This window comes from Lotus japonicus, chromosome 2, assembly GCF_012489685.1.
Source record: "Lotus japonicus ecotype B-129 chromosome 2, LjGifu_v1.2".
Classification (NCBI taxonomy): domain Eukaryota; kingdom Viridiplantae; phylum Streptophyta; class Magnoliopsida; order Fabales; family Fabaceae; genus Lotus; species Lotus japonicus.
The window spans coordinates 49,820,750-49,892,838 of NC_080042.1; the positions used below are offsets into that span (position 1 = coordinate 49,820,750).

The following is a 72,089-nucleotide window of genomic DNA, read 5'->3' on the forward strand; positions in this document are numbered from 1 at the left end:
ACGACCAGAGCCTCAGCAATAACCAATGGTTGAAGCCCTAGAAAAGGTTTTTCATTGAGACATTTTCGCAATACTACGCACACTAAACTCTTCATCAAAGCAATTAATCCATATATCATCTCAAAATAAAGGTTTTTCCTTCCTTTTCTACAATCACACACTCGTGTAAACCTTTACCACTAAAGCAGTTTGACCCATATAAGTTTCAAATGAAATTCCCCCTTTTCTCTTCCTTTTTAACTTGCGGCATAGTTTGCAATCAAATTTAATTCAAATAAGTAGAATATGGTCCATTAAACAACCAGTTATTGTAAGACCCACATTTTTAGAATTAGGATAATTAATTAATTTCCGACTCACGCCTAGGTTACAGTGTAAGCGTGAGAGGAAACCTAAACGAGTGTTCACTAATTTTAATGAATTAATGAAGAAGAAAGTTCAAGAATTGACTCGAGAAGTCATCAAGGGTGATTGCACTCTTTTTTATATTTAATTGTCTTTTGTCGCAGAATCGACATTTACCTTAGGGTATTCTTTTTAGAGACAATAAGTTAGCTAGAACACGTGACGACGTGACGAGTGAGGTCGGAGACGTTGTTTGGCTAATCACGTTGCATCATTCATACATTTTGAGGTTTATACACGGTGGGATGCTGGACCTCGGTGGATTCCAAAATGGTCATAAGACCCGGATTTCTAAAGTGACCCCGGAAATCGGGGTGTTACATTTATCTTCTCCCAACGAAACAGGGCATGGTCTACCCAAATTCATAAAATGTAAAAGCACTATCATCAAGAAGGTCTAGAAATTTTACTACTTTTAAATTTCTCAACAAGGTATGAATTCAATCAAATGTATTGGGCATCATAAAGATATTGAAACATTTTGGGCAATATTTTTTTAATATAAACAGTTACAGTATCTAGAAGAAAACTATTTTCCATTTTATCCTGAAGCCCCTATATAACCTTATTAACAACTTGAGATATATCTAATTTACTTCTTATTTTTATAACTAAATTTTTAATATAACCATAAAAATTTAAAAATCAAAACTGTTCCGATAAGGGATTCAAAGGGAATCAGAAGCATAAAAGACTAAGACTGTATAGAGTTTTATTTCAATGGATAGAAGATGAGATACATGGAAGGGCAGAAGTCTCCCTTTTATAGCAGGTCGACCTCCAAACCCTAGTTAACACATTAATTACATATTGGTTGACTAGTGTGCCAATCACGCCCGTCAATGGAGCGTTTTTATTACGCGGTCGACTAACTCCGTGACAGGTGGCGCTGGTCAAGGAAAGTCTCGACCCTTGACAAGGCACGCAATCAATAGTCATCTTGCTTCCTCGCTGACGATCGGGATGTCTTCGTAATGGAGTGAGCCTTTACTTTAGCCTTCTAGCGTGCATGCCCAGACTTCATCTGCTCAGCCTAATCCTAAGAGAGCAGTCTAGTCCTCCGTTAGGGACTTAACCATCCAGTCCAAATTCCATGACGGTCCACAGCCCCCAAGGCTTGCGGCTAAATGCTTTAGCCGCAGAGCCTTAAGAGATTTTTACGTGTATTTCTCATCCCTTCCATCCACTTGCTTCTTCAATTGGTGTATCGGGTGAGTGTTCATGTCATAGTTTTTAAATTCGCGTTGTCTCCTGCCTGAATGCACATTGTGGATTGAACTTTTCGTGGTCATATCCGCTTCGGCGGTAGCTACCTCCCTCCACGGTTAGTCTTCTCTCTCCTGGTGCATGCAAGGTAATGTTGGTCCTAGTTGGTCTTCTCTCTCGTGATTCACGTGCTTCAGCGATCGGCTGACTCCCCCTGCGGTCGACCTTCTCTCTCCTAATTCACGTGCTTTGTTGGTCGGCAACCTCCCCCACGGTAGGCCTTCTCTCTCTCTCTCTCTCTCTCTCTCCTAATTCATGTGATTCATCGGTCGGCTTCCTCACCCCTCGGCCGGCCTTCTCTCTCCTAGTGTGTGAAAGGTAATGTTGGTCATGGTTGGTCTCTTATCTCCTAATTTGTGTGCTTCATCGGTCAGCTTTCATGCTTATTGGTTGTCTTCATTTATTTAGTTGGAGCTTTTGATAAAGAAGTGTTAGAATCTCGGCTCGTGCCTTCGAGTCGATAATGGCGTGGTAGGCTTGGTTACTCGACCCAGTGTGCGCGACATATACTTCGTTGGAAACTAGGTGATGCGATCTCGACAAAGAAGCGACGCACTTGGTTGAGCAACTAAGTGATGTGATCTTAATGCCAAACATGTAGTTGGCGGAGAAGTGACGCACCTGGTTGAGCAACCAAGTGGTGTGATCAATTTAATTAAACATGGTCTTCATTTGGCTTGGGATTAGGGATATCGGTGAATCCTTTTGTGAAAGTGATTCTTTAGATGTTATTTGATTGTTGGAGTCCATTATTTTGTCCTCGCACCTAAAAACTGTGTTGGGAGACATCATTGATATTTCCACTTGTTTGTGGCGTGTCCCCTTCCACCATATTCGGAGAGAAGTTAACGCATGTGCTGACAAGCTAGCGTTGCTCGATGAGTGCTTCCAGATGGCTTTTGCAAAACTTGTTCTTACCTCTTGCAAAGTTAAAACTGTTTTTTTTTCTTTCCTAACTAGTGCTGGAATTGTGAAGTTTATGTGCTGGAATTGTGCTGAAATTGTGAAGTTTCTTTTTTGCTATTTGTTTTTTTTGATTCATTGATTCACTAAAAACCTAAATCTTTTGGGATTTATTTTAATATTTATTAGTTTCAATTTTTTTTTACAATTTATTAATTTGAATTGTGTAGTTTCTATAATTGTTTTTTTATTTTTTGAAATTCTAACCTATTTCAGGGCTGAAATTCAATATATTTAAAACTCACGTGACGTGCATACCCTATTCTCATTGCTTCCGTAGTCCATGTATGTACCTCCCTGTCTTCCCCAGAATCTCATTGACAATGACATGTTGACAACAACAGGAGATAAAGGAGGAGAGTTCACGTCACTTCTTAAAAGTTAAATCTCAACCGTTGATTAACTTAAAATTATAAAGGGACATGATTTAATATCAATATAATGTTTAACACCTCGTGTGTTATTTGATCCCATCCAATTATATTTTAGGAAGATTTTTTAAAAGCATATTTTAGGAATATTATTTTTAAGTGAATTGGAATGATATCGATTAGTATTTAATGTTTTACCGAAATAATCTAAATATCAAAATTAGAAACTAAGTTATAAGCTAAATTTCATTCCCATGTTACGAGAAAAGTAATGTCCATCCCTAATGTATTTTCAAAAAAAATGTCCATCCCTAATGGTGGAAACAAAATCAAGCGAAACATAAAAAATTAAAAATTCACTTCTTTGAAAATCAATAATAAACTTTCAAAACAAAATAAAATAATGACAATTAACTTTTTACACAAACTTATATTAAGCATTATAATATCATTTCTACGGCTTCAAATTTTTAAAAGATAACCTATCAATTTTTGGAATGGAGTATAAATGTAATACAAAATTATATATTTTTAAAATTTATTATATAATTTAAATAAACAATCAAATTACTTTCATATGTAACCAAAAAAATAATCAATCAAATGTTTTTCCCAAACACCAAAAAATCAATCAAATGTTTTTCCAAATTTAACGAAAAAAATTTATCAATCAAATATTTGATAATTTACCTTTAGATAAGGGGTAATAGGATTTTTTTTACAACCAATCATATTTAAAAGATTTGTCATATCAGTCAATTAAATAAAAAATAGTTCTTACACCTTTTTAAAATATGGTTGATTGACAATTAAGAAAAAAAGATTGACCGGCAATGTAATAAATATAGATAAAAAAATTATATTAATTAAAATATATTTTTCACTACTTAAAAATACGATTGATTGAAAATAAAAAAAAGAAAAGATTGATTGGCAATTAATGTAATAAATATAGTGCATGTAATTTATTTGCATTTATTTAATTCCTAAATGTACATTTTATTATTATTATTATTATTATTATTATTATTATTATTATTATTACGAATTAATGAATTAACTAATTATGCATATTTTGTTAATTAATTGAATATTAATTAATTAAATTAATGAATAAATTGTCAATTAAATTTAGACTAATTTAGTAAACAAATTATTACATTTAAAATTTATTTTAAAAATGAATATAACAAAAAAAAAACCTAAATCTGTTGAAGTAATTGGTTACGATATATCCATTCAAAAAAATCGGGTAAGATATGCTTCTATTCTTCTTTTTTTCTTTCTACAATCCTTAGCCTTTGTTCCTTATTTTACATAATTGTTTTATTTCTTTTCCCACCAATACCGTTTTTCCAATCATATGTGGCGGCGAGGCAAAGAAGAACGTGTTACCCTGTCAGAGAAACACTTTTTCTTTCTGGTTCTCACTCACTCGATCACTCACTCAATTTTTCACTTCTCACAGAAATTTCTTGTGCGTTTCAAACCCACTTTGCATTCTTCTTGCAATCCTCATTGCTGCAAATTGCATTGCCGCTGCTTCAAACGGACAACACTGTGGTTAGTTTCTTGTTCTTGTTCTTTTTTTTGAATTTTTCCCTCCAGAAAGTTGATCAGTCTTTTTTTTTTTACGGTGGGGATCATAATCTTTTGAATTTTTCAGTTTGTTGTTTGTAATCACCATGTTGTTGTACTTTGGTCTTTAGTTGATGGTTGTCCTGGAATCTTTATGAATCTTTATTCATGTTTTTGATGGAATTTTGCTTTTCTTTTGAAAAATTGGGTTGTTGGGTGCAGGTTGAATGTGAATTCTGAATTACCGTAAGTGGTGTATGAATGAATGATCAGAGGGTAAGAAAATTCTGTGTAAATGGTAGAACTGTAGAAGTTTGTTTTTCTGCTTGAGATGGTCTTCTTTTTCTTTTTCATTTGGTCATCATTTTGAATAATTGGATTTGTAATTTTTGTATAATTAATTACTGTCAATAGGTAATGAAAAAATTGTATTTTGTTGTATAAGCCTGATGTTGCGAATATGCGAGGTGGGTGGGAAGATTTGTCTAAGCCTGGCCTGAGTAGGCATAGCACTCTGTGTAATAGAGGTGATAGGTTTTGAAGGGGGAGGCTGTGAGAATGTAAGAGAGATTATGGTGTGAGAATGGTGTCTAGTCTGGGAAATTATAGCTGATATGCAGTGTTGTCAAATATACGCCGTGACCCTGCCATGGCAGAATCTCAAGGTGGAATTCGAAAAAGCCGCCATGGCCGATATCCCGCCATAATCGGTCTTTATCCCCCATCCACCATATGACCTGTTTTTTTGCTTTTCACAATAAGCTGCCATCCGCCATTAACAACACTGCTGATATGGCATATTGGAGTTTAGATTCAAAATGATGAATTCATAGAAGTAAAAGGTATTAGGTTTCGTTTAGGATGAGTAAACTTCCTAGATGGTTCTAATTATATGGGCTGTAGATCTGATTTTTAGAATAACATGTCACAGTCATTGATGTATCATGTATGTAAGAGAGGCTGAGAACATAGATAGTGTTGGATGATAAACACATATGTGCCCTAGCGAAGTTTTTTCTATCTAGATGGAAATAGTAAAGGGGACTGCTTGTAAAACTTCTATGAGAAGTTATTGTTTATGCACAGCATATTTCATTTAGGAAAATATATGAAGCACTAGATTTACTAAAATTAAGAGAAGCTAGGATATTATATGAAAAATGATATTGGAAATTACCATAACTATTACAATACATGAATGATACATGAATGAACTTTCTGATATACATGGAAAAGGCAGAGTTTGTGTTGAGATTATAATTATGTGATAATATAGTAGTCATTAGTGCGCTATAAGTTGCTATCCTGCTATGCGCTATACTGCTATAGCGTTTTCGGGGTCGGTCGCTACGCGCCACTATCCAGGTTTGACTACTATGATATTGATAATAATTCAACATTTCATATTGAAAATGAATGATTTCCAAAACTTGGACAAGGTTGGCAGTTACTATAATTATTGTGATATTGATAATATTTTAACATTTTATATTGATAATATGTCCACAACATACAAGTGGTTTAGATTGTTTTTGATTTGGGTTACTCAAATGGTTCAGTGGTAGAGCACTAGAGCCTTATTGCTAGCAAGCAATGGTGGCTGTTCAACTGGTTCAGTCTAGTTTTTAAAACAATGTAGGCCTGAGGGTGCCTTTCTAAGTTTCTATCTTTATTCTGTATCTCTTCCCACAATATTGTTTTTGAATGTTTTGCCATATCAACTTATGCATTGCTTCATTTTCAAATGTTTATTTGCAGATTGGGAATTTTCAAAATAATAATAGAAGTGGCTGGGAAGATATGGCATTCGGAGGTAGCAGGCAGGGCCAATTTAACCACTATGACCGACCTCCTTATGGCTGGGGTTTCCAGTATGGCGATAGTAGTCAGGGACAGTTTAACTACCTTGCCCGAATTCTGACACCATATGGGCCAACTATTCGTAGTCCTTCTGTAGCTCGATTTCAATATCCACAACTAAAGATACGCTGTGAAATTTGTGACATTGTGGCGTATAGTAAGAAATGTATGGAAGCGCATAAAAATGGAAAGAAACATCAATCGATGTTGAGAGAAAAAGCTTCAAAGGAACAGGAGAGTAGACGCAAAAGTACGTGCCATGTGGAACATTTGAGCTCTCAGTCTACTATTTCCAAGCACAAGAATTTCCAGCAGAATGATATAGGGGTTTCTTCTAAAATTCCAGCTGAAGGGTCTGAAGGGAAACCCAAAGATAATACTAAGGGAGATGGTCATGGTTTCAAGGGTAAGATTGGAGGAGACACAGCAGGTAAATGCAAGAAGATAAATAATGGGATAAAAAGGCCTATGGTGTCATCAAAACCTGAAGCCAGTGCTCTGTCAAATTCTGCAGAATCTCTAGTCCAAAAACCTGCATTAGCATCACCCCCAGGGCCGGCTTCGCCAGTAATGACACCAACACGTGTAGGGGGATCAAGTATGAAGCTGAAATTTCAACATGTCTCAGCCTCACAGACACAAGTATCAGAAGGCAAAGAACATCATGAGATTCAGAATCCTACTGCAGAAAAGAATGATCAGCCGCAATCAATATCAGAGGAGTTGCATGACCAAACAGCGTCTGATGTTAGCACCATGACTGGAGATTTGAAACGTGGTTTGAAGCGTAAGATTAGAGAAGACACAGCAGGTAAAGTCAAGAAGATGAATGATAGGATAAAAAAGCCCGTGAAGTCATCAAAACCTGATGTCGGTGCTCTGTCAAATTCTACTGAATCTCTTGTCCATAAACCTGCATTAACACCACCGTCGCGGCCGGCTGTGCCAATAATGACGTCAACACTTATAGGGGGATCAAGTTCGAAGCTGCCATTTCAACATGTCTCAGCCTCACAGACACAAGTATCGGAAGGCAAAGAACATCATGAGATTCAAAATCCTACTGCAGAAAAAAATGACCAGCGGCAATCAATATCAGAGGAGTTGCAGGACCAAACAGCGTCTGATGTTCGCACCATAACTGGAGATTTGAAACGTGGTTTGAATCGTAAGATTAGAGAAGACACAGTACGTAAAGTCAAGAAGATGAATAATGGGATAAAAAATCCCGTGAAGTCATCAAAACCTGATGTCGGTGCTCTGTCAAATTCTACTGAATCTCTAGTCCATAAACCTGCATTAACACCACCTTCACGGCCGGCTGCGCCAATAATGACGTCAACACTTATAGGGGGATCAAGTTCGAAGCTGCCATTTCAACATGTCTCAGCCTCACAGACGCAAGTATCAGAAGGCAAAGAACATCATGAGATTCAGAATCCTACTGCAGAAAAAAATGATCAGCCGCAATCAATATCGGAGGAGTTCCAGGACCAAACAGTGTCTGATGTTAGCACCATGACTGGAGGTCTGAGACGTGGTTTGAAGGGTAAGATTAGAGAAGACACAGTAGGTAAAGTCAAGAAAATGAATAATGGGATAAAAAAGCACATGAAGTCATCAAAACCTGATGATGGTGCTCTGTCAAATTCTACTGAATCTCTAGTCCATAAACCTGCATTAACACCACCGCTGGGGCCAGCTTCGCCAATATTGACGTCAACACACATAGGGGGATCAAGTTCGAAGCTGAAATTTCAACATGTCTCTGCCTCACAGACACAAGTATCAAAAGGCAAAGAACATCATGAGATTCAGAATCCTAGAGCAGAAAAAAATGATCAGCCGCAATCAATATCAGAGAAGTTCCATGACCAAAGAGTGTCTGATGTTAGCACCATGACTGGAGATTTGAAACGTGGTTTAAATCGTAAGATTAGAGAAAACACAGTAGGTAAAGTCAAGAAGAAGATTAATGGGATAAAAAAGCCCGTGAAGTCATCAAAACCTGATGTCGGTGCTCTGTCAAATTCTACTGAATCTCTTGTCCATAAACCTGCATTAACACCACCGTCGCGGCCGGCTGTGCCAATAATGACGTCAACACTTATAGGGGGATCAAGTTCGAAGCTGCCATTTCAACATGTCTCAGCCTCACAGACACAAGTATCGGAAGGCAAAGAACATCATGAGATTCAAAATCCTACTGCAGAAAAAAATGACCAGCGGCAATCAATATCAGAGGAGTTGCAGGACCAAACAGCCTCTGATGTTCGCACCATAACTGGAGATTTGAAAGGTGGTTTGAATCGTAAGATTAGAGATGACACAGTAGGTAAAGTCAAGAAGATGAATAATGGGATAAAAAAGCCCGTGAAGTCATCAAAACCTGATGTCGGTGCTCTGTCAAATTCTACTGAATCTCTAGTCCATAAACCTGCATTAACACCACCTTTACGGCCGGCTGCGCCAATAATGACGTCAACACTTATAGGGGGATCATGTTCGAAGCTGCCATTTCAACATGTCTCAGCCTCACAGACGCAAGAATCAGAAGGCAAAGGACATCATGAGATTCAGAATCCTACTGCAGAAAAAAATGATCAGCCGCAATCAATATCGGCGGAGTTCCAGGACCAAACAGCGTCTGATGTTAGCACTATGACTGGAGATCGGAGACGTGGTTTGAAGCGTATGATTAGAGAAGACACAGTAGGTAAAGTCAAGAAGATGAATAATGGGATAAAAAAGCCCATGAAGTCATTAAAACCTGATGTCGGTGCTCTGTCAAATTCTACCGAATCTCTAGTCCTTAAACCTGCATTAACACCACCGCCGGGGCTGTCTTCGCCAATAATGACGTCAACACATATAGGGGGATCCAGTTCGAAGCTTCCATTTCAACATGTCTCAGCCTCACAGACACAAGTTTCAGAAAGCAAAGAACATCATGAGATTCAAAATCCTACTGCAGAAACTTCAGAGGAGTTGCATCTCCAAACAACTACTGATGTTAACACCATGATTGAAGATATGAATTCTGAAACTGCAGCCTTAGCACTAGCAGCATCACCAAAAGGGCCTATGGCTTCTCAGCTTCATGCCCCACCACCAGCACCAGGATCAAGTTTTGAACCTGAAAAACAACTTGTTTTACAGACAGAAGTGTTAAAAGGCAAAGAACCGCATGAGATTCAGAATCATAATGTCGAAATAATTGATCTGCCAGAATCAATCTCAGAGGAGTTGCATGACCCTGCAGTTTCTAATATTAACACTCAAACTGAAAACATGAAGTCTGATTCTTCAGCTTCAGCAATAGCAGGTCCGATGGCATCTCAGGTATTCTACTGATTGTTCAGCTACAAATGGTCTCATTTTTTATTGAGTAACCATTTTGGAACTGTTTTACTTGTTTATTTATTTTTTATGGGCAAATTCTTGTCTTCCTTAAAAGTGAGAAACATGAAAAAAAATTGAAACGGTCAGAAGAAGGAATTGTTAGTGTTTTGCAGCAGCTAATATTGAAGCATTGGATGGAGCAAGTTTATAAAAACTTAGAAATTTTTCCTTCTGTCAACCATACATAACCCAAAATCATATCCATGATTTAGAGACTTTATTTGCATGCTTCTATTAAAGTGTTTGTTTGGAGTTCTGCCTTTGCTTTCATGAACCATTTCACAAACTCTGTACACTTGTTGCAGGTCATGGTTTGTCTTAAGTGTGGCGATGAAGGCTTTTCGAATACATTTGTATTTTGCAACAAGTGTCAGGTTTATGCATTGCATAGGTACTCGTTATTCACTTTCTGCCTACATATTTATATCATAAACACTTGGTTCCAGATTTTACCACTTCTAGTGTCAAGTGGACATTCTTTATTTCCATAGAAAGTACTTAAGGGGGTGAATCCAAGGAATATTGGCCTGATATTGCGTGGTTTATTATCCTGAACCTTTGTGTCTCATCTACATGGATTTTGTTATTTTCAAGATTTTTCCCTCCTAAAGCAGAAAATTGATTTTATATTTTACTAGAAGTTCTTGGGAAATGTAATGATTACACTTTTGTAAAAAATATAGAATAAAACCAGTTATGTGTGTCTTCAACCTCAACCAACATTATGTTTTTGGGATAGTGATTCATGACATGGTATCATAGCCTCTCTGACCAAGTGATCTAGATCCTTGTTGTCTCTCATTACTTTAATACATAGTTGAGTACAAGGTAGATATGCATATGTGCATTGTCCTCTCTCCAAGTTCAATTGGCTCTTGTGTGAGGGGGCATATTATAAGTATAATATAAAATCTTTCACGTGTGTTCACAAAACAATTTAAGCTTTTAGGATAGTTGGTTCATGACCGTTTTCATCATCACACTTAGATGCAGATGCGTCTCATTCTATTGCCATATGGACATTCATTTAAATCCCTATTAGTTGGTATTAAAGGTGGGAGCAGTAGTTGTAGTTGTTTATATTCTTAAGTAAGGTTGATGCTAAACAAAAACTTGATTTAGATACATATATGAAACAATAGTTTTATTAGAAAATTGTGAGATACATTTATTTCATAAGATATTGTGTCTTTTTACAGATAGTAGATGCATTTATGACATCATATAATTTGTATACCACCAATCTTTCTTCTAAGTTCAAACATCAGAAACAGTCATTTTATTAATACCATGGACTTCATTCCGGCATCAGATTCATAATCATTTTAGTATGGTATTGAATATTTCTCCCAGCATTTTCTAAACAAGAAGCTTTTGCATTTGGAAAGTTGCAGTTTCAAATTCTTAAATACATTTGCCTTATACTCCTCAACTTTCCCCTTTCAGGTATTGTTTAGATGGACCTGTGGTTTTTCATGATGACATTACATGGTTTTGTGAAGATTGTGAGCCACAATGTATTCTTCTCCCATCTAAAACAAGTGACTCTGCAAATTCTGCAAAAGATGCATCTCAAGGCAAAAGTGGTCTAACAAATTACGAAGACAGTGTAGAGGATAACAATGACCAGCAACAAAATAATACTGCTGAAAGAAAGGTGATGTTATCAGATTGTCACAGTGCGGCTAATCATGCTCAATCTCAAAGCACTAACAACAGTGAAGAAGAGAAGTTTATGGAAGATTGTCAGTCAGTTCCACCTGTTCATGATCTGTGCCCTATTATTGAACCAATATGGAGGTAAGAAATTTGTCTTTTGAATTTGGTTAATTCTTTGGCGAAGCAAATGTCTGAAGTTTAGTTCTCTTGCCAATAGGGGAAGTTGGTGCTTCAGCAACCAAAGTTCTGATACTATGACTGGACTTTTAGCTCATTTGTCCACTATAGCATGCCCTAATGTTCTGGAGGAGACAAAACTTTTCCCTGAGGTGCTTTCTGTTAACTTGCTTCCAAGATCTGCGGTGTGGCCGAAGTGTTTCTTGGAATCTGGGCCAAATGATGAGAGCCTTGCCCTTTACTTCTTTCCGAGAGAAAGGTAAATTTTACTCTTAGAAAAACCAAGCACCTGTTTGATTTCCAAAAATCATTTCTTCATTTAACTAATAATTATGAAAATGCTGCTTTGATTTTTATATTTTTTTCATGTAACAAATATTGAAACAACATTTTTATTGCTTTTATTTGTACAAATGCTTTAAATTGGAAGACAAAATGAAAATAGAGTGATAATTCTGTAATTATTGATATTTCTATGTTCATTATTGATCATTGTTTGTTCTCTTCTGCAGAACTGAGAGAGCCTATGACAATTTAGTTGAGGACATGATTTCCCATGACCTGGGCATAAAAGCTATGATAAAAAATGCAGAGCTTTTAGTTTTTCCTTCAACGGTTCTCCCGATCCAACACAGGAGTGAGTAAAATTGTTTGTTACTTTTTCAGTGCCACCTTTCAAATTTATTGTTAATTTGTTGAACAAAATTGTGTTAACTTATGAGTCACTCGTTTTGCAGGATTTCAAGCAAAGTATTATTTGTGGGGTATCTTCAGAGCAAAGCAACATGTGACGAGTTCTTAACATGTAGCTTTGGTTGCAATATTCTTGTAGTGATTTATTTATTTATAGAGGTTACTTGTTTTTTTTTTTTGTGCTATAGAGAATACTTCTCAATTTTGATTAAACTTTTACTTTCAGGAACTTAAGAAAGTACATGCTAGATTTTTCTTATCCAATTAATTTCGTATTCGAAAGAGTATGAAAAGTGATAGAATAATGATGACATTTAAATGATTTTATTTCATAGAATAATGATGACATTTAAATGATTTTATTTCATCCTAAATTTTTCTTCCCATCTATTAATGAGGTTAAATTTTCACTCACGGTTACGTTAGACTTTCGGCCTTGGGTGTGCAAATGGTTTTAAAACTCTTGTTGATCCTTCATTTCATGTAAAGCTATTGGAAGAAAATGAGCTGGAATGCTGGATGATTAGTATTTTATATGCGGCTGAAGGAAGAGGATTAGTGGAACACATAGAACTTATGAGGGTGAAGGATAGTTAGTCTCCCCTTATTTTTCTCAAAAATTTTAGGCTTAATTGCATTTTTGGTCCACCACGAATGATAAATGTGCATTTTTGTCCTAAACGTTTGAAAATAGCAGAATCAGTCTCATACGTTTGTCTCCGTTAGCGTTTTTGGTCCCCTCCGTTAAAATTCTAATAGAAGTTACTTATTGCACCCCATTTTACTATTCTCACCCCTCACTGGGACTATAAATGCACATTTATCCTTCGTGGGGGACCAAAAATGCAATTAAGCCTAAAAAATAAAAAAAACCAAGAAACCCACCAACCACTTCTTCTTCTCCATCAAGTTCTTAAATGATTAGAGAAATATTTTCTTTTAATGATCTACAATGGCTTCCACTTTTTGTTGGCATCACTGTATTAAATTAAAATTATTGTACATGTTTACAGTATTTGCATGGGAATCACCATGAAAAGGGGCTAGCTCCTAGCAAAAATATTTCATTTTCCACATCTTTTATCCATTCACACACATGGTTGCAAGTCTTTATTGCAGGGCCTGCAAGTACTCATCATGCACAAACATGTGAGATACGCAGTGTTAGTTTTCAAACTTATACTTATTTTTTCTTACAGGTTCTCATTGGAAGTTAATGATGAACCTACACCTGGGTATGGACAGATAACATAGCATAAGGAGAGATGGGAATTGGGAGAAGAAGAATAAGAAGAAGTGGTTGATGGGTTTCTTGGTTTTTTTATTTTTTAAACTTAATTGCACTTTTGGTCCCCACGAATGATAAATGTGCATTTCTGGTCCTAGTGAGGGGTGAGAATAGTAAAATGGGGGTGCAATAAGTAACTTCTGTTAGAATTTTAACGGTGGGACCAAAAACGCTAACGGAGACAAACGTGTGGGACTGATTCTGTTATTTTCAAACGTTTAGGACCAAAAATGCACATTTGTTATTCGTGGGGGACCAAAAGTGCAATTAAGCCAAAATTTTAAACATTGTTAGAGACTTCTGAACGTTTAGGTTTTAAATGCACAAAATTTTGTGTGTCGCTGTGTTAACCTTGAAAGCAAACCCAGCACAGGATTGCATCAGATTTTTGCTTTCAAGGTAGTGATTTTTCTTTTCCACAACGCAACCTTTTTCCTTAATTTTCTAACAATTTGAAAGCAAAATATTTACTTTTGTTTGTGTTAATGGTGCATGCTCAACAAGAATTAGGAAGGAGGAGCTGAATCACCGGAAAAATACGTATCACTTTGTCCCAAGAAATTGTGAAAGTGATAATCTTGTTAAATTCTCTTATTTTTATTCTCTACTACGAATTGGCATAGTTGGAAGGGAAAATAGAACTTGAAAAATGATTGATGTTATATTGCTCAATTCTGGTATTTATGATAGTATGTGTGTGAAAGTTATCTCGAATGTTTGTTATACTCCTAACATAATTTGTGAAAACTAAGGGTTGAAGGAATGTTTTAAAGTAGGAATACCATATGTTAAAAGGAAATTAGAATAGTGATGTTAAGGCATATTGCATTATTATTTATGTTTATTAACGCCCCAATTTCACAACCAGAGGTCATATTAGTAATTGTTCGAAAACAAGAGGCTAATTTGCAAAATCTTAAATTTTGAAAGCTACTCATTTTTTACAAGTGATAGAAAGAGAGGTGTTCTCCCGAAGGATGTGCTTCAATACCAACTAGTCAACTACCAAGTCTTTCCTAGCTAGAACAACTCGTGAATCCCTACCACAAAATCAACAAGAAAATCCGACACCTCACTTTCCAAACTCAATTTCAAAATTTTACTTTCAAAAACAATATCAATACCTAAATACACAATATATATAAATAATCGTAATTCAACAAAATAATTATCCTTGCATTGAAGGTGCTTCAACAAAACAAGGAAAACTATAATTTAAAGAGTACTTGAAAACAATATAGACACTAGGGTTGCCTCGTAGCCATCTTGTCGAGGAAGTCGTAAATCTCCACCCTCACAACCTCCAGCTTCTCGTCAGCCTTTCGATGTATCACCTTTGGCACCATCTCTATCTCTTTCGACACGTATTCTTCTGGATCTTCCTCCTTGGAGGAGTCCACCAACTGCACGACCATTCCTTCCTCTTGGAGTATTCCTAACAATGAAATATTTGAATGTCACGCCCTCGATGTGGTAATCGTGAAGTATACGTCTTTTGGTAGTCCTAATATCAATAGCATAAACAAACCACTATACATTGTTTTTCACGTGTCGTGGTTGAAAGACCACGCGGCAGGGGATCCTACATGAAATAAATCATAAATCACTTAGTGAGTCATCTTCACCCCTAATGGTTAACTCATACAAATCGAATAATAATTAAGTCATATCAAGATATCTAATTACCGCTTATCACAATTTCAAAACCGACATCAAACCAAGCAATTACAATTATGGTTAATTAGTATCTTAAGTGCAATCTATATGATTTTATCAACAACAACCGATTAATATCTCACCTCACAAGACGGGATAATAATATGAGACGACAACAAACCGTCCATCTCCACTTCATCACCCGTCAATACGGTTCTGGCATTAACTCCTAAAATGCTGAAATTCCATGCAAAACAAACCGTCTCACAACGTGTGGTAAGTTTGTCAAGAAAAAAAAAAGGCAAAACCGCTTGGGTTACCCATAGTGTTTGAGAAGGACTGAAGTGAGCTGGTAAATTAATAGCTAATATCAATTTTTAAAAAATGTGCGATTTCCTTTGTATCCTGCAAAATTGCAAAGTGTGCAACCAACAACCACAATGAGCTTAAATCTTCTCGTCTTCTTCATAAAACCTCCGTCAAAACTCAAGGTTTGTACCTTATTAGACACACATGTCTTATTTTCTCCTTTTTTTAAATAACATTTTGTTTTTTCGACTCAAAAGCAGAACGCAATATCGGAAAAGAAGCTCGTGCGGATCAAATCCAGAGAAATGAAATGGTAATTGGTCTCTGTTTTTAGGTCCCTTCTTCTGCATTGCATTTACTTTCAGTAAGTTAAACCCTGGCTTTTTTGGGCATTTGTTTTATGCATACTCATTTTGAACTCCTTTAATGTGTCATTCTATCCCAAATTATTATTAACGGTATTTTAGATTGCTGTCTTATTCTATGGAAATCAATAAATTTGTCTAAAAATGTACATGTACGCACTTGAACTAATCTAGATTGTGCTATCAAATTACTTAAATCTAATCCTGGTTTTTATGGTTAAGATTAACTTCTCTTATGACAAGATTCTCTCTCTCATGCTTGTTGCGTTGCTTTTGCATGCTAAGAATTGGTTGATTTCTGTCTGGGATATGATGAATTTAAATGAAAATTTATAGACAAACAACATGTTTAGTTAGTTAAAAAAGAACTTAATATTTAGTGATTTCTATGATGATGAATCAACCAACCCCTAATTCAATTTGAGTTCATTCTTATTGTATTTTCGTTTTTGTTCACTCTTGATTTGATTAATTAGTCATCAAGTTCGTGTGAGAACGATCTGGTGTTTCAATACCAACTTGTATTGCATTTAAATACAAACTTTTTAAATCTTTTAATTGATGAACCATGACAATTCCCTTGTCAAATTTGCTGCGGTGAACATGGACAGTGAGTCATGATAAGAGCAAAAATCAGACTTTTCTAATAATATCAGGAATCTCAACTGCAAGATCATGCTAGATTGTTTAAGTTCCTCAATTTTAAAAGAAAACATAAGCATGTTCTTGAGAATTTGAGCAAGAAAACAGGGAGGATTGCATTCCATATGGCTCTTATGCTAGGCTGTTTATCATGGAAGTGTTAGATTTATTTTTAATTAACTCTCTCTCTTTTGATATGTGGATTAACATTATCAATTAATTAAGATATATTTTGTTTGGTCATTAATATCAATTATGTGAATTATTAATTTAATTCAATTACATGTATTATGATGGATGATAGATTAGACTTTTGTTATTAACTGTTCTATGATGGGTTAGGTCAGTTAACTTTGCCTAATAAGGGGACCCTAGTCTCAACTGGTAATATATAAACTGCTGCCTCATTAGACAGTTTATCTAGAGAATGTATTACGAGGTGCAGAGAGCAGTTCCATCCTATGGTGTCTTTCCACTATCATTCTCTGGTCAAACAACAGACTCATGTATTCTTCAATCCTTTCAGGTGCACAATTATTTTCTCATTATTGAATCAGAACATGCTGTAATCTGTATCTATATGTTTATGATCTATTTGGTCAGTTAAATTCAGCAATTGGTATCAGAGCTTGATAGATATGGGTTATGGCTGCTTTATGGAATGATTTATTAATCAAGTAATTTCCGTATGTGTGCCTGTTAGCATCAAAACTCCAATGCGTTTCAGTTCGCGTATTTTGTCTGTAACGGCGTTACTGGCGTAATTATATTTCTTCATCCCAAATTTTGTGCATGATTCTAGAAATTGTTTGGGTGGTTTTGATCCTTGTTGTTATTCGACATACATACTAAAATTTGGGGTGACTTGGTTGAGTACTTTGTGAGAAATTGATGCTTTAGTATCTTGAACCCTTAAATTTTCGTTTCGCAATTTATCCCTTTGTGATGCATGTTTTCAAAATTTGTTTGAGGGCTATTAATCTGCTTAAAAATTTGATTAACATGCTCTAAATTATTTCATGAGACATTGAAATTGAATTGGCTGCCATGAATAGCTATATTTTGCAATACGGGTTCTGTTCTTCAAAAGAGAGTCAGAGAAGAAGCATTTCTTGTTATTTTGCTGTAGAAATTAAACAAAACAAAAAAAATGGTTATTTTCCTTTATTTTCTCTCTCCTGGACGTGGCACATATGTTGGTTACACATGATGCACTTCTTTACCGCACGTGCCTTGACTGATTCCTTGTGGTGGTGATGGTATATTAAATATCAAAACCAATCTGAATTGGCATTCCAAGCACGTTTTTTCTTTTCTTCTCTACCAGTGCAATTATGAAATCAAAATTATCACTAATATATATTTTATATTTGGAAAAGTATTTTATATTTTTATAGTTTAATGTATCACCCATTAGAGAGAAGAATATATTGAGTTTCATGAGCTTATTAAATTATGAATTTTATTGGCTCTACTCACAAAGATAAACGGAACACTCTCTAAATTTGATTATAAAATCTTTATACACTGATTGATTATATAATTTCATATTTGGAGAATTTCGTTAATAAAATTAGTTCTCCGATTGTTGTTTATGTTTCTTTTAGCTATGCAATTATATTAGTGCGGCAATTAAGACATGATGTCATATATATATTTTTTTTTGGAAGTCTATAATAAATTTATTATTTAACCATTGTAATACTTGGTTATTACTTAGTTTGTTAAAGTGGCAGTTAAATATAAATTGTGATCAGACTACCGTATTTTATGGCTAAATTTTGCTATATGAGTTTCATGTTGAAAATTTAAAATTCTTTTGTGCGCTCCTATTTATATAAACCAAATATTGAATAGTAATTTTTTATTACTATGCTATAGGCTCATGGACCTTAAAATTATGGAGACAGTTCTTTAGTTTGCTAGCAATATTTTTAGTATAATATGTTTGCTATTTTCTTTGTATATGGAACTAATATTTTAGGTCTTTATATAATTAAAGCCTATAATCTTTGTATATAAAATACATCTTATGGTTTATACAAACTTTGGTGTGATTACACACGTTTTATTATATCTTGTGTGGCTGTGATCTCACCTATCGTGAGCGCAGTTATTCAGAATACTTTGGTGTGATTACATGCGCTTTATTATATTTTGTGTAACTGCGATCTCACCTATCGTGGGCGTAGTTATTCAGAATTTGAACAAATTATATTACCTAAATTCTTTAAAGAATCTACTTGTAATTTGTGTATATTTACATTACTGATAATGTACCCTATCGGTATATTATTGTTAGTGTAATTTGTTGTTTTGTTTGTAATGTATTATGCGTTGTTAACTTATGTCAATTCATTCTACTATCCTATCGATATTAGAATTTTTATGGGACATATGATTAGATACATTATATTAATTGAGCAATTTGTTACAATACATTATCTTAAAGATTTGCATTTGCCTATCGCAAAGCAAATTTATATTGAATATAATATCTATTGATATAATTTTCCTTATTATTGCATTGTGTAAGGAATGGATATACCCTATCGGTATGACATTGCTTGACATGATCATTGTGTGATAGAGAAAATAGTTTTGGCTATTCTTTTAATTTAAAAATACTTAAAGTATCCTGTTGTTTTATTCTAGTATGATTAACTCAACTATTTTTCTCTATCAAGTGGGAGAGACTTATATTTATGAGTTGAAGTTATGCAATGTCTCTCACTCTACTAATTGCTCAATTAGTTGAATTTGAAAATGAATACACTTATGTGTGATATACTACTAGATATCACTTTATAATGGGACCTATATTGAGGATATTATTAAATCTCTTTTGAAAATATTGGAATACAATGAACTTCCTATGATTGTTAAGATAATTTGTCAAGCTATCAAATTAGCGTATTGACTTTGAGCTATTGTTTCTTATCCACAATATATAGTGAAAGTGGGAGTTAGAGACTACTTGTTACCATATCCTCTACAGTGATTAATCATATAGGTCATATATGCTTCCGCTGATATTATTGGTAAACCCAACTTTATATTTAAGTGTGTTTAGTTATTATCTTATATTTTAGCACTTGAACTTTGAGTGAGTTATTGAAAGTGATCCCAAATTTTATTAAAATACTAGAAATTTTAACTCACTCATTTTGTGATAAATTATGGGTTGCCTAAAGATTTTATGTATGTAACAATATAAGGAGATTTTATGTTGAGAAATGTCGAATGGACATTTATAATCTCCTTAATCTTATATGCTGAGTTTGTGGTTAGTTTCATCACAAATTTCATAAGAATTTGGGGTATATATATTAGGCTCCATTTTGTGATTCTTTAGTAACAACTTCTCATAATAACTCAACATTATTTTATTTCTCTCTAATTAATTATCCTTGGAGAGAGAAAGATTGTGAGATCCAGACTCACATTGACTTTACCGCAAAGTCATTATCCCACTATTAAAGGTTGTACCATTTAGAGTATTTTGGTTCTAGTTGGCTCCAATGGATTCCTAATGTTACCAACGGTATATTAGATTAGTGGGAGTGTACACACTCTTTTGGAGACTTTGGTACTTAGTCTCGTTCCAGTTACTGAGAGATATATATGTATATATATTTTCTTGAATCTCAGTAAGCACTTTTAATGAGTGCTTAGGGCTATTTTGTTGGTACAGCACATTTGACATGTAATTTTATGGTGCTTTTGTTTTGGCCAACATTATTCGGTTGGTACAGCACATTTGGCATGCAATTTTTGGTGCTTTTGTTTTGGCCAACATTATTCGGTTGATACAACACATTTGACATGCAATTTTTTTTGTGCTTTGTTTTGGCCAACATTATTCGGTTGGTACAGCACATTTGGCATGCAATTTTTGGTACTTTTGTTTTGGCCAACATTATTCAGTTGGTACAACACATTTGGCATGTAATTTTATGGTGCTTTTGTTTCGGCCAACATTATGTCTGGTACAGCACATTTGACATGTAATTTTGTGGTGCTTTCGATTAAGGCCAACATTATTTTGTTGGTACAGCACATTGGCATGTAATTTTACTGTGCTTGTGATCATAGCCAACATTCCACGTTATGTATGGTCATATGTATAAGTGACTTGGATGTATAGTATCACTACTCCTATCGAGTATGATTTCTTGCATTTTAAGGTATTTATACTCTTGTTTTAGACCAATGGTCATAAGTGCTTGCTCATTATTGACATTTTGTGTTTTATTAATTCAAGATAACCTTTTGCCAAAACAAGTATCGTCCATGCTATTATAATGCTCTAGCTTCACATGGATTTATAGTCACTTGTTTAGGAAATCTTGAATTGATTTTATGTCAACTTTTGCAGAGCATTTTGTTGTTTAGCCAACATGTAATTTTTACTTTTGTTGGGCTAAAATGCACTTAGACCTTTGTGGAATTTTGTTTGTGGCTTTGATGGTACCTAAAGAACTTCTATACCCCTTGTGATAAAATTTCAGACTCTAGTATTGGAGTACATTATTAATAATGGTATCTTCATTGATCTAAGACTTTATTGTTGGAATCACATAACTCATGTGGTTAAAGTCTTTTGATGTTCAGGATCAGTGGGAGTCTGAATTGTAATTTATGTGATATGTTGTTGGTTTGTTATCATATCTCTTATAGTATTTTAGATGCTTGGGTCATTTTATGGAATAGCACTTCTTGTTACTATTGTGCTTTCTATGTCCATCTTTGTTTTATATGAAATATAAGCCTTTGTTACATATGATTATTATCCCTATCGGATATGATCTTTTGTTTAGTAACTTTTGGTGCACAGCTTAAATTTCTTTGGCTTACATGTATTTTGTCATAATTGATGTTTCGTATAATGATACATATATTTTATATTAATTGACAAATGTTAATCCAAGTGGGAGAATGTTAGATTTATTTTTAATTAACTCTCTCTTTTGTTATGTGGATTAACATTATCAATTAATTAAGATATATTTTGTTTGGTCATTAATATCAATTATGTGAATTATTAATTTAATTCAATTACATGTATTATGATGGATGGTAGATTAGGCTTTTGTTATTAACTGTTCTATGATGGGTTAGGTCAGTTAACTTTGCCTAATGAGGGGACCCTGGTCTCAACTGGTAATATATAAACTGCTGCCCCATTAGACAGTTTATCTAGAGAATGTATTACCAGGTGCAGAGAGCAGTTCCATCCTCTGGTGTCTTTCCACTATCATTCTCTGGTCAAACAACAGACTCATGTATTCTTCAATCCTTTCAGGTGCCCAATTCTTTTCTCATTATTGAATCAGAACATGCTGTAATCTGTATCTATATGTATATGATCTATTTGGTCAGTTAAATTCAGTAGGAAGTTCCCTGTGATGTTGCGTCAAAGTTATACATGCTTGCAAAGATAATTCCAGTTCGCGTGTGGCCTGTTGAAGTGTTAGTCTAAAACATTTGTCCTCAATTTCAGGGGTGTTTATGATTTATGATTCTACTATTTACACTTTATGTGGTTTGTAGTATGCTACTTAATTTAAGTGATACTTCCTGAATATTCAAAAGATTTGTCATGAACTGAACCACTTGTGTTTTGCAGTTTGAAAAGGCATTTAACATATGATGTGCCCCCATCAAATCCAAGGAAGAGTTAATATTCCATGTTTCGACAAGTTGTTGGTAGGTATTGTATTTTATTTGAACAACCATGTCATGGAATAGATCTCTTCAGAAAAATAATATTTAGGTAATTGCAAATTTTTTGCAGGCCAATTTTCTCTAGTGAGTTCATAAATACAGACAAGAACAAGATGGAGAGGTTTCTCCATGCTGGGCGCTTTTCAATTACTTCAATTTATAGACCAATTTCATTTCCTCCTCTTTCTAAGATAATCCTAACGAGAGCTGAAGAGGATGCTGCACCTGCAGTGGCTGCTGATAGCTCACTGAAAACTGTTGAACTGACAGGGTATAGCCGTTGATATTTTTGAACACCCTCCAATTGAAAGCCTTTCGTATTTTTTTTTATTTATCTAGTTTTTTTTATTGACGTATTTTCCAATAATGATTCTGGGAAGACCTGCTAATTAATTATTGTCATTTTGAAGTTGTGAGATATATGTGACAATCGTAAGAGATAAATAGGCGTAATATCCTACGGGATATTCCTTTATTTTATTATTTATTTATTTGTAATATGCTCAGAATATTCCTAGCATATTCTGTCTCTTTATTATTATAAATAATATTGTGTACCTCACACACAATTTGTGGTGAGTGTATCCAATCTTACATGGTATCAGGTTTTAGGTTGAAATCCTAGCCTCCAAACCCTCTGTGTCGCCACCTCTCTCCTTACACAGTTGCTGCCGCCGCTTGCTTTCCGTGCAACCAGTTTTCTTTTCTTTTTTTACTGTTATGCCTCCACTTTCGTGCAACAGCCGTTTTCCGTGCGCTGACGTCACACTTCCTCGTGCTCCGTGCGCGGGTTCCTTGTCTCTGCGCCGCTGACGTCAGTTTTTTTTTTTTGGCATTTTGTGCAGCCTACTTCTGCACGTGCCAGGTCCCGCCGCCAGACCAGATTCCGTGCGCTGTTCTCCAGATTCCGTGCGCTGTCCCCTGCTGTAGCCGCCAGCATCTTCTGCCACATTCAGCAGCTTTTCCTCACCCCACGTGCGCTGCCAGCCAACAGATTTCGTGCGCTGTCCTCGCCCCACGTGCGCCGCCAACCACCGTTTCTGCCCTGCTTGTGAAACATCCTGTTAAAAAAAAACAGTACAGGAAATAGAAAAAAAAATATATATACATATATATTTAATAAAGCAAAAACTTATAATAATAATAGTTAAAAAAAAAACAATCTAACCTAACCCCATAACCCCCACACCCACAATTTCTGAAACGGTAAAAAAAAAGCAATTCTTTTCTCTCTGTGCTCGTTGCTTTCTTCCTTCTCCTATGCGCAGCTTTGGTTCTTTTCTCTTCTCTTCAATTTTTCTTTCTTCTTCAAAGGAAACAAAATACTACACAATACCCCCACCATCAAATAGACGTTGGTGAAGAGAAATTATCTTGCAAGTGGAAAAGATGTTGGGCATGGTTTTGGGAGATAGGGTTTGTGCTAAAGAATGAGAAGAGTACCCACCGCTTCACGATTACTCAGTCGGGTTATTGAGGTATATCTATCACTTATAGATTTAAAGAATGATATTATAGTATATGTTAGACTTGAGTAGGATTATTTTAGGGGTTTGGGTACATAATTGGGGATTTCATAGTTGCTCACGGGTAGTACGACATAAGATAATTGTTGCTGAAGGTTTGAAGTTGATTTTTGGTGTTCAGATCTGCCGGTTAGTGGTTCGTTTGGTTGTCGCGCAGTTGTGGAGAGCAATCGTGTTGGTTCTTCGTAACTGTGAGTGATTTTCACCTGCTATGATATATTTTTAACAGTCTTATAACTGATTTAATTACTTTATCATATTGCCTATTTATCTAAATTGGGGAAACATGTTTTTTTTTTTATATGTTTGACTATCATTCTTGAACTCTGAAAGCTGATTTTATGAAGCTGATTTTGAGTATGTTTTATGAATTGGTATGAGAAGAGAATGACATTGGGTTAATTTTGAAATTATGTGAAATTGAGATTGTGAACTTGAAAAGCTTTGATAAGCATTTGAAAGCTGATTTTGAGACTGTTGATAAGACTTGTATTGGTTTGAGAAAATGGTTTTGGGGATCCTTGATAGAACCCCGTAGCCGTTAGCGGAGGTAACGGCCTAGGTGCACCTAGCTAGTTTGATTCCGGGAGGAGAGGGCTATCCGTTAGATGAAGCCGCCAGTGCACGGAAAGGGCTATCAACGAGATGTAGCTTCCCCCGATGAGATTGATGAGATATTACATGATTTCGGGTGGAGAGGGCTATCCGTTAGATGGAGCCACCTCTTGGGTAACATAATCCTTAAGAGGAAAGGGCTATCAACGAGATGTAGCTTCCTCCGATGACACAATGTGACTTGAGAAAGGAAAGGGCTATCCGCTAGATGGAGCCGCCCCTATCGGAGAGGCTATTCCTTAGGAGGAGAGGGCTATCAGCGAGATGGAGCCGCCTCACAGTTCTACATGTGTGACCCTATTCCATTAAATTTCAGATTTTAAATGTCTTCACTTATTTACATGATTTTAACTTATCTATTTGGCATGATTATTTATGATCTTTATGAGTTTCAGTACTTTTAGCATTGAAATGGTTTGAACTAATATTGTTGGTGATAGTGATTATCTAAACTGAGTTGAGAGCGAAAAACTCGTGCCTCTAATGTTTCCCCTTCCTGTTCATGGTGGTTGTTGATTGCTCACTAAGTCTTTATGACTTACCCCATTCATTATTTTCCCTCCACAGATTTTCAGGCAACTAAGTAGCAGACTGTTGTCAAGTTCAGATCATTCGGCTCGTTTTGTTTATAGGCCTCATTTGGCAGGTGGTCATATTTGTGTCTTTGTTGCTCTTTGCTATTCTGCAGCTATAGGGGAGTCTTGGGGAATTCAGTTTGAGTTATTATGTATTGTTTTAATTTAAGAATTTGCACTTTAGTGCTGGATTTGGAATTCGTGTATTCTTGGAGTTCTAGACATGATAAACCTCAATTGATATATTTTATTATTTTGGAGATATTGATACTACAGGAAAGATTCTTTTTGTAAATTATAGTAAACATGTATAATTTTGGAAAATCATTTTGGGAAGAGGGTTTTGGTTAAATAGGCTTGCCAGGCTAAGATGATAGTCTGTGCGCCGGTCACGGCTTAGGATTTTGGGTCGTGACAAAGTTGGTATCAGAGCTTTGGTTGTAGGTCCTAATAGCTGTAGACATGAGGTAGTGATAGAATCTTTCTAGTAAATTGTGAACCGCGGCACAACTTACTTCAAAGATGCTATTAACGCCTCATGAGAGTCTTAACGTTGTTTCCAAGTGTGATTTGAGTTCGTTCCTCAATTCACCAAAAAATCTGAGTCATGTCTTATATTCGATGAATATTCTTTGTTCAGTGAGGATACCACCTAAATTCGATTTCTATTAGAGGATGTGTCAGCTTATGAAGATCCTCTTTGAGGAGATTGTGGTCGGTGTTGTAGTTTACGCCAAGGACCATCGCCGATACGAGCTTGTTGCTCCCTGTTGTAGCTAATGTTAACGTGCTTATATTGCGGTAATGACATTCAAGGATGGTAGAGCTTACAATTGGTATGAAATGAAAGAATCATAACATGACTTGCAATAACACGTTGGACTGGTTGTTGGGCAGCAACAACATAACCCACGTATGACAATTTATGAGTTTCAGCAAGATGCTAGGCATAAGAGAGCAACAAAATGTAGGTGTCACTAGAAAGATTCAGGTCACACTAAGTTGGTTGCATGAGGCTTAAATTCTCCTAATTTTCTAGTACTTATGCACATGGGGAGCAAGTGAGGATTAATGGTGCTTTATGGAAACTATAGAGAGCAATTTGGATGCACACACGTTAGAGAGGTGGAGTTAACATCATTCTAGTTAGATGGTGTAGTATATGATTGGTTTTGTGACTTTGTGCACACAATAACGACGAGATCACCTCTAATATCATAGGACAAATTTTGACATTTATAAATCGTTTGATACGAGAGTTAGAAATGGTTTGACTCATGTGTTTGAATTGCTGGAACAGGATAAAGTCAATGACACTAGGGAGTGGTTCTAGTGTCCAGGCTTCAAACTTTGTGCAAAGTCATATATTAAGTTATGAAGGGAATTCACGCACCATTACTTCCTCAAATGCATTTATGTGCGAGATTTATATCAGATTCTATTTCTCAAAAGCTTCATCTTGTAGCTTGCTTGTGATTTAGTAGGGTTTGATGTTAGTGACAAGTTACATACTAGGAGGAATTGACATATGGTTGTGGTGCAAGCTATGAGTTATTTTGGCCAAGATAAGTGAGTACCAGGATTTGGTGGTTGAGGTTAATGACTGGCAAGGGAGTCAAGCTTGAGTCTTTGCTTTGAATCGTCATGATTCTCAAGAATCCATTGTAGTGGTTACAAGTCCGCTTTCTATATGTTATTGAGATGTTCATGTTTTGTTTGATCCTAAAGCTGTATACTCCATTTTACCATTTTTAGTATGCTTCTGAAGTTGGAAAATTTTCTCTTTCCTTAAATAATATGTTGGTTATGGGCTCGTGGCTACACCTCTTAGAGAGTTTTCTATAGTAAAGTTGTGCACCATTATTTTTAAGATATCCATTGGAAATCGATTGAGAGTTGTTGTTAGTCGTTATAGCTTAAGACATAATTGATTTTAGTGTGATCTTTGGATATAGATTGGATAATCTTTTGTCAACGATACTTTGGATTGTCATAAATAAGGTAGTGAGATTTAAGGCACAAGGAGAGTCATTTTTCTCATTTTCGGGAGTGAAGTTGGACACCTCATAATCCAGTTTCAGTATTGAAAGTTAACAAGTTACTAAGGAAGAGTTGTAGGTAATAATTGCTCTAGGTAAAGATACTCAATTAGAAAAAATTGAAACTATAAGAGATTTTGTGGTGGGTGTTTTGCAGAATGTATTCCCAAGAAAATTTCTTGGTGTACCTTCCAATAAGGGGATAGAGTTTTCCATATACTTAGTTTCTGAACCAGATTTATTGTGAAGAATAGAGTCAAGACCATAGTTATGTGTTGACTACAGGCAGTTGGAGAATATGATGGTATTAAAAAAAAAAGGGAGACTTAGTGATCTAGGTACCATAAATGGAAAATTAAGAAAGAAAGAATTTTGAAGACCACTTACAGCACATGTTGTGACTGTAATGGGTTGTTGGTCATGCCTTTGGACTTAGTGACACCACTGCTGATTTAAGAATTCAGTGAACCATATCTTTGAATCCTTCTTTGAGCATTTTATGATTGTGTTTATTAATGATATTCTTAGTTATACTGAGGATAAAGAAGAGTTCTAGAAGCTTGTTGATAGTGGAGTTCCATTTGGGGCTTGCCCATTTCAACTTAATGTTGAGTGTTGACTTACATGCAAATTCTTTTTACTCTAGTAGATGTTGGAAAAACTCAAGGTTAAGAATTGAAGAGGATTTTGATGGAGATGATGTTAGTGGTCCACCCAGAAAACAATTTTAACACTTATAGTTTTGGTGGAAAGAAGAAGCTTTTGCTGTAAAAAAAAAAAAAGAAAAACACCCTGGTTGGAAAAAAAGAGAGAGAGATTTCTGAGTTTTCTAATTTACTGGTTAGAAGCTTTGGCAAATTGATCACAGTCATCTTCCTATTGCTTCATGTGATAATCCTAGGCAATCATGTAGTCCATAATTTCCTAATTATTGTATGGTTACTTGGTGCAACAGTGACCATTACATCAGGTAGTTGCCTGAAGGATTCTAAGCCCTTTTATTCATTAGTTCCAGTAACACTTAAATATACTGTATGATAGCCTTTCAGTTAAAAAAAAAAATTGCAAAGGGTGAAGATGGAAGAGGATGTTTAAAGTGATAAGATTTTATAGTTTTCATTAGACTTTGTTGACATTTAGTGATTTGAATGATAAATAGGTGTGCCTAATGTAGATAGTTTGAGGAAGAAATATTAGAGGAGACTCATCGTTCTTCATACACCATACACATGAATTCCATAAATGATTCAATACTTGAAAGCACATTTATTGGTGGGAAGGAATAAAATAAAATAAAAACGTAGTGGAATTTGTTTCTAAATGGTATGTCAAGGAGGTAAGGATAAGCACTAAAACCCAGTAGAGGTGCTTCAATCTATTGAGATGAGTGAAAGTGGATAGGTATTGCTATGAATTTCATGATAGATTTTCCTAGGACATCAAGGGGTTATGGTTCCTTAGGTGTGATTATAGATTGATTGTCAAAGTTGGCACACTTCTTGCCTGTGAGAGTACCTACACTGGAGCTGCGTATACTAAGCTATACTTGGATAAGTGTGATTATTTACTTGCTGTACATGTGTCTACAATTATTGGAAAGCTCAATTCATTTCACAATTTTGGAAGTCTTCCTTGAATTGCTTTGATGACTCGCTTGAATTTAAATATTGTTTATATCTTGAGCTAATGCTCATACAAGCATGAGAGAGACTATTAAGATCTTAGAGGATATGCTTTGGGTTTGTGTTCTACAACAAAGAGGGAGTTCAAAGCAGTAGTTGTCTTTGTTTGAATTTGCTTATAATAACAATTGTCAATCTAGCATTTGGATGACACTATTTGAGGTTTGGTATGGTAAGTGATGCAGGTTACCAAATAGGTTGGTTTGAAATTGAATAAGCTAAACTTTTAGGCACGAAATTTTCCATGATATATAATTAGATGAGCATTTACCTTATGGAACATCCAGTAGCCTTGGTTGATATGAGGGTGAAGTGTATGCATTCTAAGAGAATTGATTCAGTGAAAGTTCTTTGGTTAGAACCACCTGGTGAGGTGAAGAGAAATCTTGGGAACGTGGAGTAACCAGTATCTCTCGCTATTGGAAACTTAAAAGTTAGCTAAAACTATAAAATTCGAGGACGAATTTTTCTAAGGGGGGAAGATTGAAACATCCTGTTAAAAAAAAACGGTACAGGAAATAGAAAAAAAATATATATATACATATATATTTAATAAAGCAAAAACTTATAATAATAATAGTTAAAAAAAAAACAATCTAACCTAACCCCATAACCCACGCAGCCCCACACCCACAATTTCTGAAACGGTAAAAAAAAGCAATTCTTTTCTCTCTGTGCTCGTTGCTTTCTTCCTTCTCCTGTGCACAGCTTTGGTTCTTTTCTCTTCTCTTCAATTTTTCTTTCTTCTTCAAAGGAAACAAAATACTACACAATACCCCCACCATCAAATAGACGTTGGTGAAGAGAAATTATCTTGCAAGTGGAAAAGATGTTGGGCATGGTTTTGGGAGATAGGGTTTGTGCTAAAGAATGAGAAGAGTACCCACCGCTTCACGATTACTCATTCGGGTTATTGAGGTATATCTATCACTTATAGATTTAAAGAATGATATTATAGTATATGTTAGACTTGAGTAGGATTATTTTAGGGGTTTGGGTACATAATTGGGGATTTCATAGTTGCTCACGGGTAGTACGACATAAGATAATTGTTGCTGAAGGTTTGAAGTTGATTTTTGGTGTTCAGATCTGCCGGTTAGTGGTTCGTTTGGTTGTCGCGCAGTTGTGGAGAGCAATCGTGTTGGTTCTTCGTAACTGTGAGTGGTTTTCAACTGCTATGATATATTTTTAACAGTCTTATAACTGATTTAATTACTTTATCATATTGCCTATTTATCTAAATTGGGGAAACATGTTTTTTTTTTATATGTTTGACTATCATTCTTGAACTCTAAAAGCTGATTTTATGAAGCTGATTTTGAGTATGTTTTATTAATTGGTATGAGAAGAGAATGACATTGGGTTAATTTTGAAATTATGTGAAATTGAGATTGTGAACTTGAAAAGCTTTGATAAGCATTTGAAAGCTGATTTTGAGACTGTTGATGAGACTTGTATTGGTTTGAGAAAATGGTTTTGGGGATCCTTGATAGAACCCCGTAGCCGTTAGCGGAGGTAACGACCTAGGTGCACCTAGCTAGTTTGATTCCGGGAGGAGAGGGCTATCCGTTAGATGAAGCCGCCAGTGCACGGAAAGGGCTATCAACGAGATGTAGCTTCCCCCGATGAGATTGATGAGATATTACATGATTTCGGGTGGAGAGGACTATCCGTTAGATGGAGCCACCTCTTGGGTAACATAATCCTTAAGAGGAAAGAGCTATCAACGAGATGTAGCTTCCCCCGATGACACAATGTGACTTGAGAAAGGAAAGGTCTATCCGCTAGATGGAGCCGCCCCTATCGGAGAGGCCATCCCTTAGGAGGAGAGGGCTATCAGCGAGATGGAGCCGCCTCACGGTTCTACATGTGTGACCCTATTCCATTAAATTTCAGATTTTAAATGTCTTCACTTATTTACATGATTTTAACTTATCTATTTGACATGATTATTTATGATCTTTATGAGTTTCAGTACTTTTAGCATTGAAATGGTTTGAACTAATATTGTTGGTGATAGTGATTATCTAAACTGAGTTGAGAGCGAAAAACTCGTGCCTCTAATGTTTCCCCTTCCTGTTCATGGTGGTTGTTGATTGCTCACTAAGTCTTTGTGACTTACCCCATTCATTATTTTCCCTCCACAGATTTTCAGGCAACTAAGTAGCAGACTGTTGTCAATTTCAGATCATTCGGCTCGTTTTGTTTATAGGCCTCATTCGGCAGGTGGTCATATTTGTGTCTTTGTTGCTCTTTGCTATTCTGCAGCTGTAGGGGAGTCTTGGGGAATTCAGTTTGAGTTATTATGTATTGTTTTAATTTAAGAATTAGCACTTTAGTGCTGGATTTGGAATTCGTGTATTCTTGGAGTTCTAGATATGATAAACCTCAATTGATATATTTTATTATTTTGGAGATATTGATACTACAGGAAAGATTCTTTTTGTAAATTATAGTAAACATGTATAATTTTGGAAAATCATTTTGGGAAGAGGGTTTTGGTTAAATAGGCTTGCCAGGCTAAGATGATAGTCTGTGCGCCGGTCACGGCTTAGGATTTTCGGTCGTGACAGCTTGTCTCTTGAGTCAGCCGCCAGCCGTCTGATTTTTTTTTTTCTTTCTTGGGATCTTCACTGGTTTGCATTTAATTATTTCTCTCTTCAGCTTTTGGACGTTTTTGACCAGCTTGAGAAATTTTTGTTGACCAGGAGTTGAGCTTTTATTTGCTTGAAGCTTATTGCTATTTTTGCCACAGTTGTTCCCATTTTCCCATGGCTTCCGATGCTACTCCTCCGACTTTTTCCATGAACACCTTGGTGCATATGCTTACGGTGAAACTTAAACCAGAAAACTTTCTTCTCTGGCGTAAACAGGTTGCTGCTCTTCTTCAGAATCAGATCTTGTATGATATTGTTGACCCTATCGTCGATCTTCCGCCGGAATTTACTCAACAGACATTTGCATCAACTGTTGCTCAACCACAACGCAATGGTGCTCCTTCTCCAAATCCTCTTTATGCTGAGTGGCAGGCTCGAGATCGTAATGTCAACAGTCTGCTTCTTTCCTCCCTCACTGAGGAGGCCTTATCTGAGACTCTAAGTGCAACCACTGCTCGTGATGTTTGGGTTGCTTTACACTCTGCATATGCCTCCCGCAGCAAGGCACGTGAACTACGTCTCCGCGATGAACTTCAACTCATGCGTCGTGGTTCTCTATCAGTTTCTGAGTACGGGCGGAAATTTCGCACTATCTGTGATCAGCTGGCTGCTATTGGTGCACCTGTGCCTAATGATGATAAAGTTCACTGGTTCCTTCGTGGTCTTGGCCCCTCATATGCAAATTTTTCCACAGGTCAGCTTGATCAGGTACCCCTACCTTTCTTTACTGACATTCTTTGTAAGGTCGAGAGCCATGCTATTTTTTAGGCTTCTCTTGACGAATCAGTGACCCCTCCGCCTGCTGCCTTCCATGCGAGTAATCAGCCTCGCTCTTCTGGTACTCAGTCTTCCACTAGTGGCAACCGTGGTAATTCCAGTGGCGGTTCTCGTGGTGGAAATCGTGGAAACTCTAATGGTGGATCTCGCCAGCGTCGCAATAATGGTGGCTCTGGTCGTCATGGCTGTTGAAAGATTTTTTCACCACTCTACGTTTGAATCTCTCAAGACTCAATTGTAGTATAGTAAAGGGTTTTGTCGTATCCACAAGGAGGAGTAATACTTATGTCGTTCAATAGTTAACAACTTAAATGAGGGTTAACAGAGATATTAGGGGTTTGTTTAAGAACATGAAAATATAAAGAAAGCAGATAAAGTAGTTGGATTCACCAAGGTAGATAGTTTTGCTGGGATTAGAGTTTCGTTGTTTGACCTCTATGTATTCTATTGATTCACATACAAATATCGTTCTATGCAATTGATTCCTCCCACCATTTCTTATCTTACTACCCAGTCCCCCGGTGTAGAAGATTATCAACTCCCTATATTAACCTTCAATCCCTTGATCGATTAACAATAGTGAGTAGCATTAAGCATGGATGTTTGAATAGACTAATGATCTAACCCTATCCCTAGACCTTAGAATCATTAGATGATTTTACCTAATTCAGATTTAAATAGTTAGTTCCCACCATCCTATTAAATCTTAATTCATGTTCTAGGTGATCAATCCAAAACAAGCATGAAGCACAAGGTAAGAATCATTGAATCATGGAAAAGAAACATATGATTAACTCTAGTTCAGACTCAAGATCATGTGAGTTCCCTACACAAGTTTGATTCAATCAAAATACCCAAGGGGATCAACCTAAGATATAGCTTGAAGCATAAGAGAAAACCATTGATTCTTTAACATAGAAACATGAAATTTGCATGAAAAGAAATCAAATAGATTACATGAGCATCAAAACAACTAGTTCTAATCCCAACAAATGAGAAATTAGCTATCCACTTCCATGGATAGCTTTACAATGATAAAAGAGAAGAAGAGCGATGAAAAACCGACTCGTGACGGTTCCCCGACGATGAAATCAGCTCCAAAGCTTTCTCTCTAGTCTCCTAGGTCACCCTTGATGATCTCCTTTTAGTTCTCGCTTTCCCCAAGTGATGGGTTTGTGTATTTATCTCTGATTTTCGTGAACTCCCTGTTTTGTGTTGAACTTTGAGTTTTATAGCATTGCAGATCTGTTACAGGGTGCTTAGCACTCCACTTTAGGTGCTTAGCGCCCTGTTTCTTCATGCTGAAGGATTCCCCACCGCCAGATGATGCTTAGCATTCCATTTTAAACGCTTAGCACTCTGTTACTTCATGCTGAAGGAGTCTCCATTTCCAGATGATGCTTAGCACCCTTTGGCTGATGCTTAGCACCTTTGGACCAAAAAAACTTGAAAACCCTCATTACCTCACCAAATCTTGCATATTTCTTTGGATATTCATCCCTACAACAAAACCCAAAGATTCATCATGATTTAGACTATATTTAAAGCATAATACTAGTAAAATCTAAATATTTACAAAAATATGAAAATGAGGATATTTGAATGATAATTCACATGTTTAGAACAAATAAGTGTCAATTATAATATGATAATTTAAGTAAATTTGGCACTTATCAGTGGCTCTTACACTCCTCGTTGTCAAATTTGTCGTGAGCAGGGTCACTATGCTGATAAGTGTCCGGTTCGCTGGGATCGTTCTTCTGAGTCTGCCAATTTGGCACAATCCTTTGCTGCGGGTTGTTCCTTGGACAACTCAAACCGTTCCGATTGGTACATGGATACAGGTGCCACTTCTCATATGACTCCTTCTCTATCTCAACTGACGGACTCTCAGGACTACTCTGGTAATGATCGTGTTCTTGTTGGTAATGGGGCTGGTTTACATATTACTCATATTGGTTCTCGTTCTGTTTCACATTCTGTTCCTTTATCTAATGTTTTGGTTGTGCCTCAGTTAACTAAAAACCTTGTCTCTGTTAGCAAATTGACTCGTAACCATAATGCTAAAGCTATTTTTCTGGACGATTCTTTTGTTATTCAGAACCCACAGACAGGCGCCGTTCTGGGAAGGGGCCGATGTGATAAAGGACTTTATGTGCTTGACCAAGGATCGCAGGCGCTGCTTACTACCAGTTCTCTATTACCTCGTGCCTCCTTTGAATTGTGGCACTCACGATTAGGACATGTTAATTTTGACATTATTCAACAATTGCATAAACTTGGTTGTTTCAATGTTTCCTCTATTTTGCCTAAGCCTATCTGTTGTACTTCTTGTCAGATGGCTAAAAGTAAACGTCTAGTCTTTTATGATAATAATAAAAGAGCTTCTGCAGTTTTGGACCTTATCCATTGTGATTTGTGGGGACCATCTCATGTTGCTTCTGCTGATGATTTTTTGTACTTTGTTATTTTTGTGGATGATTTTTCCCGGTTTACTTGGTTTTATCCATTGAAGCGCAAGTCTGATTTTTATGACGTTCTTGTTCGCTTCAAAGCGTTTGTGGAAAATCAATTCTCCCGATCGATCAAAGTTTTTCAAAGTGATAATGGCACCGAGTTCACTAATAACAAAGTTCAGACTTTATTTACTTCCTCAGGTGTGCTTCATCGGTTTTCATGCCCTCATACTCAAGCACAGAATGGACGGGTTGAACGGAAACACAGACATGTTCTTGAGCTTGGTCTTGCTATGTTGTATCACTCACATGTCCCTACTAGCTATTGGGTTGATGCTTTCAGTACTGCGGTATATATTATTAACCGTGTCCCTTCTAAGGTGCTCTCTAATCAGATTCCATTTCAACTTCTGTTTCATGTTGCGCCTACGTATGCTAATTTTCATCCTTTTGGATGTCGGGTGTTCCCGTGCTTGCGTCCATACATGAAAAATAAATTTAGCCCTCGGAGTACTCCTTGCATATTTTTGGGATATAGCAGTCACCACAAGGGATTTAAATGCTTCGATCTGGCTATTTCTCGGACTTATGTGTCCCGTCATGCTCAATTTGATGAATTTTGCTTCCCTTTTACAGGTTCTCACTCTTCACCTAATGACTTGCTGGTCTCTACGTTTTATGAACCGGCTGCAGGTTCTCCTCCATCTCCACCACCTGTTCTTCCTGTCGTTCCGGAGAGTTCACCGCCTACTGGTTCTCTGTCTTGTCCATCCTGTGATGACTCAGATGCCCTACCTGCTCTGCCGGTTCCTCCTGACGATGCACCACCTTCGCCGGCTCCTGCTTCCCCCGCACAGCCGGCTACCCCTCCTGTTGGACCTCAGGCTCTGTCTCCTTTACCGCCGGTTACTTCCCCTGTTGTGGCTCAGGTTCCCCTTGCTCCTATTGATGCTCGTTCGCGGACTCGCTCTCAGAATGGTATTTTTAAGCCGAATCTGCGATATGCCTTGGTTAATGCTTAGCCTACTGGTCTTCTCACTGCTTTGCATGCTGTTACTGAGCCTAAGGGATTCAAATCTGCTATGAAGCATCCTCAGTGGTTGGCACCCATGGAGGACGAACTTTCTGCTCTTCATAAGAATTGTACTTGGACTTTGGTTCCTCGCCCTTCCACTACCAATGTTGTTGGAAGTAAATGGGTTTTTCGCACTAAGTTCCATAGTGACGGCACTGTTGAGCGCTTAAAAGCGCGTTTGGTGGCTCAGGGTTTCATGCAGATTCCGGGGTTCGATTACTCTCTTACTTTCAGTCCTGTTGTCAAAGCTACTACTGTACGCCTTATTTTATCTCTTGCCGTGCTTAATGATTGGCAGCTTCATCAGTTGGATGTAAAAAATGCCTTCCTTCATGGTCATCTCACTGAAACTGTCTATATGGAGCAGCCTCCTGGATTTGTTGATCCTCGTTTCCCGACTCATGTGTGTCGGTTGAACAAGGCCCTCTACGGCCTCAAACAAGCGCCTCGTGCTTGGTTTCCGCGCTTGAGCTCTTTTCTCCTGCGTTTTGGTTTGTCGTGTAGTTGGGCTGATCCATCCTTGCTCTTTTTCTACAAAGGCAATATTACTCTTTATCTGCTTGTGTATGTGGATGACATCATCCTTACTAGTAGTGATCCCTCCCTTCTGACTCAGTTTATTGCTCGCCTTAATGCTGAGTTCGCCATTAAATATCTGGGTAAGCTTGGCTACTTCCTTGGTCTTGAGATCACTTACACTGCTGATGGTTTGTTCTTGGGACAGGCCAAATATGCACATGATTTGCTTTCTCGTGCTATGATGCTTGAGGCTAGTCATGTTTCTACGCCCTTGACTGCTGGATCTCATCTTGTCAGTTCTGGTGAGGCTTACTCAGAACCTACGCATTATCGCTCTCTAGTTGGGGCCTTGCAGTACTTGACTATTACTCGCCCTGACTTGTCGTATGCTGTTAACACCGTGAGTCAGTTCCTTCAGGCTCCGACTGTGGATCATTTTCAGGCTGTCAAATGAATTCTTCGTTATGTATGTGGCACGCAACACTTCGGTCTTACGTTTCATCGTACCGCTTCCCCCGCTGTTCTTGGTTATAGTGATGCTGATTGGGCTCGTTGCACGGACACTCGTCGCTCTACTTATGGCGATGCCATTTTTCTTGGTGATAATCTCTTGTCTTGGAGTGCCAATAAACAACCTACTGTTGCTCGCTCCAGTTGTGAATCTGAGTACCGAGCTATGGCCAATACTGCTTCTGAGCTCGTTTGGTTGCTTAATCTTCTTCATGAGCTTCGTGTTCGGTTATCAGCGACTCCTCTTCTTCTTAGTGACAACCAGAGTGCTTTGTTTATGGCCCAAAATCTCGTTGCTCATAAGCATGCCAAACACATTGACTTGGATTGTCACTTCGTCCGTGAGTTGGTTTCCTCTGGTCGATTAGCTGTTCGTCATGTGCCCACTTCTCTCCAGCTTGCTGATATTTTCACTAAGGCGTTACCTCGTCCGTTGTTTGAACTTTTTAGATCCAAGCTTCGAGTTGGTCTTAATCCAACGCTAAGCTTGACGGGGGGTGTTAGAGATAAATAGGCGTAATATCCTACGAGATATTCCTTTATTTTATTATTTATTTATTTTGTAATATGCTCAGAATATTCCTAGCATATTTTGTCTCTTTATTATTTTAAATAATATTGTCTACCTCACACACAATTTGTGGTGAGTGTATCCAATCTTACACAATCAATAGTAGAATTCCTGTTTAGCTTATTTGAAGTTTTTATTCATTTTGTGGTGCAGTAAACCCCAAAGAGTATCAAAATGTAAAGCTTTTGTGAAACACACATTTTATAATCCAGAGGATGTAAGATGATTCAAGGTGAGAAAATTTCCAGTTTCTGGAATTATTAGATGTTACTTGGATGGTAGTGCAAAGTTATTCTTTGCAATTTTTCTCACCTATCATCTTAATTAGCTTTCTTGATATGGATGGTCATGGCAGCTTGTAGAGCTATATACCAAGCGAGGTCTTCGTGGACGAATTGAAGAAACTGTTGATACACATGGTATGTTAGTTATGTTAGAAACCTAATCTTACTATAAATATTCTGGGAGATATATGCATTTTAGGAATAAAACAGATTGTTTATTGCTTAGCTCATTCCGTGATTTCTCAGCATAACCAATTGTTTGATCTGTTTTCCGTTTGGGTAGCCATCAACTTGAATTGAGGTCCTACCTGATGATCTTCTTGTGTTTGGATTGTTAGAAGTCCCACATTGGCTAGAGATAGAGCATATATAGTCTTTATAAGGGTAGTGCAAACCATAACTCTTGAGCTAGCTTTTGGGTTGAGTATAGGCCTCCTAATTTCTAATATGATATTAGAGCCTATCCTAGATCCATTTGTTGTTTGTTGTGAAGACCTGTCATATTTGGGGTACCCGTTGTTGTTGATCCCACGTTCCAGGTTGCTCAGTCCTGGACGTGAGGGGGTGTGTTAGAAGTCCCACATTGGTTAGATTTATTAAGTTTTAGTTTTATCACTTTTAGTATTCATTCCCAGCTTATTATATTCTAGAGTATTCTTAGTGAGATGATTATGGTTATCATTAGCTTAAGGATTCTACCCTAACTATAAATTGTAACATTTTATCATTGATGAAGGATAATAAGGAAATTGGCAAAAACCTCATTTTTCTTTCTTCTCTTAATTTTCTCTTTTAGATTGTTTGGTAGATTTCTCTCTACCAAATTGCAATTATACATTGGGGAGTTGGAAGGACTTTCCGGAAAGACAGTTCTACTTGTGACTCATCAAGTTGACTTCCTTCCAGCATTTGATTCTGTTTTGGTAATTTCATTCATCTTCAGCCATAAGTTTATGTCATTGTCTTTTTTTTTTATTCTTAATAGTGTCTCTAACTATAAATTGTTAATGTATGACAAATTTGAAGTTATATATACTATAAATTGTTAATGAATGACAAATTTGAAGTTATATATATATATATATATATATATATATATATTTATATATAACTTGTAATGCTTGGTCTCCAAAAACATTCTGGAATGGAGGTAGTAACTTTTTTCTCTGCAGTTGATGTCAGGTGGAAAATCCCTACAAGCTGCTCCTTATCACCATCTATTGACCTCAAGCCAAGGATTTCAGGATCTAGTCAATGCTCACAAAGAAACTGCTGGTTCTGACCGGCTTGTAGATGTTACTTCTTCCCAGAGACCTTCAAATTCTGGTAGAGAGATTATAAAATCTTCCAAACAGAAGCAGTTTAAAGCATTAAATGGTGACCAACTAATCAAGCAAGAAGAGAGAGAAAGAGGAGACACAGGATTCAAGCCTTATTTACAGTATTTTAATCAGAGTAGAGGTTACATATACTTTTCTGGGAGTTGTCTTTCTTTCCTCATGTTTGTGATTTGCCAGATAATTCAAAACTCATGGATGGCTTCTAATGTTGACAATTCTCATGTCAGCACGTTGCAATTGATTCTAGTTTACTTGCTGATTGGAGTTGGCTCCACAATTTTCTTAATGACTAGAGTTTTTCTTTCTGTTGCTTTGGGTGTTCAATCATCAAAATCGCTATTTTCACAGTTAATGAACTCCCTTTTTCGTGCACCAATGTCTTTTTATGACTCTACACCATTGGGAAGGATACTTAGTCGGGTAAGCTTCCTAAATAGTTTTACCCTTCAATAAAATTTAATGAAACTATCACTGTATTATAACTTTGACTATTTGTTTCCGGGTTTAGGTCTCAGCAGATCTTAGCATTGTGGATCTTGATCTCCCACTTAACCTCTCTTATGCTGTGGGCGGTATTATAAGCTATTATGCTGATCTTATAGTTTTAACAGCAACCACTTGGCAACTCTTGTTTATCTCGATACCTATGGTTTATATTGTTATGCGCTTGCAGGTAATGGAACATATTCTACTTAGAATTATACCGCGAATTGCAGTAATTACCTTTTTCATGTTTTTATAACTTCCCAATGCTCATTGTTCTTTGAAAAATAGGGTTGGGCGTAATGCTTTAACTCATCAGTTTTTATTATCTTCGACACTTTATATTCTAGGTAACTTCTGGTAGGAAAATAATAAAAGTTACCATACGAAACACAAGTAGCGGTAGTTAGCCCTCACCACCCTCCATGGTTTCCAGCAACTAACTTAGTTACCTTTGCCATATTAATATTTTTTGCAATTTTTCTTCGTAACATGGCTTTGCTTCTTTTGGTAAGATGCTTAGAGTTAGACCCCAGAATTTACAATATTCTTGGTTGGTATCACGAAAAATATTGCAAAACACAAGCTATAATAACTCACTAGACCTACCTTAGAAATTAAATTTACTTAAAAACTTCACCACATGGTTAGAATCACTTATATGGTATCATGAAGAAACCATTCCAAAAGCTTAAGGTGTTGAGTAAAGACAATGAATGGTTTTTATATTTTCAATAGTTGGATAGTGAACATGTGAAGGATTTATCTACTTTTTTCAATAGAGATACTACTATCCATGTGCTAAAGAATTTATGCGGATGGAAGGCACAACAAAATCCTCTGTAGCTAATCATGTAGCCGAAACTGTTGCTGGATCTATGACAATAAGGGCATTTGAGGAAGAAGATCGTTTTTTCAGGAATAATCTTGATCTAATTGATGCCAATGCTAGTCCTTTCTTCCATATTTTTTCCTCCAATGAATGGTTGATACAACGGTCAGAAACAGTCTACGCAATTGTTCTCGCTGCCACGGCACTTTGCATGGTAATGCTTCCACATGGGACTTTAACTTCTGGTGAGACTTCAGTTATTGTTACCAATGAAAACAAATCATATTCTTTTATACTCTTAACAATAGCATTATCTCTCTTATGCAAGTCTTTTATATTCATTATCTTTTTGTATCAGGATTTATTGGTATGGCTCTATCTTATGGCCTTTCACTAAACTCTAACTTAGTATTTTCTATTCAAAGTCACTGCATTCTTGCAAATTACATAGTATCCGTAGAGAGGCTAAATCAATACATGCATATACCAAGTGAGGCCCAAGAAGTTATAAAAGAAAATCGTCCTCCAGTTAATTGGCCAGATGCTGGCAAAGTCGAAATACAGGATTTGCAGGTAGTTATTACTTAAAATTTGCAGAATAACATTTAAAAATATGGGAACTGAAAGAGCTACAAAATTTAACTTGCTCATTTATTCCACAATAGATACGATACAGGCCTGGGGGGCCACTTGTACTACATGGTATCACATGCACATTTGAAGGAGGGCACAAGATTGGTATTGTTGGTAGCACAGGTAGTGGAAAATCCACATTAATAGGTGCTTTATTTCGTCTTGTGGAGCCATCTGGAGGAAAAATTATAGTTGATGGCATAGACATTTGTTCTATTGGCCTTCATGATTTGAGATCAAGTATTGGAATTATACCTCAGGATCCCACCCTTTTCATTGGAACAGTTAGATATAATTTGGACCCCTTATCTCAACACTCAGATCAAGAAATATGGGAGGTAACACTAATACCTGTTACTGTTTTCTATTCCTTGCTATTCATAGAAATCGTGGACTAATTGTAACTTCCATGAAGGTTCTTGGAAAGTGTCAGTTGCAAGAACCTGTCCAGGAAAAAGGTGGCTTAGACTCTTCAGGTACACTTTCTACATTGAAATTTCATGAAAGGTGCCACTTCTTTCAGTTAGGGTAGCGGAAGTGTAGTAGTAGAAAATTAAGAAAGGAAACTGTTTTTTAATCTAAACTTGTTATTTTCTAACTTTTTGTCGAAGCAGAACTTACAAAGCTTCTCCTTTAATAGTTAATACTAGTATATAGAGAAGTGGAAAAGGTGCATCTACATTAAAAACATTAAACTCAAACTTTTATGCTTGAATCCACTAAAGCTGGACGTAAAATTGTAACTGAACCATGACTTCTTTATTAAATATTTTGATAGGAAAATATTAGTTGTTAGTGATGTTAGTAAATTAGTCTCTCCTCAGGGTTCGAACCTTGGACCCTTCACCCTTCATCACACCCAACCTCTATGTCCCCTAGCTCTTACCACTTGTGCTAATTCTCGGGGACATGACTTCTTTATTAATAGTTAACTAACATCCATCTGATTTTTCTGCACCACCATCCAGCTGAAATTTCTCATTCAAGGTTGTGGGAGTTGAAGCTGGTTTTCTTTTCTACATTCTGAATTTTTTAAGCATATCTAAAGCGTACTTCACTTGAGTGATTTAAATCTCTCATTTTTTATTATTTACATGGATTCCAAGGAAGTACTTAATTAATCCAAGATTTCTTATTTCCTATTCCTACATCATTGTCTCCTTAAATGAGTCAACCATATTAGCAATTGACCATCAAGAAATCTGCTCCATTTCTCTTCATATACAGAGATGGTTCAGATAGACTTCTCATGAATCCTCTTTGAAAGAAATAAGCATCAATTTTACTATTTGGTATTTGTTTGAGACCATAAAGTGCTTTTTTAGGCTTTCTAATTTTTTTCTTTCCTTCTTCTTTCAATACCTTGAGCTCATTGTCTCCTTAAATAAAGTTTCCACCTTTCTCTCTTCTGAGAGGGAATGAGAGAATTAGAAATAAATTAAAGCTGTTTGGCATTTTTGCCATGCCATGCTTCAAATGGTGTTTTATCCTGGAATGCCTTTGTAGAAAATCTATTTAGGATTTACGCAGAAATGTTAACAGCTTCAGCTCATAAGTTGTTTGGAAGCTCCTTTCCTTTTAACATGCTGCTTTCAATTTCTACAATTCTCTGATTTTTTCTTCATGCCACCTTGTTTTGTTTTGGTGTGTCTCTAATTTTAAGCTGCCTCCGAATGTCTTGTACCTTGAAATAGTTAAGATAAGACTTATGGAAATTCACCTTCTTGATCTGTTCTAACTTCTAAGATTCTTTCACGCAGCCACTTCGTTTCTCAGCTAAAGTTTGAAAGTGGAGGAACATAGTGACATCCTCAAACTTCTTCTTAAAAAATAAATCCAAATCATTTTGGTATAATCATCACCAAAGAGCATTAAACACCTATTGTTACCTAGAGAAGAAGTTCTAGCTGTACCATAAATATCTGCATGCACTAGCTCAAGAGGAGCTTATGCTCTCCAAGCCCTTTTTGGAAAAGGGAGGAAATGCATTTTTCCATTAACACAACCTTCCCAAACTTTATCACTCTTTTGTATATCTGAAAGACCAACAACCATATTCTTTTTTTTTCAATAATTGTATACTTTTGATATTCAACTGACCATATATCAAATGCCAAAGATAAGAATTATTTGAACTTTACTTTTGTAGGAAATATATTGGCAGAACTCCATGTTGATGGGAAAAAGACTATTAAGAGTCTGCATCACTACTGGAACTTGTACTCCAATTTTTTTTATCAAAAGTCTCATTTATCAGAAAAAAATCAGCTTATAACATTTCCTCGTGATCTGTCCAATATTTAAAAGATTTCGAGAAATATTCGGAGAATAATGAACATCATCAATGAATTTTTTCTTGTCTTCACTTGTGTAGATTGCTATGACATCTTTCCCTTCAATCTTCATTTGCTTCCCATCAATAAGTTCAACAAGAGATGATAAATTTTCGTTCAAATCTTCAAATACATTCTAGTTTCTAGTTACATGATTGTTGCAACCACTATCTAATGCCATTTGTCACCAAATTTGACATCATTAGTTACCAATAAGAACAACTTATTTGCATCACCTTCTCCTGAATAATCAATAACCTTTTTCTTGTCTTCCTCTTCCCTATTTTCTTGTCTTCCTCTTCTCCATTACAATGGTTAGAAATCTTTAACCTAGTGCATCTACAACATCGGTCTTTAAATTCATGACTAATTTTCTTGCAAATAAAGCAGTAAGAATTAGAGTTACTAGAAGGTTTTTGCTGCCATGAAAAATCTCTTCTTCCTCTACCTTTGCCTTTGCTTTCCAATTGTCTGCCACCATGACCTCCACTGGAAGGATGTCCATGAAACAAACCCCATCTTCCTCCTTGATGTGGTTTGAAATTTTTGAAATTCCTCCTAGCTTGAAAAATCTTCTCCAAAGACTGGTTGTTGTATTTTTTCACTCTCTACTCACGAGCTTTTAAAGACCCCATGAATTCATATTGAGTGAACTTTGAAAGATATTTTGTTTATTATATAATAGCAACAATGTTTTCAGATATTTGAGGAAGGCTTCGTAAGATCTTGTCAACCACTTTCTCTTAAAATAAATCATCTCCAAAAAAATTAATTTGATTGATTTTTAAGCCACATTAGAGAAAGTTCTTTGACTTCCTCACCTTCTTTCATTCTTAGATTTTCAAATTCGCTTCCGCTTCACAAATACTACAACTTGATAACAATCACCTTTACTAAAACTTGAAATTCAGTATTTAGTCATCTTTGGCTTTTTTATGCCAAAGATTCTAGGATAAATGTCTTTGCTCTCTCCTTGTTGGATAATCCTCAACAGTGTAGCATTTTTCTTCACGTTCTCTTATATTCTTTCTCCTTGCCATTAGTCGAGTCCGCTATTTTCTGATGTGGGCTCTCTTCATACCCTTCTTCAACCCCGTCCCATAGATCTTTCAAAAGGAAGATGGTCTCCATATGTGAATTCCAGTATTCATAGTGTTCACCATGGAAAACTGGAATTTGGTTTGTTGTATAAAAGAAAACAGAGTTTGAATTTGATGCAACCATGTTATTGAATTGGAGCTTTGGTATCAATTTTATAGGGGCAGCAGAAGTGTAATAGTATAAAATTAAGAAATGAAACTGTTTTTTAATCTGAACTTTTGATTTTATGCCTTTTCATTGAAACAGAACTTGCAAACCTTATCTATTACTACTAGTACTAGTGTATAGAGAAGTGGAAATGATGAAAGACATTAAACGCTAAACGTGTTATGCATGAATCCACTAAAGCAATACATAAATAGATTTAAAAATTGTAACTAAACCATGACTTTTAATATCACAAATTAACTGATATTTAATACTTTCCTTGTTGCTCATAAAAAAAATGTTATGTAGTTGTTGAAGATGGATCAAATTGGAGCACTGGACAAAGGCAATTATTCTGTTTGGGGCGTGCTCTTTTGAGGAGAAGTAAAATTTTGGTGCTGGATGAAGCAACTGCATCAATTGATAATGCAACTGATTTGATTCTGCAGAAAACCATCAAGACTGAATTTGCTGATTGTACAGTAATCACTGTAGCCCACAGGATACCAACCGTGATGAATTGCACTATGGTTCTTGCCATCAATGAGGGTAAGTTGAATATTGAATGTCGCTAAAAGCAGTCAAGTTAATCTCTAATGATACCATATTTCCTTTTTAATTTCCTAAATGCTTAGCTTAAGGGCTACAAAATACAAATGTATTTATTAGAATTTGGGTTAGGCCTAACTCTACCCCCAAAAACTAGCTTAGAGGTGGGGTATCTCTACCCTTTATAAGGACTTATTTAGCATATCTCGAGTCAATGTGAGACATTAGCAGTATTAAGTGTCAAGTGTGTGAGTATGACGTCTCATATTGGATGAAAATGAATAGGCTAAGTAACATATAAGTAAAGGGACCTATATTTCACTTGTGATAGTAACAAAATGATAGTTTATATTTCACTTGTGTGTTACTTTTTTTTGGTACATACCATGTATGTAGTATTCTACCGGTAAAATTAGTTTTAAAAATCCATGACACAATAATTCATTTGGCTGATAACATTCAAATTTCAAAGACTTCAAATAATAGTTTCAAAAAGAAAGACGCTTAATCCTCATATTAGTCCCTGTCTTTATGTCGCCGTCTGAACTAAGTTCCTGACCGAAAAAATTTGTTGAAAACGTCCTCAGTTTTGCAAAGCGTGTGGAGCCGGTCCTCGCCGGAGTCCGAAGCTCCGGCGAGTGATGAAATGGCACGCTGACGAGGTTAAGTGTGCTGACATGGATTTAAAAAAAATAAAAAATTTACACAAAAATTTACACATCAGAAATTAAATCAAATTAAGAAAATTAAATTAAGCACTAAATTTAATTCTTTATTATCTTAATTTTTTTTTGAAATTTGTTATCTTATCTTAATCTTCCACATTTCATCATTATGGTGTGCCCACTAGGGTGGGGAAGTAAGAAAATGGTCCATCCATGGACCAGTCATCCCAACCGTTGATATATAATATTTTAAGATGATGGTCATGATTTTGCTGTGATTAACAACATTTTAAAATTTTGCTAAGGCATCCCTCTATGACCCCTCTCTCATGTGCCTCTTGTCCTGTTCTTGTCCTCATGATTTCAAATTCACTCTTTTAAAGCAGGGCTCTGAACGATGTGGGACTTTAGTTTATAGCATTTTTTTCCTTCTTCAATTTATTGAGAACACTCACATGGGTGGAAATCTCTTTAAATCATCTTTCACTTCTTCAACATTGTTTTCAATATCCTTGCCTCAGACATTAACAAAATGGCTAATGCATTACTATGTATCAAAAATTTGTTTCTTCAAGTAAGTATCTCCATAGACACAACAAGTACCAAACCTTGCATCATCGATCATCCTAATGGCGACACAACAAATACTTAGAGTCATATGGGAAAAGAACAAGTCATTTTTATTGATATAAGGTAGAATGTAAACAGAGGAAATGAGAAAACAACTTCAAATATGAGAACTAAGCACGAGAATCTCAAAAGGTTCTTAGAGTAGAGTTCTAGTTTCAATTGTAACATAATCAAAACTGAAAACCAGAGCAATGGTTTTACATCTTGAATTCCCCCAATTTCCTCCGTCTGGTGAAGGTTCGAGCAAAGGCGTTGGGGCTCCTCACCAATTGTAGATCTTGATGACTCCAATTCCAATCCTGATTTTGAATTATCATCTCAAAACCAGACAGCAACAGAAAAAATTGAAGCTTTGACAGAAATATGCGGATCCAACATTTTCTGTTGAGAATTGGAGCGAAAGGGGAACGACCCAGGTCAGGATTTGGAATGAAATTCTGAAGGTTGTGGAAAAGTTGGAGATTTGCTGAGGCGCATCCGGCGACGGGAGAGCGAAGAGCAACACAGTTCAAATCGGCGATGAAGAACCAACAGCAACTTAGTCTCGTCCTTTCCGTTGAGCCAACCTGAACTTGGCGCTCGGAAGGACGCGTTCAGCGCCAACAACACCGTCTTAGATCTGTTTCGTTCCTTCGGGATCTTTCCTCGACGCCACCGATTTGCCTTCCCAGCGCAACCACTACCTCTAAACCAAGGTCACTCGACCATGGAGTTCAATGTCTAAGAACAGATCAGAACGGATCCAGAAGCACCCAAACATATTCTCGATCCTTCCAATTGTTCTTCTAGATTCTGTTAGGATTTGGTTTTGCATTCGGGGGGCAATAATATTTTGGGAATTTATGAAGCCCTTATTTGCAAATTTAGCAAACAGTACACCTAAACCCACAAACCTGGAAGACCCGGTCAAAATGAGTGGTCCATGGATGGACCAATTCTAAACTTGCCCACCCTAGTGGGCACCCATCATTATTATCCTTCTTCACATTCTTCATGTTCTTCAACAAATAATTGAACCCAGAAACTTGAAAATCAAGATCAACCCTCCCCAAACCCATAAAGTTTACCCATAAATTAGCCTTTCCCATAACAACAGCAACCAACCCACAAGTTTTATTTTTTTTTTGAGAAATCACTACGTTATTATGAAACTTCAATTTCTCAGTCTTAGTTTCATTTGCAGACAATCTACAAAATATGAAAATTAACCAAAATCCAAACAATAGCAACAATGTCACAGACAAACTAGAAAACGCTTCCTTTGCAGCTCTACACATGCTTCCATAAGAGTTGTAAGAGCTTTTTCAAGCTCTGGTTTTCCACAAAATTAAACCCCCAAATCCAAAAAAGTCATAACAAGAACAAAGTTTATGAGAAGCTTATGGTCATCTTTGTTCCCTCCATCTTTACGAGAAGCTACTGGTTTCATTTTAGAGCTGATTTCAAGATCTGTTTTGAAAAGAATTCCATATCTGATCTGCAATTGGGTTGGAACAATAGAGGCGGTGACGCAAAAGATGGTGAGGATTGAAGAGGATGATAAATATGAAGATGTTGAAGGGTAAGAGAGGTTCAGGAACCGCCACAGAGGAGAAAAACGGGTTTCATCTCACCAGACCCACAAAAAACCCTAGCTCTCCCTTTCATGATGAAACCCAGCGCTGCCACTCCTCCTTCATCTTCCCCAACCCTAAATTTAGCCTCGCTGCAACTCTGATCTGGGAGCCGCCACAGAGGAGAAAAACAGGTTTCAATTCCGATCTGGGCACCTCCATTAATTCCTGTGGAGTACCTTGCAGATCTGGGTTTGTGGAGGTGCTGGGGAGTTGCGGTGGCGAGAAAGAGGAGGAGGAGAGGGATAAGGTTGGGAGATGGGGACTTGTGAAGGGAAGAGCAAGGTGAGGATGATTGGTGAAGAGAAAGGTTCTGGAGACTTCTCATGTTGATGAAGAAGATTTTTTTTCTCGTGAGATGAGAAGAAGATATGATGTGGAATAATTGAGTTTGGGATTTAGTGTTTTTGAATTAGGATTTAGAATTGGGTTTTTTTAATTTAATTTAATTTTCTTAATTGATTTAATTTCTGAAGTGTAAAATTTTTATTTTTTTTTAATCCATGTCAGCTCACTTAACCTCATCAGCGTGCCATTTCATCACTCGCCGGAGCTCCGGACTCCGGCGAGGACTGACTCCACACACTTTGCAAAACCGAGGATGTTTTCCACAAAGTTTTCCGGTCAGGGACCTGGTTCAAACGGCGACACAAAGACAGGGACTAATATGAGGATTAAGCCTCAAATAAAATTTGAATTATCGAGGAACTAATATATTCACCTTCTACCTTTTCCTGGACTAATTTGATTTTTTACATATAAATGTCCTTTGTTTAATATAATTGAACAGATAATTTTCAGACTACACCATTTACTCTATTTCCAATCTGTACTGTTGATGTCATATAATCATTTAATTCTAAGTAACTGGATAAGGTAAGAGCGCAAACAGTAGCCCATTAAATTGTTGTGCATTACAATTCGAGGATCTAGTTGGGTTCAACTAGTTAGTCAGGGTAATACAAATGAGGTAGTTGATCTAAATTTGTACATTTTGTGGCACAATATGTCTGTATGTAAAATATGTTGTCCATGCTTGAGTTCACTTATGAAGAAGTTCTATTACATATAAAAGGTTAGAAATAAAAGTTTGATTATGTGTGCTTAATGAAATGTGTGTTGTATTTGCAGGAAAGCTAGCAGAGTATGATGAGCCTATGGAGTTGATGAAGAGAGAAAAATCATTGTTTAGGCAACTTGTTAAGGAATACTGGTCTCATTTTCAGTCTGCAGAATCACATTGGAAGATGTGAATTTTTTTGTGCTAGCATTATTCTCTGCTTTTGTTATTAGCTAAGAGCAATGAAAGCCAATAAAATGAATGATTAAAAGTTGAATGTAACATATTGAGCCCATCTTAATGTTAAAAATAAGCTTTAGTTGCTTGTGCAATATAATCAACTTTGCTTTTTGAGTTCTTAAATTAAATAATTATTATATTTTATCTCATTCATCAAGTATTCATCAAGTGCTTCTATAAATGAGTTATTGTGGGATCAATAAAAATAAAATAAGAGCTCGTGGTTAGAGTGAAATCTGCATAATTGCTTATGAGTTTCTTATATCACATATGACATTTTTTCCACATGAATATTGCTAAGAACCTGGATATAGTGCGCAAAGAAGGCAATAAGGTAGGGAACGAAGACACTAGCAACAACGATCAACAAGGCAACGACGACAGCACCAGCAAGATGCCAATGACAGCAACAAGATGAACAAGATGACAACAAGACGGAGTACGAAGTAGCAACGATGATAGCAACAACCACAAACTTCACAGCAACCGTGGTGGCACAAGACACATAAGACAGCAATAAGAGACGGTGTAGAGGGTTAGGGCACGAGATGGCAAAACGATGCGTGCAAAATGGGATGCAATGACCGCACCAGCAAGGTGTGGAGTAGGGCGCGAAGAATCTATGGTAACTGGTGTGTAGCTAAGGCGCGCACGATCTATTAGTGGAGAAACCTTGCAGTTCTTTTTTTTGTTTCAAAACGCTAAAGTAGCAAACTCTAAGGTAGCAGGTTCTTTTTTACCCGGTGCCAAAGCCCACCTTCCGTGTTTTGTTACTTAACCCACTACCTATGCCTGCTTAACGGTTGCGATTGTTTTTTTAATCACTACCTTAGCCCCCTCCACACCAATTATTAAAAAAAAAAAACGTGATAAGGTAGTGGTTCTTTTAAAACTGCTACCTTTAGACAGCTACATAATTCTTTTTGTGGTGTAGTGTTTGGTCTTTTTGTTTTGTTTTATAAGTTTTTGGGTTTGTTTTTTTCGTGGTCTTCTTCTCTGTAGGTTTTTACCGGGTAAGCCTTGGTTTGGGTGTTGTTCCCCCACCTTTTATTCTAGGGATAGTCATCATAAGTATATCATTTCTGTTTAAAAAAAATTAAATAAGTACATTTGTTTTTAAAAAATAATATTTAAAATAGTGTGATTTAATAATTATTAGTTCATTTATGTATTTAAAAAGTTATTTTCCGATGTAAAAAAAACATTTTAAAAGTTGAAGATGTATTACTTTAATATTTATTTTAATAATTATGTTAGTTCATTTTATTTGACTTTGGAATTTTGGGACTTACCATTTCGCAGGCCCTTCTTTGTCTGAGAGATACCAATTTATGAATCATTTGTCAAGGTGACCAATGGTTGCTTCCCCTCAAGTTCCTCTACTGATAAATTGTACTGGTGCCTTGATAATTCTGGAACATTTTTTGTCAAGTCGTTATGCATATGGGTTGAAAAGAAAGTCTTTACAGTGGAAAAGTGGAACATTCCGAGTCAGCTGAGGAAGATGATTCCTCCTAAAGTGGGTCTCTTAGTGTGGCAAGCTAGCAACAATAAAATTTCCTCCAAACATAATCTGATTCGAAGGGGTTTTCAACTTGATGACAATGGATCATGTGTCATATGCTCACGTAGTGAATTGGAGACTTCGCCTCATCTGTTCATACATTGTCTCTCATCATGGGGCTTGTGGATGACTATCTTTGCTACTGGAATGGGACTACTTAGTAACTCAAATAGATGCCACTCTTTGGAAATTAATCCCATACTCCTTCATCTGGTCCGTTTGGCTGGCACGTAATAATGTTGTTTTCAGAGATAGCAGATTTGATACTCAAGAGGTCTGGGAGCTTCACATACTCAGAATTATTTGGTGGATTAAAGGAGTCTGGAAAGAATGCCCTTATAGCATGGAACAATTTTCCAGAAACTGTTGCAGCATCAAGGTCAGTAAAGACAAACACCGTACAAGGTTAGCTTCTTGGTCCCCTCTGTCTATTGGTGTCTTCAAATTCAATGTGGATGGAGCGTCTCAAGGAAATCCTGGGCCAAGTGGAATTGGAGGTATGCTCTGAGACTCTAGGAACCGTGTTCTGGGTTTCTTCTCAACAAACATCGGATTTGGATGAGCTTTTGAGGCTGAACTCAAAGCCATTCACAAAGCCTTGATATTCTGTCAAACTTTCCTGTTGAGAAATATAGTCCTGGAAAGCGATTCTGCTTTATCAGTGGGATGAATTAATTCAAAGAGGAATTGTCCATGGAAACTCCTCAATGAATTGAATCACATTGATCATTTAATTGAAGAAGTAAACTGCCTTAGTGAGTCTCATATTTTTAGGGAAGCTAACTCTACAGCTGATTCCCTAGCAAAATCGGGCTGTAACAGACTTAAACCCCTCTAGTGGTGCACAGGGAATCTCCCAAGTTGATGATCTTTTCTCGGCCGCTGGTTTCTGATGCTGAGCTATTTTTCTAGCTTATGCCTTGGCTCAAGGATTGGGACTTAGCGTAGTTTCGCTTTTATTTTCTGCTCTGTTAGCTTTCTGTTTTTATTCGCTTTCTTTTTCCTTGCTCTGGAACTGTTTCTTTATGTTGTAATCGTTTGGGCTTTGCCCCCTTCAATATATATTATCCTTCATTTTTCAAAAATATATATATATATATAAAAAATAAGGTTTTCTTCTTGAACACCTATGCCCTCCTAAGTAATTCATTTTCCCTCCAAAACAAAAAAACTTATTTCCACTATTTCTTTTTCTATCTCATTAATTGCGAAATTTAATAACAATTATGACCTAATCGGGGTTGTCTAAATGACCCATGATAAAGTTTGGGTTAAATAACCCACCATCCAATCACATTGGAGATAAGTGAGTTGAAATTTCTATATTTTATTTATTAATTTATTTCCAACTCATTTATCTCCAATGTGATTGGATGGTGGGTTATTTAACCCAAACTTTATCATGGGTCATTTAGACAACCCCGACCTAATCAATATCAATCAATATATAATAGAAAAGAAGAACATAGACTGATTTGGTGAGGTGGCAGTTCCTGGTTAAATCTCATAAGAAAAATTTCACATGTCAATTTGTCATATAGCAAATTCCACGTGTCAATTTGTTATAATTTTCGGATTTTTATTTAATTCAGGATTTTATGTGTTTCTATTGTGATTTGCTAGATTTTGGTAGTTTTTATCTATCTTTAAAGATAAAAATCTCATGTGTCATTACATTAGATAACTTCTCTTCCAATGTGTTATTTTATCTTAGAACCGAATTTTAAAACATTTACCCTAACTATCTAAGATTTACCAAGATCACTTCTTACTAAATTTATTTCCAAAACAAATCTTGAAACCGTTTTCATTATCTCTTTAAATTAGGAAAAGTCTCAAGCCTAATTTACTGCATATTTACAGACATCCTCAAATTCCTCCTTTTATTCTTTCTCATAATCTATAATATAAAAATAAAATATGTAGTATTGAGATTATAATCCATTAAAATTTTAAAAGATTTTATCTAATTATCTAAGATACTGCATATCTTCCCTAATTTGCGAATTGAGGGGGAGAGAGAGAAGGACAATTTTTTTTTCAAGAACAAGAATATTGCATGATATATAGAAGAGCCATGAGAACAATCCTCTCATGTAGATATTGCAAGGACAAAAGAAGAGGGATGCATTTTTTTTTTTTTTTTGGTTACAGTAGGAAAGAAAGAAGAGGGATGCATAATTAATCAATATAGCTCAATTCAAAACAGCTCAAAAACCAAATGAGCCCATGTGCTAAAATGGTGAAAAAGAGAGCTAATAAAGAAGCCTCATTAAAACCTGCTTAGGAAACCCATAGGAAAAAAATCTTAAGGAAGAAAAAGAGTGCTCAGACAACAGAAAGCACTCACAAAAGATGGGCAATAAAATTAACAAAAGCTACAAATGCAAACAGATAGCAGATATGCAGCAAATGAAAAACGGTATCAGAGGGAGAAAATCCAAATCACCAAAGCAAATTGGAAAATCATGACTAAGCCAATATAACATCTCCCTGATAGCACTTAAAACTCTGTCACATGATTGAAAGACTTGAAGCAATCATGACATCCAAGCTGATCCAGCAGCAATCAAAGACCACATTGCTATTGAAGTAGTATAAATCATTTGATTTAGTAGAACCTCCTATGGCAAGAGAATCTGCTGCACTATTTGCTTCTCTAGATGTGCCTTACTTCCAGACGGTTCACTAGGGGAATTAAACATGTCTATCCGATTTGAGGTGCTTCTCATTTCAGCACCTCTTCAACAAGAAAGTAGAAGGATCCCAACAAGAGATGAGCCCCCAGCACTGCCTACAGCGGGGACAAAATCACAAATCAAATTTAAAGAGTTCGCCAGATTTTCCCCAACTCTCAGCTACTTCTCATCCAATTTTGTCTCTGGAAGAAGACACAGGTCGAGCTTTGCTTTCTAAATTACCTCTCTTACTGATCTAGATTTTTTCAGAGCTCCCAAGTCCTCTAACTTTCCATGAGAGCCACTTCCTAGTTCTCGCTATCACTGGCCCGGAAGGACAATTAATGGGCAAAGAGGAAAAAGATATATGGAAACTGAAAATTTAAAATGTTAGATCAGATACAAGAGAGAGAAACGAAATTGGGGGAGAAAAAGTGACAATTAAGGGAGAATTAATGGGGAAAGAAGAGAGCACATATTGGGAACAACTTAAAAAAAAAAGATTAAAACATAAATAACTTAGAATTTAAAAGTAATAACTGAAAACGAACTCGCATAATCACGTTCATGATTAATTGATGTATCAAATACAATAGTTGAACGAGAAAAAAAACACTAGTACACAATAAATTAATAATTTCAGAAAAAAGTTTATAATAGTGTTATTTTCAAATATTTATCATCTAAGGAGTAATTCAATTTCACACTAACTAATTATCATGCAAATCAAATTAACCAATAAATGTGAATTATTAAATAAATTTTTTGAGACATGTTTCAAAAAAAAATATTAAAATTATAATTTAAAATTAATAGCCATTCTTCAAAAAATGTTATTACAAAAAAAAATTTGAAATTTTGTACTCAACCCAGAAAATCCTAAATTGAGTAATAATAAAAAAATCTAAATAAGTAATAGATATATATATGATTTTAAAATACAGTTAATTATTTTGATTAAGTAAAATTACTAACTATAAAATGGAATTTTTTTGTACATATGAAAGAATAAAACAGAATTTAATCCCTTTTAAATTTCAATTTTGAATTTTGAGTTAATTATTTGCAAAAATTAAGGTAAATAGAATTGATACAAGTTTTATTACAACTAAAATCAAGAAATTAATATTTTTCCAGCATAATTAAGTCGATTTCAATCATATTTGGAATGAAATTTAAAAAAAAAATTATATTTGGAATCTAAAAAATATTTCTCGAAAATATTAAAATTAAAAAAATATTGGTGCTTTAAATTAAATAAATCAAATAAATATTAATTTATAAAATAATAAATATTCTATTCGAAATTTTCATCTAATAACCATTTAATGATCCCATTAATGAAAAAAAAACCAGAACTTATACAATACGAGTTTTAAAAATAGTAAATTTAAACAAAATAGGAAATAATAATACATTTATTATTGATCTAGGCAATTAATGATCAATAACCGAAAATATGTCAATCTATAAAAGGGGAAGTCTGTATTAATATTACATTTTTTAAATTTGGATTTAGTTTAATATATAGATTTTTTTAATATTTTTAATATAAGAAGAATGGTTTTAAAAAGAGTATTTTGTTTTTACACCGGAAAGATATATTGCACCCTCTAGGAATTGATCTTTAGACCTCGCCCACCTAATTCATAAGTCACCTAGCTCTTACTCCTTGAGTTATATCAAATGAGTTCTCTGAGTTCTCAACAAGAGAATATGTGTTTTACCACCAACCACAAATTTTATGTTGAACGCAGTACACATACCTGCAATTAATCAAATCATTCATACAATTATTGGTATTTCAAAATTATTAACAAATTAATCATGACCAAATCAAATATTTAATACAACTTCTTCATTTTGTATCTTAGTATCCAATTAATTTTTTTTGAAAGAGTATCCAGTTAATATGATCGTGCACATAAGGGGATTCAAATCCATAAAGCATCACGTTGAACTTCAAAGTGGTGGTTTAGAATATCGAGAATTTGTTAAAAAAATCCAAAAATCTGAAGGTATGATTTTTCCCTCACCTATGATTTGAATTTTCTCTAATAAAATGTGGTGGTTTTTTTTTGGGTTGCAAAAATGTGGTGGTTTAAATTTTAAGATCAGGTTTTGATCATGTAGTACAACTCTATGTTTTGATGATTACATGTTAACGTTTTAGTATGAACAATTATGGTACTCTAACGTGTTATCTGAGTGTGTTCTTAACAGGCTCTGACCTTGACATAATCTCACACAAATCAGAAGCACTTTGATTAAAGAGTAACCCTAGCAACGCTTTCGCAATCTCTATGTTCAATCTGAACAGTAGAAAAGCTTCAGAAGATCTGAAGTTAATCAAGCTCTGATGTGGACTCAACTCACTTGAAGTTCTGAAGATCTAGGCGTTCTGATAACCCAGACACTCTGAAGGTTTAGAAGCTCTGATGGTTTAGAAGACTCTAAAGATCCAGAAGCTGAAAAGTGGAGACTCTGAAGTCCAGAAGCAAACTGGCTCTGAAGACCAAGTACTTCCCCTCTGAGTTCAGAATCAGAAGGTACAACGATCAGAGGATCCATGCTTCCCTCTGACTCTGATCAACAAGCTTCACAAGTTCCAACACGAAGCATTCCTCTGATCAGAAGTCAACAAGGTTAAAGGTCACGTCACTATCCAAAGTACAAAAGCAAGTGTACTATCCTGACGACCTAACCTAACATTCTCAGCCACAGCAGAAGTTGGAAATCCCAGATCTGCCCTCCAACGGTAGCATTCTCATGCAATGTTCAAACCCTAATCCTTGGAGTATATATAAAGGCTGAAGACTGAAAGATGCAGTTGGAAGAAACTTATACGCGAAAGCAATATTCAAATCTTCTAAGTAATCTTTCTTCATCGAAATCATTGTGTTTACTACAAGCTTTTCAGAAGCAATTTTTTTTGTAAACAAAATTGTTTAAACAGTTGTTTAGTTTACCTTTAGGAGATCAAGGTTGATCGGATCCTAGAGAAGACTAAGAGAGTGAATCTTAGTGTGAGCTAAGTCAGTGTATTGTTAGTCACTTGTAGGTTTCAAGTGCAGTTGTAACAAATCTCTGATTGGTGAATTGCCTTCATTCTAAGAAGGAAGAAATCACCTTCACGGGTGGACTGGACTAGCTTGAGTGATTCATCAAGTGAACCAGGATAAATCCCTTGTGTGCTTTTCTCATCTCTTATCTTAAGCACTTTACTTGTGTCTCGAAAGATTTGTTAAAATCTTAAGTGGGAAGTTTTATTCTGAAAACGCTATTCAATCCTCCCCCCCCCTTTCTATCGTTTTTCATACATTCAATTGGTATCAGAGCGCAAGTTCTGATTACCACACCTAACAATGTTCAGTTATCCGGGCCGGTGTGAAAAAAAAATGGCTACCACCAGTGAAATGCAAAAAGATGGTTACAATGCAAAGCCTCCCATGTTCGATGGTCAAATGTTCGAATATTGGAAAGACAAAATTGAAAGTTTCTTTCTGGGCTTCGACGCAGATCTCTGGGATATCATTGTGGATGGCTATGAGCGTCCAGTTGATGCTGATGGCAAGAAGATCTCCAGATCAGAGATGATTGCTGAGCAAAAGAAGCTTTACTCACAGCACCACAAAGCTAGAGCTATTCTTCTTAGTGCTATTTCCTATGAAGAGTACCAGAAGATTACAGATCGTGAGTTTTCCAAGGGTATCTTTGAATCCTTGAAAATGTCCCATGAAGGAAACAAGAAAGTGAAAGAATCAAAGGCGCTGTCCTTGATCCAGAAGTATGAATCCTTCATCATGGAACCTAACGAGTCCATTGAGGATATGTTTTCCAGATTTCAGTTGCTTGTAGCTGGAATAAGACCTCTCAACAAAAGCTACACTACAAAAGATCATGTCATAAGGGTTATCATAAGTCTTCCTGAAAGCTGGATGCCTTTAGTGACTTCAATAGAGCTTACAAGAGATGTTGAGCGTATGAGTTTAGAAGAACTCATCAGCATACTGAAATGTCATGAACTGAAGCGCTCAGAGATGCAGGATCTGAGGAAGAAGTCTATAGCTTTGAAATCCAAATATGAGAAGTCTAAATCTGATAAGTCAAAAGCTCTCCAAGCTGAAGTAGAAGAATCTGAAGAAGCATCAGAAGATTCTGATGAAGATGAGCTGACTCTGATCTCCAAAAGGCTCAACCGCATCTGGAAGCACAGGCTCTGGAAAGGCCAAAGGAAAGTTTGAATCCTCATCAGGCCAGAAGAAGTCCTCAGTCAAGGAAGTCACATGTTTCGAGTGCAAAGAATCAGGGCACTACAAGAGTGACTGTCCAAAGCTGAAAAAGGATAAGAAGTCAAAGAAGCACTTCAAAACAAAGAAAAGTCTGATGGTGACTTTTGATGAATCAGAGTCAGAGGATGTTGACTCTGATGGTGAAGTTCAAGAACTCATGGCTATTGTCAAAGACAAAGAAGCAGAGTCAAAAGATGCAACTAACTCTGACTCAGCATCAGAAGAAGATCCTAACTCAGACGATGAAAATAAGGTATTCAGTTACCAACAGGTGCACGTGTACGTGTACGCTTCTTCTCTTATATTACCAATAAGATAGTGTGTTATATCTTCTAAAGTTTAAATATTTATCTTCAGATCTTCTATTTCTCATGAGTGAAGTGATTTTGTAATATATAAATCTAAATATCATGCAAGTTTAGATCAATTAAACAAGATTTCATAAAAAACTTACTATACACTAATTTTATCCAATTAATATCTACATGTTTTTTTCCCTTGCTATATTAAATCATTTATTTTCAAATAATTTTTTGAAACATGTTTTGATAAAATTAATTATCAATAAATTTTTCATTCTACATAGATTTAAGAAATTAAGGTAAAATATTCCATACACGATTTTTTTCCAATTCTAATACCATTAAAGATTTGATGTATTTATTTAAACCCGGGCCTATAGCCCCCCTAATTATAACAAAAAGTTATTTAATTAAAAATTAAATATAAATTTTTTTAAAATATATTTTATAAATTAATTTAGTTTATAAATTTTGATAAATTAAATTTTTTTATGTAAAATTTTTTTAATCTAGAATTTTAAAAATTTCTTTATTCGATAAATTGATGCAATTAAACTATTATTTAAATATTCGATCAATTATTATTAATGTAATATATAAGAAATAAAAACTAAAAAACTAAATTTAAAAGCAATATAGATATAATTTAGAATTTAATTTATATATGTGATCCATGTCTCATACCAACATTTTAATCATTCCTTTTAAAAATTATATGTTTTTGAATTTTTTGTGTTTTTTAAATAATACTCCCTCCATTCCTGATCTTTTGTTGTTTAAGGTTATGCACATTGTTTAAGAGTGCAATCATTGATATATTTGTTGACGTAAACACCCCTATTTAATGTTGAGTTAAAGTGAAGAAAGAGAATGATAGTTATTGGTTAAGAAACTTTCTATGATTTTGATTGGTGAAAATAAGAGGCAGTAGTTGAGAGATATAATATTAAAAAAGGGTATACAAGAAATAAATTGAGAAAAAATGCATTGAGTTTGTAAAACAACAAAAGTTTTGGAATTTATACCAAAAGTTAAAACCACAAAAGATCAGAAACAGAGGGAGTACTTATATACTACATATCAATAAAAATTATATGAAAAATTTTAAATAGAAAATCAATAACTTTATAAATGATAAAAATTATGAGGTTACTTAATTCAATTCTACAACTAATATTACAATTTAGATCAAGTGTTAATATTGAAAAAATTCTATCATGAATTTTACCGGTATTGGCCTAATTGTAAGGGATAATTAAAGTCAGATATTTGCTTCGACGGGCTTCCCATATGGCCTTACGCTATATAATATGCTAGTTGAGAGCCTGTTCTTGAGATTTGTCATCCACTGGTGTTTACATCTCAAACTTCTGAAACCGATAGTCTTTCGTTGCTGGATAGGTGGAAATCACCAGGGGCCTCACGCTCCTACTTGCAACAATTATGGAGGATTTTCGGGACCTTAGTCAAGTTTTTGACTCCTACAGTTTAGTTCATGTGAAGTTGTTCGCTGGACTGGGCGAGACCCAGGAGCCCTCGCCTAGGGGCACTTGCCTCAGGGCGGTGAGTGAGCAAGAGAGTTTGGGCCTCCCCTGAGAGGCCCAACTGACCCACCACGGACGATTAGGGGCGCTAGGTCCAACCCCAAGCCTATAAATAGGGGGCGGCTACCAATTGTAAAGGACTCTCAGCTCATTTGAGAAATAACAAGCTTGAAATTCAGTTATATTCTCTCTCTAAGCGGTTACATTTTTCCTCTCTAAGATTCTCACATCACAATCCTCTCACATTAGGTACTATACCCTATCTCTATGTTCTTAGGATAGAACATTTGGCGCCGTCTGTGGGGATCGGTAGATTTCGATTCTCGGACTATGTGGATTGTGATTTCGTTGAGAAAAGTTTGATTTTTTGCAGAATTTCCTTTGATTTTCGTATTTCCGACCAAATTCCTAGTTTGTGATCGGTATTTGATGGAGACACGTCGTCGACGACGCGACGGAGAGTTGGAGCAGCGACGCGGTTCACCACCGCGCCGTGTAAGAGGAAGGTCGCACCGGGAAGAGGTCCATCGTGAGCAACCTGAGCAACTGACTCCTCATTCGCCTCCACCGCCGCCTCCTCCTCCTTCTCCGACGCCTCCGTTACCTTCTCCACCGTCCTCGCCTGAGCGACAGGGAACCCCGGCGCACTCACCTGAGGTCTCGAAAGATAGAACGCCGTTAGCTCAGGCTCCGATCACTGACCGTGATTGGAGACGCCTGATCCGCAATGTTGATGACATACGGCAACAGAACGATTACTTGCAGGAACAGTTAGAGTACTACCGTCACGATCAGCAAGATGAGGAGAGCAGGAAGCAGAGGCCGTCGCGGAGTTCGAGCCGTTCTCGGCGGCGGTGAGGGAAGTGGCCATCCCGGACAACATGAAAAACCTTGTTCTTGAGACATACAGTGGGAAGACCGATCCAAAGGATTATCTGCTTTATTTCAACACGAAGATGGTCATAAGCTTAGGTTCCGACGCGGTGAAGTGCAGGATGTTCCCGCCAACTTTTAAGGGTACATCGATGGCTTGGTTCACGACTCTACCTCGGGGATCTATCACAAATTTTCGCGACTTCTCGTCGAAGTTCCTTGTTCAATTCTCTGCGAGTAAGATCAAGCAGGAAACGATCGACGATCTGTATAACATCCGCCAGTCAGAGGGTGAAACTTTGAAACAATATGGAGGCGGTTCAGTGCAGCATCTGTTAAGATTGAGGATTCGGAACCGCATGCCAGTGCGCGAGCTTTTAAGAATGGACTGCAACCGGGGAAGCTGAACAGTAAGTTGAGTCGTAAGCCTGCTCGGTCAATGGAAGAAGTACGTGCTCGGGCGAACACCTACATCTTGGATGAGGAGGATGACGCTTTCAAAAGGAAGCGCGCAAAGATGGAGAAGGACTGCGACCAGAGGGATGTCTCGCCGACGGGTAAATAAAGGTGGGAAAAAGGAGAAAACAGTAAGCGGAAGGACAAGAGGGGCAAGTCAGTTGAAAAATTTGCAAAGGAGCAACTCTACCCAAAGAAGGAAAGTTTTGAGCGTCGACGCCCGTGGCGTCAAGCCGATTCTCGTCGGCGGGAGGAATCGGCCAAAAGTCTGAGCGCACATCTGACGAAATTGCTCCCAGAAGTCAAGGCGACACACTCAGTCGAAGAGGGCAAGAGGGAAGCTAACCCGCCTCGGGCGGCAGTGGATAAAACCAAGTGGTGCGAATACCATCGATCGGCGGGTCATGACACTGGAGATTGCTTCACGTTAAAGAACGAGATTGAGAGATTAATCAGGGCGGGACGCTCACAATTGAATGATCGAGGTGATCGCTGGCAAGGCGAACGACAACAGGGAAATCGCTATAGAGGGAGTCGTCAGCAGGATGATCGCAAACGAGACGATCATCGTCAAACGCAAACAACCGACAGGAAGGGGACATTGGCAGCAAGGAAGAAGGGAGCTGAAGAAACCTTTAATAAAGTTCTCGAACCGCCGGTGGGAACGATAAATACAATCGCCGAAGGTTTCGGTGGAGGCGGTGATACACCTTCGACAAGGTGCAGGCATGTCAGGGCGGTAACATCAGTACAAGAGAATGCAACTCCATTTGGTTTTCATCACCCAGACATAGAGATATCATCGACAGATTTTGAGGGAATCAAGACGCACAAGGATGATCCCGTGGTGGTAATGGTAAGGATCAATAACTTTAATGTGCGAAGAGTACTTTTGGACCAGGGAAGTTCTACGGACATTATTTACGGCGATGCGTTCGAGCAATTGGGACTAATAGATAAGGACCTGATGCCGTACACTGGGACTTTGGTAGGTTTCTCGGGAGAGCAGGTCTGGGTGCGTGGCTACCTGGATTTAGACACGATCTTTGGAATAGACGAGAACGCCAAGCTTTTGCGTGTAAGCTATTTGGTATTGCAGGTTGTGGCGTCATACAATGTCATCATCGGGCGGAACACTCTGGACCGCCTCTGCGCAGTAATTTTGACGGCTCACCTAGCGGTGATGTACCCACTAATCTGCGGTAAAGTGGGAAAGATCGTGGTAGATCAGCAGAGGGCGAGAGAATGCTATAATAATTGCCTTAGTGTGTATGGAAAGAAATGAGTTAGTGATGGACACATATATGCCACGAGATCGAGATCTTGAAAGGGGGTCAAGGCCAGCAGGGCTTTCAAGGCCAAGGGCGAAACAGTGTAGGGAGATTGGAGCAGATGGTTGCTCGATAGAGCGAGAGACTAAGGACGGGAAGAGATGGGTAGTTCACTGATGCCCATGCTGAGGAACGCAGGGAGAACATAATCGGGGACCTGGAAATGAACAAATTTAGCAGAGGAGTGTTGGCGATTGAGCCCAGGCTCACGGCTAGCCAAGAGAAGCGTTTAGAGAAACTGGTGGAGGACAATTTGACCTCTTTAATTGGAGTCAGAAAGATGCAACGCTCTGGGGTTTTCCTAGGTTTAGGAAGCCAGCTCTCTTAAGCACAGGCCAGGAGGATAGCAGAGAAAAGGGGGTGGTGACGCAAGATGTGGCTCGAGCAAATCTAAAACAGGGAGGCGTCGAGCAGAACAGATGGAGAGCATTTGAGCAACCCCAGGGCAAACTAGAGAAGGGGCGAAAGCGGAACCGAGCGCGCCGCCGCGAGAGCAAGAAAAAGGGAAAGGTGAGATACTGGAGGCCAGTGGGATAAGCGGTTTTTAAACCTTCAAGGCCAGCTAAGCGCGACAAGCAAAGAGGCCAGTTAGAAGAGGATCCTCTTTACCACGGGGCGGCCTGGCGAAGGGAATGGCCTCACAAGAGCCAAGAGGAGGAAGCAAGCACATCAGGTTTGAAGGATGGGGTGTTCGGCGTGGGGCTCTGATCGGGGTGGGCAGAAGATGGAGCAGGGGCACGGCGAGAAAAAGCAAGAATTAGGACAAAAATAAAGATGCACTCTTTTTCTCCACCACAGAAGATTTTAATGAGGCATCCCTCAAGTGTAAAATCTAGTTCTCAGTAATACTCCGAACTTTCAATTAAATTGAAACGGTCGCCCGGTGGGAAAAATTCCCTGAAGGTGGCGATCCCAACACGACCTTGATGTCTGGGGATCGCTCCGAAAAGTCCGGCGTGGACCGCTGCCACCCGTTGGCGATGTGTGAGGATAAACTTCTTATCCCAAGAACCTCCCCGAAATATAGGCGAGTACAAGCCTCCCCAAAACATGGGCGAGCATTTTTAACTAGGCTAAGCCTTGGGCAACCCACATGGCCATTGGGTCCCGAGCCACCGTAAGTGCCCGCCTAATAGGGCTGGTGGGGCCACACCTGATCTTACGGGAAAAGTGTGTGAACAAAGCCTCAGTCCAAGACTGAGCAAATGTCTTAGTTATCCACAGCACATTCTCATGATTGTTGAAAGAAGAAATTCAGGCATTTTTAACAAAAAATAAAAACGAACGAACAAGCAGCAAAACATGGCGAGGCGACGCGCAAAAGGGGAAAAAGGGCGGTCAAAACAACTGTTCTCGTTAAAAGAAGACTGAAGAATTGCAAGCGTTGTCCTTCAAAATAATAATAATAAATTGCTATTATATAACTAATCTAAGGGATATTAATGTTTTCTGTCCTGCTCCACATCTTCATCGCCTAGGAAATGCTCGGCTACAAAGCCCGGAGGATCCTCGGGACCAACCAATCCGGTAGAGGTGACCTTCTTGAACGCCCCCATGTGGCTAAGATCCAGCTGAGAGTGGAGGCACTGAATTTGGGATTTGGCATGAAAGAAGTCGCGACCATGTTCAAAGACAGCAGCTGCCGCCACATCTGATCTCAGTTTCTCTTCAAGGGCTGCTGCGTCAGATTGAGCTTGGTTTTTTGTAGCGACCAAAGCCTCATCTTTCTTAACCATTTCTGCATGGAGGGTCTCAAGTTCTGCACCCAGGGAAGAAATGGTGTGGTCTTTGGAGGCGAGTAAGTCTTCCTTTGTGTTGGACTCCAGTTGCGCTTCTTGTTTGCACTTCTCCAACATATTCTCCAGTTCCGAGATCTTCTTGTTTCGGAACTCCTGGCTAACCTCAGACCGCTTGATTTGCTCTACCAAGGCTGCCTCTTGGGAAGCTAGCTTGGCCAGGAGTACCTTACGCTCCTCAGCAGATTTAGAGTTGAGAGCGTGAAGGCGGGCCACCTCTTGCCGCAAAACTTTGGAATCTTTGATGGCCCACTTGTAGCGATGGAAGGCATGGAGCACTGTTGCCAAGGCGCACTCGGACACTCTGTCTAAGCCCTGCCTTTGAACCACATCATTCATCCTCGCAGCTTGCGCCGACGTGAAGGAGAGGGTAATTGGCATCCCCGGGTTACCAGGAACCAAGGGTTGGAGTGGCTTGTGACCTAGGGGTGGCGGCTGCGTTGAACCCGCAGATGGGTTTGAGCTTTGCCCGGCGTGCGGCAGGGCAACAATCCCGCCGGCGGAGGCCCTATTAACTGGCTCGCCCCGTACGTCAGACGAAGGAGCTGGAACTGTCTTGGAAAGTCCGCCGAGCTCGCTGGAGGCAGAAATCGGGACATTCTCCCCTCCAGTAGGAGAAACGGTGGTTGAGCTGTGTTGCCTCTTGGGAGACAGTTGAGAGGCCTCTTTGTCAGGACTCTGAGACGCCTGTTTCCTGACCTCGCCCCCTAACTGAGATGGGGAGGGTGACTTGTCGCCTTTCAGGTTGACACGAGGGGGAAATGGGCCGTCCTTCTTCTTCTTGAAAGCAGCCAAGAGGTCTGCACTGGTAAAATTCATTTTCCCTGAATCAAGTAGCAACAAAGAAAAGTCAGCAGGATTGAAGAGAGTATAAAATGGGTGAAGGGCAAAGAACGAATCGTGGGAAGGACGGAAAACCTAAATAGGCAGGAGTTGACGAAATCTTGGCTTTACCAATCACTCGGACGCGGTCTAGGACCGGAAGTCTGGCTAGGAAGCTGATAATAGTCTTGGCTTCGGGAGTTAGAGAACCCTCGGGCAGGTCGACTATCTGGGACGCCTCCTTGGTCCAGTACAAAGGGAAGCGGGCGGTGCCGTCCCTTAAAGTGAAGATTTCGGGATATTCGAGGGAGACCACGATTTTGAAATACCCGCGGGCGAGGTCGTCCGCAACGGTAACCCAAAGGGGGTTGAAGCGTTGGCGGTTGGGTCTGGCTACCAGGGAGACCTAGCTGCGAGGGGGCGATGGCTGGGTGGCCACACCATAGAAGTAAAAGAAATGAGAGGGTTCAGGCTCTTGCTGGATTGCGTCGCAGAGGATTTCGAAGCACCGTAGGAAGGCCTAGCTGTTAGGGTGAAGTTGGGACGGGGCGACGTTTACGCTGCGCAGCACGGAGCAAATAAAGGGGGAAAGGGGAAAGCGGATCCCCAAACTGGTAAACATGTACTCATGCACATAGAAAAAATGAGGGTCTTTCACGTCACAGTAAGGGCGGCGAAGCCAAGGACGCTCGGAAGCCGAGCAGCCGCCGTAGTGAAGGATGTTGTCAAGGGACTTCTCGTGGAAAAAACCACCGGACCTCAAACAGAGGTCACAAACTGATTTCCACTGCTCAAAGAAGGACGACTAGTTAGGAATTGTTCCGGCCGGAAGATCCCTAAGGGCTGAGGATGGTAAAGATTCCCAGGTCTTAAGTCGGAAAGTGGTAATGTCCTCCTTGTCAACGAACTGAGAAGGGGGAAGGTCGACCGGAGGAACGAACTGTAGAGGGGTGACGACGGTAGTGCCACGGGAGGAGCTCCTGGTTCGGCGTCTTGATGCCATTTGGGGAAAGTGCAAAGTTTGCGGTGAAAGGGAAGAAATGAAAGCAACTTTCGAGGTTCTAGAGACTCACCGGATTGGGGGGAGGCAAGAGAAGCGTCGTCGGTGCCGGAGTAGCAATTTGTCGAAGGGCCATTTTGAACAAAGAGGGTGGCTAGGAGTTGAGGTTGTAAAAGAAGCGAAGGGTGAGGTAATAACGTCCTTATAGGAAGGGGATGGCTGTTGAGGGGAGACGCGTGGAGGAATTTTGTGGATGGTTACTGATGGACGTGGGGAGATGGTGGAGAATCGTGCACCATGATGGCAGAGGAATGATTACAATTGAGGGATTTTGGGGAAGTGGGAGCGGCACATTAAATGGGAAGTTACAACGGCTGAAGCTGATTGGTTTAAAATTCAAATTAACAGGCTTTATCATGATTGGAGGGGACGTTTCGAGGGCAGCAGTTGGGATTATGTAGATTCACTGACCTTCGCACTTCTTCAGTACGATACAAGTGGCCTACACGCGTCAAGCCACGGTGACTTATAGCGATCGCAGCTGTAGTCGGGCGAGAGAACCAGGTGTTGTCGCCACAAGCCTACCTGTGGACTCGTGGACTCGGAGGGGCTCGTGAAGGGAACTAGAGATTGGCTTTAGCTTTACTTACTATGTCATGTTGGCAATCATTCTTAATCACTAGGTTTTGACATTTGTTAGTTTTGATTATTAAGGCACTCTTAGCTCTCATGCTTCGAGCTCGGTGTCTCGTGGACTTGTAGACTAGGCGAGACCCAGGAGCCCTCGCCCAGGGGGGCTTGCCTCAGGGCGGTGAGTGAGCCAGAGAGTTTGGGCCTCCTCTGAGAGGCCCAACTGACCCACCACGGACGATTAGGGGCGCTAGGTCCAACCCCAAGCCTATAAATAGGGGGCTGATGACCCTATTTTAGTAGTGCTTTTAGGGTCATTTCCTAGTTTGTTTTGAGTCTTTTTGTTGAGTCTCATGTAGTGTTTCATGCATTCTCATGCAAATTATCTTTATTTGTGTTTTTACTTTGCTTTGGTAATTTTGTAGTTTTATAGGGACTTTTCTTGCATTTTAAGTAAGTTTAGGACTTGCATGATTTTCTTATGTTATTTGAGGGTCCTCTTTGCTAATGAGCTCTTTGAGCTTCTGGATATTTTTCTTGGCTTGTTGGTTTTGTTTTCAGATCAGAAACTGAAGGAGAAGGAAGGCCAAGAACCATGGAATTGAAGGAGGGGTTAAAGAGGCTTGAAGAGGAGTTACAAAGAAGCTAAAAAGTCTTTCCAGCGAGCTTGGAGCGCCTAGGCACTGGGAATTGGCGCCTAGGCGCTAGTTATATTTTTTGAGCCTTATGGAATTGGCGCCTAGGCGCTGGGAACCTTCCAGAGAGCATGTTTTCAGCTGGAATTGGCGCTCAGGCGTTCTGAATTGGCTCCTGAGCGCCCAGACTCGCCTGTTTTGCCTATAAATTGGTTTTTAGACATTTCTCTTGGAACCTTTTGTCATTTTATCATATTTTCATAAGTTAGAAGAGAGGGTTTGAGTTCTGGAGCTTAAGGAGCTTTCTCTAAGCCCTATGTTTCAGGTTTCATCTTTATCTTCTTGTATGGATTTCATAGCCATGTTTGGCTAAAAACCCTTTTGCTTTGGGTTCTTTGTAAGACTTATGATGTTTTAATCTTAATTCCTATTTCTATTCATGAATCCCCTGAGTAAACCCTTGAATCCCATATCCATGCTTTATGTTTCAAGTTAGAACATGTGCTAGCTTTATACTTTTCTATAATAGAACGAAAGTTTGTTATAGATTAGGGACTTGTTGTGGGATTACCTCTTCTATACTTGCTACTAGGAATAGAGGAAGGGTTGAGGTTTGTTGGCCTGAATTGCATGCTTAATGCCTTTAGCAAATGTTTAGGTTATCAAGGAATTGTGCTTATCTTTTGGCTTGAGAGAATTGTCTATGCGAGGCATCGATAGATGATTGATTAGGCTAGAACATCAAGGAGAGACTCGAAGTTTTGTGGATAGAATAGGTTGATTAGAACTGAATTAGTCAAGCAAGAACCCAAGGCATTCTCACCATTGATTATCACACACTTATCTTTGTTAGTTTTCTAATTAAGTATCACAACAATCAATCAACCTTTAAATCTGAATTTTACTCGCTTTCCTACCGTGAACTCGAGGCTTAAACTGAATTGCCACACCAATTCCCTGTGGTTCGATAAATTAAAACCGGGTGAATTCCGTACACTTGCGGATTGACCAACAAGTTTTTGGCGCCGTTGCCGGGGAATTGTTTGTGGTTTTTGCTTTAAGTTTTTAGTTTGTGGTTTTATTTTTTGTTTTTTTTTCTTTGTCTAGAATTGGTGCTACTAATCTTTCTTTGTTTGAGTGTCACACTTTCAGGTTGCTCTCGAGAGAGACACCGTCATGGGTGGCCATATGACAGAGGAGGAGATGCAAGCCCATATCGAGGCAAGACTCCAAGAGGGGATCACCCTCCGATTATGTGAACAAGAAGTTGAGAATGCCAACCGGTCTCTTCGGGAACTCACTTCGGCGACCATGAGTTATGACTATCCCGGGAGCATTGTCTTTCCCGAGGGAGTGGGAAAATTTAAGTTGTGACCGGCATTCATCAACTTGGTGAGCCAAAACCAATACGGTGGAGGTACTTTGGAAGATCCACATGCTCACATGGAGAGGTTCATCCGGAATTGTAACACTTACCGGGTGAACAATGTTCCAACGGATGCAATTCGGTTGAGCTTGTTTCCATTTTCTTTGAAGGACACCGCTGAGGAATGGCTGAATTCTCAACCTCAAGGGATCTTCACTACTTGGGAAGACTTAGCGGAAAAGTTCACAACAAGGTTCTTCCCAAGAGCCCTTTTGAGGAAATTGAAAAAAGACATCATGAATTTTGTGCAACCCACTGAAGAAAATCTCTATGAAGCTTTGGAGCGCTTCAAGAAGCTCTTGAGGAAATGTCCTCAACACAATCTCACCCAAGCTGAATTGGTTGCAACATTTTATGATGGTCTACAATACTCTTGGAGGTTTGGCCTAGATGCGGCTTCAAATGGCGAGTTCGATGCTCTTCCCCCACGAGCGGGTTATGACTTAATAGAAAAGATGGCAGCGAGAGCCATGAACTCTGAAAATGATCGCCAAACCCGAAGGAGTAAGTTTGAAGTGGAAGCTTACGACAAGCTCTTGGCCTCCAATAAGCAAATCTCCGAACGAAGGAGTAAGTTTGAAGTGGAAGCTTACGACAAGCTCTTGGAGTACCATGAATAATCAAGGTTTCAGAGGTCAAAGCTTTGGACTATCTCAACAAGTCCAAGAGCAAGTTGGTGAAAATGATGGTGGCAAAAAGAGTTTAGAGGAGTTGGTTGAGACTTTCATCAACCGCATTAAGGACAACTACAAGAGCCAAGAGGTGGCTATAAAGAACTTGGAAAGTCAAATTGGCCAGCTGGTCAAGCAAATGGCCGAGATACCTCAAGGTAAGTTTTCTCCCGATTCGTTAATTTTTTCTAAACAAGAAAATTCTGCTGTTGTTACCACTAGGAGTGGGAGAGTGTTACATGAGTCAAAAAAACAAAGTAAGGAAATAGTTGAGGAGGAAAGGAGTGTTCCTATTAAAACTAGAGTGATGAATGATCCAATTCCTGAGCTTAGCAAAGTTCCATTTCCTAAAGCATTGGCTAAAAAGAATTTGGATAAAAAGTTTTCAAAATTTATGGATGTTTTTAAGAAACTCCATATTGATATCCCTTTTTCCGATGCTTTGGAACAAATGCCTATCTATGCTAAGTTCATGAAGGACATTTTAAATAAGAGAAGGAAGTTGAGTGAGGTTAATGAAACTATCATGATGACCGAGGAGTGTAGTGCTATTTTGCAAAGAAAAATGCCTCAGAAGAGAAGGGATCCCGAGAGTTTTACTATCCCAGTAGAGATTAAGGGGTTGACTGTTGTTGAAGCCTTGTGTGATTTGGGAGCGAGCATCAGCTTGATGCCGGTTAGCATGTTTAGAAGGCCGAACTTAGGTGAGGTCACCCCGACCATGCTCTCCTTACAAATGACAGACCGATCCCTAAAAACACCTTATGGGATCATTGAAGATGTGATGGTTAAGGTTGATAAGTACATGTTCCCAGTTGACTTTGTGGTGCTGGACATGGAGGAGGATGCAAAGATTCCTCTCACTCTAGGCCGACCCTTCTTCGCCACTGGTAGGGCTAAGATTGATGTTGATAAGGGTCAGCTCATTCTCAGAGTTGGTGAGGACAAGGTAAGATTTTCGGTTTTCAATCCTAATTTGCAAACTAACATTAATGATGGTTTTGTTTGTGATATGATCAAAAGCTTGTCTAGGTCTTCAAAGGAGACCCCCAAGATAAGTGAAAAAGATGTTGAGCTTAATCAAGCTCTCATCAAGCTTGTTAGTGAAAACAAGTATGGGGGGTCTAAAGAGGAGAATTTCCAAGACCACATGGCCCGATTCATTCAAGCTAGTCACATTGTAAAAATGGAAGGTGTGACTAGTGATGAGCTCATGATTAAGCTCTTCCCTCACTCCTTGAAAGGGGGAGCAAGGATTTGGTATGATGGTTTAGATGATACCCTCTATTGGGAGGAGATTTTCCAAAAGTTTTGTGCAAGGTTCCTACCTTGCTCATGTGGTAAGAATTGTGATGCTAAGGAATTTCCTTCCTAACATCAAAGGAAGGAGAGTCCACCTAGGACTATAACTTAGGGCTGCTTGGGAGACAACCCAAGTCTTGTTTTATTTTTCTTGTTTGTTTGTTGCATTTTGCAGGGAATGAGAGCCTGAATTCTGGAGAAGGAGGTGTATCTAAGGCCTCCATGGTAATTGGTAAAGAAGGTAAACTATTTCCCTTAGTTTAGCTCATGCATTTTTGCATATTTTTCTTTTGTAGCTTTTATTTTTCTTTTATTCATCATTGTTTTGTTAGAGTCATTTTTTGGTCGTTACTTCCCTATACTCACATGTTTTTGCCCATAGTTATGCTCTATAACATGTTGCTAGTTTTGAAAATGTTTTTGTGAATACTTGTGTTTTCTTTTGGGGATGAGTGATTGCATGTTTGGGGAAGAGAGGGGGAGACTTTGGTTTTGCGAGTGTTTCTTAAGGATAGAGTTGGTGTGAGTCCATAAGGATCCATCTTTGACCCTTCACCATAAAATTTCTCTGAAGGATCCTGGCTCACTTGTACTTCTTGGTTCTGTGTTGATTTCACTCTTTGCATACTCTGTGATACTTGCACCTTTCTCGAGACTTGTAGGTTTTTTAGCTTCAGAGTTTGTTGGCTTGAACATTTGTCCCTAGTTGTCCTTTTTGAGCCTATTGAAGATTTCTTTGTTAGCTAAATGATTGGGATGGATGATAGGTTGGATTTTGGGGAGTGTTGGTCCTTGCATTGTGTTGGAGCTAGTAATTAAAGTTGGAAATGTCTCTTGCCCCAAGTGTAAAAAAAAAAGGATGAAGAAGAAAAAGAAAAAGAGAAAAAAGACTCCTAATGTTGGAGTTGCAAAAAGAAAAAATAGAAGAAAAGAAAGTTGAAAAAGGGGTCAAGAGACTTGTGCTAAAAAAGGTTTGTTGTTGAAAGCTCCGGGGGTTACAAATTGGACCACACTCAATATGTTTTGAAGCCTAGCCTTCCTTAGGGATGAACCACCTTGTACTTCACCAAGCCAACATTTCAACCCTTTGAAGTCTCTTTGAATTTTTGCATGTTTGATCTTTGTTGCTATTGAGTGAATGACATTCAGGACCTGTGAACTTGCTTGTGTGCTCAGTGCACTTAATATATATCTCATCCTAGGAATTTTAGATCTATATGCTTCCCATGATGGACTCTACACTCTCCTTTATCTAAAAGTTGTATGAAGTGGATTGTTGTGTTTTTCTTTTGGAACCAGCTGTAGTTGCTAAATCCCCCGGTTTTGTGATAAGTATTCCTTGTTGAGAGCACTTGTTTGGGAGCATTTCTTGCGCTTGAGGGCAAGCGAGTGTTCTTTACGCTCGAGGGCGAGCTGTCGTTGAGTATAGTGGTGTGATGACCCTATTTTAGTAGTGTTTTTAGGGCCATTTCCTAGTTTGTTTCGAGTCTTTTT

At 37.7% G+C, this 72,089-nt stretch overlaps 1 protein-coding gene and 1 non-coding gene across 10 annotated transcripts; one reads left to right on the plus strand and one right to left on the minus strand.

The window, feature by feature from the left end:
• Window positions 1-23,423: 23,423 nt before the first annotated feature.
• On the plus strand, window positions 23,424-49,357 carry LOC130738207 (ABC transporter C family member 10-like). Of its 9 annotated transcripts, XM_057590141.1 has the most exons (13): window positions 23,424-23,839; window positions 24,009-24,078; window positions 25,070-29,716; window positions 29,886-29,955; window positions 38,444-38,570; window positions 38,820-39,407; window positions 39,496-39,660; window positions 40,253-40,547; window positions 40,661-40,875; window positions 40,968-41,273; window positions 41,351-41,411; window positions 44,826-45,065; window positions 49,105-49,357. In XM_057590141.1, the coding sequence occupies exons 6-13, from the start codon at window positions 38,823-38,825 to the stop codon at window positions 49,224-49,226; spliced, it is 1,989 nt and encodes a 662-aa protein (XP_057446124.1). In that variant the 5' UTR covers window positions 23,424-23,839; window positions 24,009-24,078; window positions 25,070-29,716; window positions 29,886-29,955; window positions 38,444-38,570; window positions 38,820-38,822; the 3' UTR covers window positions 49,227-49,357. The 9 variants fall into 9 exon arrangements, 6 of the variants coding, with proteins under 6 accessions (XP_057446124.1, XP_057446123.1, XP_057446125.1 ...); XM_057590140.1 differs by having other exon boundaries at window positions 25,070-29,955; XM_057590142.1 differs by having other exon boundaries at window positions 23,567-23,839; window positions 29,553-29,955.
• Window positions 49,358-68,840: 19,483 nt separating this feature from the next.
• LOC130741534 (small nucleolar RNA R71) lies at window positions 68,841-68,947 on the minus strand. Its single transcript, XR_009020428.1, has one exon. It is a non-coding gene; the product is annotated as a small nucleolar RNA R71 (small nucleolar RNA).
• Window positions 68,948-72,089: the final 3,142 nt, after the last annotated feature.

Bases quoted from the DNA above. Each gene is read 5' to 3' on its own strand.
- LOC130738207 (XM_057590140.1), top strand. From the start codon at position 38,823: ATGTCAGGTGGAAAATCCCTACAAGCTGCTCCTTATCACCATCTATTG. The intron at 41,274-41,350 runs GTAACACTAATA...ACTTCCATGAAG, and splicing joins CAGATCAAGAAATATGGGAG to GTTCTTGGAAAGTGTCAGTT. The intron at 41,412-44,825 runs GTACACTTTCTA...AATGTTATGTAG, and splicing joins AGGTGGCTTAGACTCTTCAG to TTGTTGAAGATGGATCAAAT.